We start from the raw sequence: 72089 nt of genomic DNA, 5'->3' as shown, positions 1-72089 counted from the left end.
TTACCTCTTTAGAAATGTTCTATAAAATGCTCAGTCCCCAGGCCTGAGGCCCAGGACCTCTGTTTGGATCTTACTTCTGGTCGCGACTCCTGCTCCTTGTCCTTTTTGGCTGAAGCGGTAATAGCACACCTAACTCCACCTTCATCCACTCTCCATCTTGCCGCCTTCTTCCTTCGGTAGGTGTCGGTCGATCATCACCGAGGCACGCAGGTGTCTGCCGCCAATAACACAGTCCATTAAAACAAAACAACATCTTACTTGGTGCATGTGTTAACACTTTCTGCTGTTTGATTAAATGTTCAGTCAGGCCAAAGAGTCTGGCCAGGCTCTTCACGTAACAAATCTAGCGGTCGCCAATATGAGCACAGTCTTTTAAGACGGAGTAGGCGCGGAAAGCAGAAGCTGTTCCCCCAGATCTAAAACCACATAAAATTAGCAACTGGATTTCACAAGATCACTAGAAAAGTGCAAGCTTTCTCCTTTTTAAAGCTGTGTGAATTGGCGGCTCATTGCGGGGTTGTGGGTTTTCCAGGGGTCCCGCCACAGGAGGCACCACGGAACCTTCCGGAAGGGCCGGCAGCCATGCAGCCGCCCCCCTCTGCTCTGCCATCACCACACCGCGTAACCAGCGCGTAACCAGCTCTACAGCTCCTAGGCTTTAGTTTAGCAAGTTTGCTGTCCTTCAGCCCTCGTTGATTATTTCAAGAGACTTCGCAGCTGTAAGAGATGAGGGGAGCTGTACCGTCCACGCCAGCTGAATGCCTGGCTGTAGGTCAGGAATACTCTCAGCTCTGCTCTTCCGGGCAGCTGGCTGCCTCTGGCCCGCGCATGCCCCACGCAGATTTTTTCTCAGAGGTAGGTAGGGCTGTGTTGGTAAGGATGGCAATGAAGTGCTGGGCCGGGGCTGGAGCGGGGCTGGGCTGGACCAGGGCCGGGGCCGGGGCTGGTGGGGGGGAAGGGGGGCCTGGCGGGGGGGAAGGGGAGGGCAGGACCCACAGGGCTGGGGGGGCCCCAGGGCCCCGGCACGTAGGAGCACACATATAATCAAAAGCATTTTGTCACTGTCATAGGTGACATTCTGCCTCGTGGAATTGTATATAAATCAAATGAAAGTTAGAATTTGGTAGATAATTGTTTGTTTTTTAATTTTGAAGATCTTTAGAATATTTTTGTTGCTTTAACATAACTGACATAACAAAATAACAATTTCTCTTTAAGATGCAGCCAAGGGAGAGGAAAACATAAACACGGTCGATTCTTTACTTCTATGCACTTACAGTGAGAGCTATTTGGGAACCTGTGAAATATATCTCATTTCCCAGTCCTGCTTGGTCACTGCAACTGAAAATATTTCTCTATTCTCAACATCCTCATCATTCACGCTGCCAAATTATTAAGTAACCATCTGAGAGAGAGGTCTAGAGCTGACAACACATTGACATGTTAAGAGGAGTTTTGGAAAGAAGTTTACAGTATGTTTTATATACAAAATGGCTACTTTAAGATGTTAGCCTTTCACTTTTATTAAGGCTAAAGTCATTTGCTTTACACTTACATTTTTCCACTTATATGGAAGGTATATGTTTCTGTAGGTAGTTCTTGGTGAAACATGTGCCTTTCTCATATCACACATGCAGCACTACTAGCTCAAAATAGCAGAAGTCTACTGATTTTTTAAAATATATATATATACTATATACACACACACACACACACACATATATATATACATATATATATATAGTAGACCTAAGACCATAACAGACCTAAAATACCATAATAGATTTAAGACCACTCATACATTATTAACTCTACTAACTAGCCTCAGCATAGCGGATAAAAATGACTTTCTAAAGATTTCTGGCATGGAAGAACAAATTATAAACCTCATCGATTTAATTTAAGCAGGAAGAAAAAAGGCTTGAAAAGAAGAAACACCATGCCAGGGGTTTGTAATCATTTGAATCGAAGGATTGAAGGTGTCAAAATATCATAAGTAAGTAAGTATTTCTTAGATAATTTATTTTATTTCTTGCTTTAAAGGAACCAGATGGTATCTTGGTAATTCCAAGTACTATTCCTCAGAAACACCCATTTATGGCACAATTCTTCTAGATGCAGAAGGCAGAAATTTATTCTTGTTTTTTGCAAGCAGCAAAATATTGCATTCTATATCAGCCAGGGAGCTGAGAGGTGGCTCTGCCCCTGGGACTTCCCAATCATCCCTTTAAACCTCACCTTTTGGAGACACTCCTATAAGCAGCATGCTATAGATTAGATTACTAATACATGCAACATGAATTCTGATATGAGTAGATCAACAAAGTAACAATCAGAGAAAGAAAACAGAGACTTCTAATTTATATAAGTATCATATTAGCTAAACTCATATGTGAGAAATACGACTATTGACAAAGTATCCCCAATCAGTTTAGTTTCATAGTCCAACCTATGGGAATCCCATAATGACTTGTTAATAGCAAACTGCTTTAGGTCTCATTGCTCTGCAAAAGGCATTTTAAGTAAGTAGCATACACTGAAGTTAAAGGATATGTTTCTTAGAGGTTGGCTTAATGTTTATTTAAATGACAGGATGTGGTAGCTCATCAGCATTATAATACTCTCCTGCTGTAAATGGTGCTCAGTTACTGCATTCTGAAATTCTGAAGGATTTCATATGCTTGGTGTGTACAGTAAGAAGGAAATAATAATTTGAAAGGATTTGAGGCCATTTGGAGTTTATATTTTTATAGTAGAAATATGTTTTGCTCAGGAATACTTTGTCTTAATTATTTATCTACATGGATAAAACCATACTTTGCAGAAAAAAAAAAAGAAAAAGAAAAACTCACTTAGTAGATTTATACTGATGTTCTTTCCGTTCTGCTTGTAGACGTCATATAGAATTTTGGCTCTAAACAGCAGACTGACCATGATTTCTTTGATTACCTGTGAAATTTTCTAGAATAAACAGTAATTACAAATATGTTCTTTTTTCAGCAAAAAAACCTGAGCTTATATGAATCCCAGTTAAAGCAACAGCAAATTGATTGACTTTCTCATGTTAACAGATAATGAAATTTGTGTCTGTCTTAAATGGAAATTTTGCTACAAAGCATATGCCTTTTTATGAGACTTGGTTTCTCATGATTGTTTGGAGCAGACAAGAAAATGTTTGTGATTTTGGATGAGGAAACCACTTTATACAATGTGTTTATAGGCAAGATCATATGTAAACAGTTAGAAAAGTAACAATTAAAGGAAAAAAGGGGTGGGGCTATCTGTTGACTGCTAATTCTATCTTTTAATGTTCTTATCGGACTTCTCTGGTTAAAATCAGTCAGAAGTCCCTGATCCATAAATGGCTTGCATTGATACATGGAACAGAGACAATTTGTCTCCACAAAGAAAAAGGAACATGAGAGCACCAAGACACTAACATTTTTACTCTCCATTACACTCTATAATAACAAGTCACTGGGGGAACAGAATTTGTAAATGCTGTGTTTAACTAAAATAGAATCAATACGCACATCATTGTATATGAACAGATTGGCTAACCTTTGCATCCATGTTACGTAAATGACATTCTAACATTAAAAATGGTTTGTAGTTGTTTTATACCTTCCTCCTCTACATCAGCTTTTTTGTGGGGGAAAGATTTCTAGTTGTAGCTTGCATTAATTTTCAAGGTAATCAGCTTGCCAATTTACCATCAAATCAAAGCACCTGCTCTTCATCCATTTAAAATCCCTTAAGAAGGATATTTCAATTGCATAAGACAGAGACTCCAGCCCCATGCTACCTTATATTCAGTTTCTCTGTTTAAAAACCGCAAAAGCTCATTCCAGAAATATGGTTACCACAGAACTTAAGACAAGAGATTAATATAAAGTTTCCATAAATAATTTTAGCATTACCTAAAATAATGCATATTCAGAAGATTTCAGAAGTCAGGCTTTGCTTTGAAATGGATGTGTTTTATTCTTAAAGGCAGGAGCATCGAGTTAACTTCGGAAATGAGGAAAATAACACTTTCAAAGCAGAAACAGTCATACTTTCTACTACAAATGGCATTTTTTTTATTATAGTAGCTTGCATGCATAAAAGCACATCCACTCACATATGTCTCTCTCCTACACACATAAGGGGTATACTGAAATATGTATTTGGAGAATTTCGAGATTAGAATGAAAATTTGTTTTTGATTGAGTGCAACACTTCTTTTTGCCACATTTCTTTTTCACTGCCATGGAGTAGAGAAATTGAAAGCTTTCCCCATACCACCTTGGAATCTGATAGAGATTGATAGTTTTTGCAGTGAGATGTAAGAAAAGGAAAGCAGACTTTGAAAATCAAGTCAACACATAAGCAGAGCTACCTCACAGCAATAAAAACAACTCTGCATTTCATTTTCCAACTAAGAAATTCTGGGACAAGGAGATAAGTTTTAATAAAAACAGTGGAAATGTTATAATGAAACACTACATAATATAACCACTTCACCAGAGTATTCATGTCCTTGCATATTCTAAGGTATAAAAGGAAAGGAGTGGGCTATAATAAATAAATGTAGACAGATACATAGAAACCATGTTGCTTATCAAGCCCTCACTCATTAGATGCTTGGTCTAAAACTAACTGCATCTGCTAGAACATTTCCACTGATTTCAAAAGCTTTTGGATCAAGCCCTAAATTGCCTGCAAAATCCTCTCTCTAGAGTTCATGCAAGCCTAGGAAATAAGGAGTTACAGACATTGCCCAGTCCTATTTTGTGTGTGCTTCTTTGGAAAGAGACTGAATCTCTAAATAAGTCTGAAAACCTTGCTCTTTGGAACTGGTGAGGGGAAGAAGGGAAGATGCTAACTCCATTGCTCTCTTATTAAACATGTGACTGAGGGATTTTTGTATGTGCTGTGCAGAGTTTTAATTGCAGGAAAATACTTCATTTGGAAGTGTTTTATTCTTTAATTGGACTGCATTAATACATTTGTCCTTTTCTAATTTTCAGATCATTATGGCTAGACAATATGCTGTTTTTTGAATAATACTTTTTTAAAATTTATTTAGTTCCGGAAATCTCCAGATGCTCCGGAATGTACCTGCTTCAGAAGGTAGACTGTATTTACAGTGAAAACCTCACATTACTCGGGATTACAGCTATATCCTAGCTATTAAGATAGTCACCATTTTTAGAGCTGCTTTTTGACAAAATATGGTCAAATTCTAAAACAGAAAAGTTTCACAGAAAGTATCTGAAGTTTTTTGGAATTTGGAAGGAGTATGGGGAAGGAATATGCCATAAATAGTCACATTTTTAACCTACCAAAATGAAAAAATGTCTATTAGAATACTAAATTGCAGCTTCCATGTTCTTGTATATACACTGCTCATATATTCTTGCCTCATACTACCTGACTGATCTTTCTTGCTGCTGAGCCGATATTCACTTTTCTTCCTTGAAATTCATCTTTCCAATATGTTTGGCCTCCATTCGCTCTCATTTGCTTTTGACTTGACATCTGAAGGGCTTCATACTCTCAGGAGACCAATGCTATTGATGGCTGAGCCTCTGTATCTTCATGGATCTTCTTTTTCACTCCTGCCAGAATGTTCCTTTCTGTCCCTGGAAGTGACCTTACCTGGGTCTAACACATCAGCTTTGATAGTTTTAAAATTCTTCATAAAACCAAACTTGCATTTTAGCCTCTCTCAAATTTATTTCCAGAAATAGATGCAGATTTTTACATCCAAATAAATCACGCAAGCATATTTTTCCTTAAAAGTTGTCATGCCGTATCTGAAAGAGCTTTTTTTCAATATTGGCTATGAGGTGGGCAATTAGCTAACATGTATGTATATACACACAGATCACAGCCCTAAGCTGGATGATAATCTTTCTGCAGTTAATATTCTTGTGTGTATCCAGGAAATTTCCAAAAGTAAAGAAAGTCTTTAGAAATAGATCATCTATTTTCAGGCTACAGCTTCCTATGTCAGATCGCTGATATTAGCAGAGTGAAACTCAGGAAAAGCTTTTAACCAGAACTACATTCCAAGTGAGTACTGAGTCTGAAGCTCATTTCCAGAGAACTGCCTTAACACTCCTCAACCCCTGCTCCTGTGAGGTGGATCAACCAAGTGGTTTCCCATGGGGAAAAAAAAAGTAGGTCCCTTATTAGGAAGTCTCTGGGGAGGATCTGGAAAGTGAACTGATTGCCCTAACAGCTTTGTAGTCCCTATTTATTCTGTAACCATAGTTTCCTGAAACTGTTGATGCTGAGGTGGAAAGAAATGACTGTAGCAGGTATTAATTCAGTAATACTAAGATCAACATGGAAATGTGGAGGCCTGTCATGCAGACTGCAAAAATAACCTATTTTTATTTATCCATTTTGGAATTAAAATGCAAGCTTTAAGCTTTCCTGTAAGCCTCAGAGTCTCTATGACAGGATTGTCAGTAGAGGGCAATGGAAAAGAGTCTGTTTTAGTGAATAGGTAAGTGAGCAGTGTTAACTTACATATTTTAGGCCCCTGTCATATAGTGGAATTCAGCTGTGGCCCAGCAACTCAGGGCTGCATGGGCAAGGGTGCTAGCATCGCCTGGTAGGCGAGCGATGAATGGAGCGGTAATGGTATACCAAATCCAGTTCAATCAATATATCATCAGTTACTCTTAACAGAGCTGTATCAGTCTTATCTGCTCCTCTTCCTGAAAGCACAGTAGAAGTCTATTCTGAAATTCAGACTATTTTCTGGATTATGTCAGTAAATCTTATTCAGTGGCAGGTTTACATTCTTCAGTTCTTTCCAGTAACATGGAGAATGTAGCTGGCAGAATTTCAAGCTTACTATAAGGAACTCCCTAGTTCAAAACCTGCTCACAAATATACCCTAGTGAAAAGCTCTCCATTTCAAACCCGAAATTTTTTCAACACTCTTAGTGGCACTTTCTTCATGACACTAATTTTTCTGGTGCCACAGAAAGTCATCAGAATTGCAGGCTGGATATGTGATTCAAAAACCCTCAGCTCAAGACAAATGGTGTTGACAGTTACAGGGTAGTGCTGAGTAGAGACTGGAACTAATACAGGGAGAAATAAAAGTTTGGTAGGTCTAGCATAAATTCTGTGAGCTTGCCATATAAGCAAAAATATTATATAAGCTTTCTAAGGTGTACATTGTTCTCACCTATATGCTCAGGTAGAGCAGGACTAAGAAGAATAGGAAAAGAGTCTAAGCAGCAAAAGTGGAAATAAAAGGGGAGAGGAAGAGTGTGCGTGTAACCACAATGAAGACATCATGTCTGCAAAAAGTCCAGCAGTAGTCTGAAGAAACAGAAAGAAATGGAAAATGTACCTCTAACTTCTCTTAGAATATCCTAATCAACAGTGGTCACTTAGGTAAGAATTTTGATGCATGTGGTATTTTGCAATGGATCTTTTCTTGATCATCTTGTGGGGTTTGCACAGTTGGAAGCAGATAAAGCATGTAAGTTGACTTCAACTCAGGGCACAACTGAGTCTAAACCTCCCATTTGCATTAACCTCCAGATATCTCTGCCTGCAAGTTGCTGGTAGCTTGCCATAATGTCCTGTAGAGCTAGGTCCAAGAATTTTTACATGTCATACTTCTACAAAACTTTCCTTTTTCACTGAGCATTGTCAGTACTGCAAAAGTGAATCTTAGCTGAAGTCCACAAATCCTGACTGCAGCCTTGGTTTGCCAATATACACCAAACCAGACTATGTTTCAGTGGATCAAAGATTTTTTCCATTATAGCACTCAGTACAAGCATCTGACTTAAAATCTCAAACCAATTGCCAGTTTGGAGATATACATCTATATAAATACATAGAGAGCTACCCCTACATTTTGCAGTTGTTTAATTCATCCTTGGAATATAACATTCACATAATACATTTCTGTGTTTTAATTTTGGACTGGTGTTTATTTTGGATAAGACTCTTTTGTTAAACATAAACACAAGCTAAATTGTAATTTTAAACTGAACTGAGAAAAGTCTGTTGTATCCAAATACATTACAGTGGTGCCTGTCATTACACAGTTACAGTTAACCTTGGGTCAGGATTTCTGTTGGAGAGCAGTTGGAAAATAAGTATAAATTTTCACAGTTCACTTAAAACTTTATAAGGTATTCTACACCGTACAGCACAGTATATTAAACATTTTAAACCAGTCGACTGTTCTGTTCTATTATTTGGCCATATGTTTTGGGTCAACTCTGCAGCATCACGCAGTTTATTTTATTTTTTTTAATAAAGTCAAGAATGCAAATTTTTACAGTTCACTTGTAAAGGTGCTGTGTGAACAACATGCTATATGCACAACGGACCTGCAGCTATTCTTCTGGAGCTGAACATAGCATGTACTAACCTCCGCAACATCATTTTGCACTTCTTAATATCAGTCCAGAGGAAAGTAATTTAAAATGCTGTCTCCTACTGTACTAAAGTTCCTCACAAAACAAATAATCTTGGGTTCCTATCATTGCTATAAAGTTGAATATTTCAGACTTTACTAATTTACCTGTGTGTGTCATGGAAATGTAAAGGCGTACTTTGGGTGTTTATGTAGTGTTGATGCACTAGAGATTGCTTATTTTACTGCTTAAGGCACTTTAAAACATACAGGTCTCTGTAATAGGAGATTGGATCCCAGTTCGACACACAAGGGATGTTCCAACATGAACTGAGGTAAGACAATTCTATTTGTTCAACTTCACTTTACATTTGTTCTGGAAATATGTCCTTAAAAGCAGAGCTTGCCTATAGGCTCCAATCCTGTCACCCCTAAGTCCATGCCAAGACATTCCTTTATATGCTGGATTCTGTACCAGACATTTAAGTTTCAGCTTGAAGTAAATTGGCAGAATCTGAGTTTTACAATGGGCAAAATCTCAGAGTGATTCACTTCAATCTGGGCTAGATTAAAAGCTTTGGTAGTTTCCCAACCACAATTAACCATGTTCAGTTCACTTAGAGCAATTCTTGTTATACTCTATCCAGTTCTCACAGGCTTCACAGACTTCTGTTCCCTAGTGCAATGGCAAATTTGTACCAGCTAGCTCTGCACAAAAGGATGTGACAATTTTTTTTCAGATTTTATGTACTACTAAGGAATATAAAATTAGACCTCAAAAATATAAGATAAATGAAATAAGAAATACATCTGTTAATTATGCACTTAAGCCATGTTATAAAAATAGGAAAAACAACCTATGTGCTGCTGATAATCAATACACACATCTGAAAATAAGAAAGTGACTTGGTTCTTCCATTACAGGAATATAGGGTACTATATTTCAGTTCAACAGAGAACTGCCATAGCCATTAAAAGTAGTTCATTAAATTGGCTTCTTCTGAAAAAATGTAAAGTTTGAAAGAAGTTGTGCATTTGCTTCTTATCTCTTCCTCCCTTTTAGCTGGTACTACCCACTCTAGATGACAAGATAATAGACTAGATTAGGCTGATCTGATACAGTACAGCAATCCATAAATTCCTATGTGCTATACCTTCCCTGTGGACCGAAATTTCAAAGCAACACACACTCAAATAATGCCATCTATGAAAATATGGATCACTTTGCATTTTTCTTTTAATCATATCTATAAGCTATGGAGGTATTAATTTCATCTCAGCATTTCATATTCCAAAAAATTACCATGGTACAAACTGGGATGAAAATTTGGGAAAACAAGTACGTCCCACTTCACGTTTCACGTAACCTGTAACATTTTAAGCTGATCCAGTAAGTATCTGAATAAATATAAGGGCGGAAATTCAGCTGAGATTTTAAAACAGATTTTTAACTTTTGTAAATCTATCTCAAAACATAACACTGAGTTTCTTTTTTGTCTGGTAGAAGAATAAATATTAGCAGATAACCCTGGAAGTAAATCTATTTGGACTGTCCCTGGAGGCTTTTCTGCTGATTGTAAATTGCCTAAACTGCAATCTTGCACTTTAGAACATAAAGCAGAGGCTCTTAAGAGAAGCAGACTCTTGTGTTCATTCCAAATTTCTAATGTACATTACTAAAGTTGATTCCCATAATCTGATTTTGGCTTATGACTACCAAATAATATAGAAGAAAGCTTAACTGTGGTGTATATTCTTCTGAAGAATACATTTCAACATTTCGCTTTGTGCTGAACCTATTTCCCTAATTCCATTGCTGTATTTGTTGTTTTTTTTTCCCCCCTTCAAGTTACCTCATGATTGGCTTGCTCACTATATTCGTGCTGTTAGCTGAAATGTTTTGACATCATTGCATAATGAAATTCAATTCAGGGATTTGAGTAGGCAACATTATAATGATTCAAAGCTGCTTGAGATAAAAAAATAAAAAAATGTCTCTAACAACTTCAGGCTCTATATCATCACCTCACTTAAGATTTTACATTGTCCAAAGCTTCCTTCTTATAATTAGCATACTATACTAGACTATGCATCAGATTAAATTCTGGCTGCCACTGCACCTGATATGAAACAACTGCAGATTATTACTGATTTAAATACTGATTATCTCATGAAACCTTATTATTTTTTTACACTACCAGAAGTTGAGATGCCTCTTTTTGGCAAGAAGAAGAATGAATATAATTTAAATACAAGTATGTTGTTAGTATTTTAATACACATATAGGGCAAGTCTAAAGAAAAAAATAGAGTATGGAAAAAATGTGTTTGTTGGTACCAGTTCAGACCAACTGATAATGGTCAAAAACTAGTCTGCTATGGTCAAAAACTAGCCTATCCCAAATGGGCTGTTGATCCACATTTCTGTATGTAACCATGAGACAACCACAAAAACACACATCAATAAAGTACCAGACTCTCACTTTAATAATGTTCTGGGTTCCTCAATGTGGAAATACCATACGTCTTACATCCTGTGAACCATCATCGTATTTACTGTGTGTTGCACATCTTCTTGAAACCAAGGGCCTCCCATAGCCATAAATCATTTAAATATATGAGGCGAATTAATAGCAACACAAATTTCCATATAGGAGAAAACAGAATTTTGAAGATTAAAACATATATATAGATAGATATAGATAGATATATTTATATGTATGTCTGCATCCAAAATTAGAGCTGTGAACTCTCTGTTTAAGGCTAGAAATTAAATTGTTTAAATAACGTGACCAAAAAATGTATTCCTATGGTGTTCTTTTTGTACACATTCATAACCAGGAAGCATCAGCAGTTACACTGGAAAGCTTGTTTTTGTGAGCTATCCTCCCTAATTAGTTCAGAAAAGTACAACCTTGAGAGATGATCCAAACAAGAAAGATTTTTTTTCAGATTTACTCATTACTACTTACAATGTTCTAATGCTACGTTATGACTTCACATTACAAAAAGGCTTTTCCTCTCAGGTAATGCATAGCTTGTAACATGAACTTTATGAAAGCAGATTGTATAGCCTTTTCTTAAAATAATCCACTAATTCTTTAAAAGGATCATGTTGCTTAAATAAAAATTTTTACAAGCAAAACATAAGAAGAATAATAAGCAGCAGAAGTTTGCCTTTAGCATTTCTATTTATTTATTTATATTGAGTCAAGGAGGTCCAGCTGAGATGTACCATCTGTTTTATAGTGGGAACCTGTTAAGGCTCTGTGTTATGGAAGTGTGTAAAGCCTGTGGAAATGTTGGTATCTCTCATGTGTTTTAAAACGTACCTATAATTCCTGCTCCTCAACTTCTTTCCCTTTTCCTACTTTTCACTAAGCAAATTCTCTCAAGTTTTGTTTTAGGACTTCCTCACCTACTATTTTCTCTTTTTTTTCATTGCCCACTTAATTCCAGTTTTATACTCTTTTAATGAGTATGTTCCAATCCTAAATATTATGTCAGAGGTAACAAAACAATGTCATCAAGAAGTGGCAGGAGTATCTTTATTCCTCGCTCTACACTCAGATATGAACTTCTCCAAAGGCAGTGGGTGATGAGATCGGATGTTTTCAGAATTTATTTCGTCACAGGTTGGTCCAATTGCTTTAGCATGTGAACAGAAAGAAAGAGGAAGATTCAAATAAAAGAGAACTATATTCCAAACAGCATTTCTGAATAAGCTGATTATAAGCTCAAATAAGTCTTCTCTCAGAGAAAAAAGGCTTGCAGTCACTGTCATACTGGTTTATTACTGCAAAGCTTGAGGTGTCAGTAAGACTCCACTGCCTGTATTTTCACAAATGAACTTTCTTTTGCAGGTTTTTTTTTTTTTGATAGATTATACAGCTAGTAACTATACATCCCTTTTCATTTTTTAAATCATACTTTATTTCTCCTTTAACATTCAGCTTTTCTTTGCCTTTCCTCCTGTCCCAGCACATTTTCCTTTACAAACAAGCAGCACTTCACCTGTATTTTTCCAAACAACACAAGATGCCATGGAAGAATCCGTAGGCTCATATCTAAATTCCAATTTGGGATCCAAGGAACAAAAGATGTATGTTGCTGCAACTCTCTTTCCTAACTTGTTGAAGTTATTTTTAAGTTGTCCCCACAAGTCTAGCTATTGGCCAATATGCATAAAAGGAATATTTTTTATGACTCTATATTTGCATTATTTCATATACTACTTATCAAAAAAAGTGAATAGTAATACCAGGAGGCCAGAGTCAAAACCTGCAATACCATAGTGCTACATGCTGCAGTATCTGTATAGATATAGATCTGCATAGAAGAAATTTCTCCCCTCTCAACTGTTTTCTGCCTAAGGCAGAGTACAGTGGGAAATAATCTTTACAGTGTACAACTGAATCCTGCTAACTCATGTCCACACTTGTTTTTTTCCTGTATGCATTCCTTGCCTTTTGTTACATACTTTTTGCAATAAGGATTTCATATATCAGTTGTCAGGGCTAGATGGCTAGCTTCACATTTGCCTTCCGCTGCGGCTTTCCAGAAGAAAAACGGACACCTGACTCCAAAGTTGTTGCTCCCTGCCTTTATTTAAATACTCATTCTCAGAAACCTTTTCCACCTATCTAACCCTGGAGCTACCTATCCCTTCTAATAATGTCACATTAAAAAAAGATATTGGCAAAGTAAGTACCAAAACACCAGACAATACATAACATATAATGTATTTCAATAGTAAGTTGGGATGAGATCCTGACACTATGTTCCTCCACATCCAGCACACCAAAGCAAATAGCAGAACTCCTATTAACTGCAAAGTGGGTAGGATTTCCGCATCATTAAAAGCATCTGGCAACTCATCTAACAATCACTATTTTGATATACTCACTGCAAATGTCTCACAAAAAAAATCAAATTTTTAAACCCTTCTCTTTATCCTTTGATAATCTTCCTGTTTACCACATCTTAGTTCTTCTGTTCTGCCTCCTTTATTTGTATTTTTTCCTTGCATTTAGTGAGCAAAGGATGACCTTTAAAGAACCAATTCAGCACGTTGTTATATGTTAGAGATGAGCAACAAAACAGTGAATGAATTTAATATCAAAGCAACTACAAAAGAGGTTCTTTACATTGAATATATACCTTTCTACTCTAATAGCTGCCCTAAGAATCTGGAATTGATAGTGTTGCCATGGGCACCTCTATTACTGAGTTACAATTTCCTCCTTCATTAGTGATTCCTTCTTCATTTTATCTCAAAAAAGATCAATTCTATTCTATGCCCTTACCATTTTCCTTTTATATTCAAATTTATGAGAATATTGGACTGTAATTTTTTATTAGCTGAGTTCTTCTTTTTTCTTCAAACATGGGCTTTAATTAATTAATTTATTTTTTTAACTGTTCACTCATTTCAGATCTGTTCCAGTGCATGATTTTTTAGGGGGTGAGCGGGTGCTGAGAAGGCAAGCAAGCATTGAAGATACAGCCTGCTTGTTTCTTATTGATTATATTTCTTTTCTGACAATGATAAAAATTACAAAATCAAGAATGAGCTGAAGAGACAGCTGGAACTGGGTGGGTTTTTAGCTTCCACTGCATTTCTGTAAGGCAAAAATTGAAGATAATGGACAGCTAAATCAGGTACATAGGAGCAGAATTAAATTGTCTGTAATATAGTTCTCATGATACCATGTCACTGTAATAAGATTAGCCTTGACTGTGGAACTTATCTAACGTGGTTTAAAACCCTTTGGTGTACAATTAATTTGTGCTAGCTAGTCTTTTAAAAATCGTGGGCCAAATCCCTCTCTGCTGTTACTCCACTGCCTTCAGCAGAATCACACTAGGGATTAATCTGGTACTAGCAATTTACTTTATAAAGCTTCTATTACCTTCGCTTGTGATATTTACAGGCTTTGAAGCATTTTAAGTGTTCCTGATACTTAGTATACGAAAGTATTGAGAGTATGTGGCTAAACACAGTTTTGCTGTAAGTTTGGAGCAAGGCCCAAGAGCTGATGTACAGGCAAAGAATTAGACTTTTACTCGGGTTCACAATCTAATTATTTCCTTGCTGTGAGAAGGGGACAATTAACTACCAGTGCTTCAGAGCTGAACTTTTTCATACAACACCAGAATAAACTGAGGTACTCACTCCATAGATCCCAAGAGCATAAAACAGCTTCAGAAAAATATAAGTGAAATACATGAGGGATAGGTCCATCAGTAGCTTTTCCAAAACAATTGTCTGAGTGTAACATCCAGCTCACAAAGTCCTTAAACCTCGGACTGCTCCAAAATATAATGGGGGAAGGACTTTTCCATATGTCCTCTCTTCCTTACATTCCTTCTTTTAGTGTTCACCATTAGACATTATAGCAAGGTAGACAGGGTCTCTCCCCTTCCGCCAGATATCATAGGTATCTGTGTATTACATACATAAGCAAGGTACTGTATGGATGCATGTAAGTTCAAAAGCAATAATTATGCTCATTCATGTCATTTAAAGAGAGCCATTAAAGCACTCAGTCCCTTGTTTGACTATATGTAAACAGTTTGCAGGCCAAGGTGAATGATGGCAACTCTCCAGATCTCTTATTTTTGAGTTACCTTCTAGACCCCATTAAGTAGGAGAGCACAGTGGTTTCTGCACAGAACAACTATATGTTGCCAGATAATCAAAACACAAGCAAATGCGATGCTACAATGCTACATCCTACTGTAGATGCCAAAGGCATCTGGGTTGTTGTTGCAGCAGAAGACAAATTGTCAGTCCCACGTGCATTGCTCTTTAAATAGTTCGGTTACGGTGAATTTTATCATATGCAGCAATTTTTGTTTCTGCATGGTTAAGATGCTTAGATACAGAAAGATCCATTGTTTAGTGTTATAAAAACCAGTGGAGTTCATTTCTTCTGCCCTGCATTTATCAGACAGCTGTAGCTGGCTGAGATTTTACAAAAAGAAAATAAAGCCATGACCTATCCACAGAGTAAATTTCTCACAAGTAAGCAAGGTAAAGAGACTCTCAAGTAGAAATAGCTAATCTATTCTTACTTAATATGTAACCAAAACTACAAGAGAATCCCTGATTATTAGGAAACAGTCATGTTAAGATTTCTTTAAGATGTCAGGCTAGGAAAAAGGATCCATAAGATACTGAAGGTTTCACCATAAATTGACCACTTTTCACATGCTTGATATAGCAAGACAAGTGTGCAAATATTTCAATGCAGTTTCTGTTATAATTTATAGAATTATGCAAACTACCTTTTAGGGGTGTTAATTACCACTTAATACTATAGGCAGCTAACAACTTGTGAAAAACTTGGTCTACATGAAAGTCAAGAAAGTGGACAAGCAGTGCATACCCACTGCACAATAGCAACGCCCAATAAGATAGGTGAAGAGTTCCCTGGGAATGGCAAATGGCAGTAGTAGGCTCCTTCTTCCTGATAAATGGCAGGAGGGCACAAGTGCAATAGGAAGAGACAAAAAGAATGATGACAAACTAATTTGCAAACTCACACAACTACATAGCACTTAAACTTGCCTAATGGAAGAATTAACATCGCCTCTTCCTAGTCATAATAGTTAGGCAAATAATGGGTGCTTTTCTTTACTTCTAATTTGGTACAAAATGTGTATTACATGTATTACCTACAATTTTTGCTGAAATTTTACTCTCAGTTCAATTGATATTTCCCATATCATAATTACAACTTAACAGAAGCCTTTTAAGTGAGAACCTTTAAAATGGTCATTCTGTGCCTTAAATCCAGCATAGTCAAATCAGTGCAACAGTTTCAGGGAGAATCATCCAAAAATAGGGATGTTGCATTGTTGAGCTTCCCAGTGACTAGCAGACAGTGTAAGTGGAATGGATAGGAAAAATACAGGGTCAGCCCACATGCCTGCTTGGAAAAACAAAGCACTGATCCCTTTCTAGATTTTCTGGCCACTTTAACTTACATAAATGCAAGTCAGCTCCCCTACAGCAGCCTGAAGATAACACAAGCAGCCCAGGCTGAGCAGGGTTAAAATGAACCTCCATGTGATCCAGCACCACTCTTACTTGCTTTGTCATTTGTTTCAACCAGGGACACTTTTCCATTATATCCACACAAAGGTTTTTGTTGTAGCTGTAGCCACAACCATCACTGATAATCCATGAACATCATAAATGCTGCGTATACATGATTAGCATAAAAATAAAATTAAAAAAAAAATCCTTAAAGACTTGTTAAAGCAGAAGTTGCATGCATTTTTATTGCCTAGATCAGGGATAGCCTGAGCTCCACTACCTACATCAGTTTTACATGCCAACTAAAACTGATAGCTACTCAACAATTCAACCACACAGGGATTTCCCTATATCTATTGTCAGCAGGGATTAATAAAATCAAGGTGGGGGGCAGGCTTTTCTACATCACAACAGTGGTCCAGAAAAACAGTCAACAAATGATTGACTATTTCAAGCTGCACCCTGACTACCTGGGTGGAAAACATTTGGTCCTAAACATATAGGAATTGACCTTCCTTCAACCCAATAGTCTGCTGCTCATAACTAGAAATGCAGTGCTTAGCAAACTGTCAGAACAACAATTATCATGCAATATGTCAAGTTTTACCCATAACATGATTTATAACGAAAAACAATCTAACTAAGCAGGAATCCTGAAAGCCAAAGAACTGTAAATTTCCTTCCTACCCCTCTGCAAAGAGGTGACATTTATAGTATGATTATTTTGTGATGCTGCTATGCAAGAAATGCTACTCAGCTTCAATCAAGGAGAAGAGCTATTTTTAATATTCCAGGATTCCTGCTGAAGTTTTTGTTGCAACTGTGGTTCTGTAAATAAAATAACTTACACAATCATTATGTGCAGAAGTGCTCATGCTGCTACAGACCCTACCAGAGATGGAAACTGAGCTGCTTGAACGTGTGTGTCCCTGCTGTTTGAAATCGGAAGCATAGGTCATTAATGTTTTATTGATGCATTTTATACAGTATCCTTTGTACAAAAGATTTTCAAAGGAGCTTATTATAAAAGCCTGCTGGTCTCATGATTTAACTGTACTAAGTAGGTGTTTCCCCCATAAAAATGTATAACTACTACACAGACGATAGGATGTTAAATTCCAGACAGTGCGAGATAGTTGAAGAAACAAAGTACCAGAGCTGTTATAGATGAAAATGACATTATTCCTAAAAGGTACCCTCAAAACAGGACTTTGGCCTATTGAATTTAATTACTGTTTCACTCTTTTAAAAAAAAATCCAATTCTCAGATTTTTCTATACATAAATGTCTAAATTTTTGTAGGAGTGAATGAAGACAGAGATATTCTTGACTTCCTTCTTCAGGCTTATCTGAACACATTTTTGCTGCTGAGGTTGTGATGTAAAGTCCTGTGTAAAGAACAGAACTTGAACAAGCATCTAATGAGATGATTTCAAAGCACTTTGGTCTGTATTATGACTTTAAACTATGCCCTTTGGTGTTGAGCAGGAACAGTAGGACGGCACTATGCATAGCTCCATTTGAGAAGGTGCAATTTCTTTCTCTGCTGGTTGGCAGAGCTATGAAGCAGGATCTCGTCCACTTGTCATTACTTACTTGCAGTCACAAGGCTTGTAAAAAGGCATGTGGGTAGTCCAAGACTCCTCATATTTCATAAACTGCCTTATAACCTTCATCTTCTGTACAATTAAGTCTCTTCTATTCTCTAACTGTAAAGCTGTAAATACCAATTTTAACAAGATGCAGTGTATTACATACATTGATGACACAGTCAATGCTTCCAAACTTCTCTAAACACCATCCTGTATGACACAAAACAAAGGGAATATGCAAGAGAGCTTTGTTACCTAGGGCAATTAGAAAATTTCCATGGGGTAACCATTAAGATCTGTGACAATCTTTAAAGTCTATTCCAAAGAGGCCAGAGTATGTTTATTCAATTTATGTACATACAAAAGAGACTGTGTTAGTGTTTTGATGTAAGAAGAAAACGGATGGAATGAGAGAGAGCAAATATGGCTAACCTGATAGGAGATAATTTGCTCTTACATTCATTATTTATCTAACAATTTTAAATTTTTCAAGTGCTTCAGATAAGCAAAGATTCTGAGGAGCAGAGGTGCCAAATAGTTGTGAAAAATTGTTACTCCACCTCTGTAGTTCTGGTATTTACTGTAATTCTCAGTAACATTTTCTAGGCAGTTCTAAAACTCTAGGGATTACAATCAAAGTCTTATTAACGGAGATTACTCATTAGCTGATTTTTGGTTATATTCATCTGTTTTTCCAAAGATAAACAAACATTGTAAAAAAACCTCTGCCCCACAGTTGCTTTTGATTTGAAACAGCTTTCGAACACATTCCTTCGAAAACTTGGCACTGAACCACAAATGGAGTTAGGTACTTGACTGCCAGAGCAGAATCCATGACCTCAAGTTAAATGCTACTTAACATAGACAGCACCCAAGGGGATCTGAGCGTAACAAAATGGTATTCACAAAGGAAGTATGCTTGGCCCAGACCAATTTAAATGCATCTCACTGAATTCAGAGCTTCCTGTGTTAGGCTGTAAGAAATATATAGGACAGCTATGCAAGTCAAACCTCACTCTTTTCTGAAACTCAGGTACCTCATTCACTGTTACTAAAAAGCACGACTCTCACTCAGGATTCACAGCTCTGTTTCCTTGCCAAGAGAGTAGCAACAGTCCTTCTATGAAAGCAGAGTCACCATCCTCCTAACCTCCATCCTACAGCTCAGTACTTTAGTGCTCAGTACTTGCTTACTTTGAGTCATGCAGACACAAAATGAAAAACTATGCTCATTTCCTTTCTCAACCTAAAATATTTCAGTCCTTTCTCTCTCTCAAACTTTCAGCCCTAATATACAGGCTAATCAACTGATAAAAGGTATCCATTCTTTCTGCTGAAGGTATAACTTCCATTTAGCATAGACTGGTTAGACATTCATTGTCTGAACGAGAGACGGGATACAAGAGGCATTTGGTTCCCGCAGCATTTGGTTAGCTGTGGGATGACATACCTTCCAAAACATGCTCAGAAGACTATTCCAGGATTTTTATCCAGTCATTGCTTAATATAAAATATAGTCAGCCACAGGAACTGGATAGAGTGCTGCAGCTATGGAGCTATTATAAAAAGTGAAGCACTATTTACTCCTCTGGTTGTGTTTTTCAAATACGGGTCACTGAATTCACATCCTCTTTGCTGGTTTTGAGGTTTCTATAATTGATTTCAGAAGAACAGGGCAGAGTCTTGCAATTCTATTGTCTAGACCATGGACACTTAATATGAAAAGATTAATCTCAAAATTAATTACAGTTATTTTTATAAATAACACTAAAACAAACTGATATGTTAGGATAATCAGACAAGATTACTATATGCCTTTTGCTAGAATATTCCCCAGAATATTTTACTATCTTCTAAAAAATCTAAAATTCTAAATATTTATCCCCATCCTATTTAAAAATTAAGCAATGGGCTTGAATTCCATCTGAGGGGTTCCAGTGGGGAGATCTTATGGAGTGAGCAGAGTAAGCCTGGCTTTTTCTTTTTCCTTTTCTCATTTGGCTTATAGAATATTACCATTTCTGGCATGCACACCAGATGGGCAGTAGGAAATAAATGGATAAATAAAATCTCAAATGTCTAAAGCCTTTAAATTGATTACTATGTTAGTTAAACTTAAATATCAAATGACTAATTTGCATGTGCATATTTCAACTGAGCAGAATTTATTTTATTTAAAGGTCTCACATATAATCAAATTTTGTTTGTCATACCCTTTCACGTCCAGTTCTTTACACACGATCTAGCTTGAAATAACACATGCAGCTGGTAAAAGTGAGTCTGTGGTAATAACACAGTTACCTTGTATTCCTTCTCAGTTCAGAAATAGCTCACACTGCCTGCATGATATATTTCAGTATACTGAAATATCACAAGGAAGACTATCTACTCTGATAATGTTCAGAGTAGAATTAATACCTGAACATTTCATGTTCTGTACTATAGCACAACTTAGGCAGATTTAACTTGTGAATGTGTACAAAAGAATGTGCTGGAGCCCTGGCACCCTACGAACCAGGTCCTTTATCTGTCAGTCTCATTTTATTCTTGAAAAACTACTGAGTTTAGAACTATATCTTCTCTATTCACATGGGTATAAACCCCCTTGATTTCTAGTACTCCATATCCCAGAGTGACTGCGTCTTTGTGTAGACTGTTAAAGGCAGCATAATCTTTTTTTTGCATGAATCATTGGTAGTCGTACTTTGGGTGGATTTCACAGGCCCATATTACAGGTTTTCCAGCAGAAGCAATGAGAGTGAGCAAAAGACCTGCCACCACAAAGAAGAATAGAGAAAAGCAGGTTATTCTGCATCCACTGACACAACTGACTAACTGCAATGATGCAACAAGTATCTTGTTTCACAGTTTCTTTCCTCCTTAGAAGAGCAGGGATACTGTGACTCGATGATATGCTGTCCTTAAATTTAGCTCAGCATAATCTATGGCCAGGGCAAACACTAATGCTTCTGTACCAGTGCTAAAGAAGGCATCACCAAGACATTTTTTCACATTCTGACAGTAAGATCCCAGGTGGCCTGTCTCCTTGCAGCACCAGTGCTGACTGCAGAGTCAAATACCTGACAGAAGATGCAGTGCAAGCCTGTTTCTCCGTTCCCCAGGATACCTTCGGCACAGTGCTGCACTCTTCTTTAATGCAGGGGCTGTGGAATCTCAGACCTCGTGGGTCTGGCAGCCCACCAACATCATTTTTTTAATTTTCTGGAGATAAGGTGACCACAGGTGGTAATATCCTAAGAGCAATCAGAAGACAGAGTCTGGTGGGAGACAGGGTACAAGCCTGTTTGAAGACTTGGACCCCACCACCAAAACAATTTTGTGATCAGCTCTGATGTTCCTACACATTGCATATAAAGGGATTTTTGAACTGACTATACTAAATGCTTGCTTATACTTATGCTATGCTCATACTAAATGCTTGCTTACTAAGTTCTTGCACTTGCATTAGGACTCCTTTTTCAGGAACAGCATCAATTGACTTTAGTGTATATGAGAGTCAAATATCTTCTCTTTTGTATGGTTGATTTCTTCCATAGCGTCCTCATAATGAAAGCAAGAGTGATAATTTTCCTTTTCAGTCAAAAGAGAAAATAGTTTTGCTTTATTTCCAGTTCTTAGGTTGTCATATATTTTTCTTCCCTTTTCTTTCAAATAAGTTGTTCTCATTTATTCAGGCAGTAACAACAGCCACCTTTCACCTCCTATTCACTTGTACTTGTATCAGAGAGAAAATTCATAGTTTAATACCATAAGGCCATTTAGATACCCATGTAATTTTGCTACCATGCAGCCATTTGCTGCTCATTTAAAATAAAAAGCAGAACCAAAACCATTAGCCTGAGAGGCTAAAAAGATACATTTGCTTTGCTGGTTATTTACAGTTTTTTCAAAATGACAAATATTCAGCTATAAATACTTGAGTTTGGTTGCACATTAATCTCAGTAGGAATATATCTTCCCATTTGACAATCCAGGAGGGGAAAGAAGTGAGATTACTGAAGCTCTAAAATTCAAGGTTTATTTTAGCTGGAGTAAGTGCACCGTGATTCATTTGTCTTGACAAAGTACTAGGAGAGAAGAAGCAGCAGCTCATAGCAGGAAGTTTAAAAGTTTTATAGCAGGCTAGCATCACTCTGGTTCAGAAGCTCTTCTGCCTAACACAAATTTGTATTATAGACAGTCTTGCCTCTTTTCTGCAAGACCACCCTCATCTTCCTTTGCCTCTCTTTTTGTCCCCAGAATTGTTAGGTATCCATTTGTATTTGTTGAATTTTCTTGGCTACTCTATTTTTTTTTCCACTGACTGCTTTCTAATCATCATTACTTATAACACTTACTTAAAACACGCTTTCTTTGTAGTTTCTGCATACTTGCATGTTTTTAATCAGGATTCTGGCTTCTCAAGGCTTTGGCAGCCCAACTTTATAAAATTACAGAAAGTTTGGAAGCCCTGCAGATGGCAAAAGCAGTTGTGTGTGCTTTGGTTCGTTATGGGTTTCCGCCCTTTTATAACAGGCAGGGAAGGTGCCAGAGCCAATTCTCCCTGCCCATTCCTAACATATTTAAACAGAACTGCAGGAAGGATTCAAAGGCTGGCTGTTACTGAGCTATAGATATGCTCTGCTGCCTATGACTTTGGAAAATGATTTGCTTAATTTCAGTTAATATAATGCTTAAGCCTCAGCAGAGCCAAGTGCTCAGGAAAACTCAGTGATGGGAGGAAAAGATGACAGAATTGCTCTAAGCCATTTTTCTTCTCTCTTTCACTGGACCAGCTGGAATGGCCTCTAACATGGCTCTGAGCATCATTAGTCAGGAGTGGGTCCAACCTCTGCCAGCTGCAGGGAGTCCTCACCAGCAGGTGAAGCAGAGCATCAGGATTCCCAGCCTGTCCTCCTACAGCTTGTTGTTGATGCTTCCCATTACCTTTCTACTGCAAATGTGGCAAATTTAACACTGGCCAGAGAACAAAGATTCCTTCTGAAAAGAGCACCTTTTGCTGCTTCAGCAGACCAACCAGATAGGACAGGCAAGGACATGATGATGCTAAGGAACAGGCCTGAAATACTTTCCTTTACTGTGATTTTCATCCTTGTTGCTATTATTCCCTCCATTTAACTATGAGATTAACTAAATGACATACCTAACTAAATAAATTTGCTGTTTTCTTTTTTCTTATTGGAAAGTTTTTGGGGTTTTTTGTTTGTTTGTTTGTTTTTTGGTATTGCTTCAGGCCAGTATATTTTACAGGAATAAGAACATATGGGGTGCTATCACTAAACACGCAGATCCACCCTGCCTTGCAGCCTTACCATTATACTGACTTCTTCATGATCAGAAAAGAGTAATATACACTTGGTCTATCAATAATAATTTTTTTATGGAAACTGTAAGGTTCTGAAGTATATGAATACTTGGAGAGTATGGATCCACTTCAAGTGGCTATCTACTTGGAGACTGGGGATGGAAAAGTAAGAAATCAAGGGTAAGCTCTGAGCAGAGAATTGCAACAGAAAGAATTGCTAAAGTATGCCAGTACTTCCCGAAAAGTGGTTAATCTGGTTAATATTGCAATTGTTGGATTATTAATTTGAGACTATGAGGGCATCCCCCAAAATTCAACTTCACTTATTTTACTGTAATTCCATGCAGGCCAACAAGCTGCAAAGAAAAGAAGAGCTGAGAATTTCTAGTTTACAGAAGGTGAGGAAGAAATACTGAACTATCCCCCAATGGCAGGAGTCCACACTACCTTTTTAAATTCAAGTGAAAAAACATCCTCCTATTTGCAATGACAAAGGAAGTGTCCTACTCTTTTTACTAACCATTAAGAATTACGAGTAGCTCTTTCAGCTGAGCTTATCAAAATTAGTGCAGAGACAAGGGGCACTGACTTGCACAGTTTTCATATGGACTCTGGACCAACACAGTTTCTAAATTAGTAAGTTCTCAGGAATTTGTCCTGATTACACAAGCTTCAAAAGCATTTTCAGTCTGTAATCTTTTTGGTCAAAAATGTCCTTTTAATAGTAATTTAAAAAAAAACTATTAATACTAAGTATTAGTTGCCATTTAAATAGATTGCATTTTGTATAAGATGTTCAGGACATTTTAGCAAAAAGAAAAGAATATACAAAATGTGCTTTTTTTCCTGCCTAACACACAATTGCACCATCTGGGTTGGAACTCCTATTGAATTACATTCTACAATATAAACAAAATAGTGAGATTATGTATACATTTTTATTAACTTCATTACATTCTCAAACAAGCAATATACCTGCCCAAAACAGGCAAACATATCTTTATATTGAAATGATCCCCATTCAGGTCAGTGTGATCTGATAAATGAGTGCCAGATGAGAGCCAGGAAACTAGAAAGAATATATGTAACACAAATAAGATCAAACAGCTTTTCAGAAGGAGTTTTTAGAGCTTACTTCCACTAGCAAAGCAATTGAACTTAAGTGTCAAGTGACAGAATTTAAGCTATTACAATTAGACAAACAACCTCTGCCCAATATGCTTTTTTATGGGATTCTCTAAAAGAATACAGAATTTTAGAGATGATCCATTTTTAATATTTAGAATAAAAAAATACTCATATTGTGTTAACAAGTTGATAATAAAAACATTTTAAGAGCTTTAAACCTCACAGCATAGCGAGATTAACTACTGTAAGCCCTTACTCTCTTCTTATACATAGCCAGCTATTTAACAGAAGCAAAATAAATAATAAGCTCAAGAAATGCAGCAAAAAGTGGTATTATAGTTACTCCCCCTTCAAACTATCAAATCAAAAGAGGAGGAAACAAAATTAGTAGCCATCACACTGAAGGACAGAGTTCATGGATGTCCAGATAAATATGGCTTACGACCGAAGAGTCAACATTACTTTTCTAAAGGAAGATACAGCCTTACAGATGTCTTAAAGTTTTTTGAAGAAGTCAACAGCCATATTCAAAAAGTGGTCCAGTTGTTATATTCTACTTGGATGTTCTGAAGGCTTTCGACAGAGTCCTTCCTAAAACTTCTTGACAGAGAATTGTAGATGCAAGAAGTTTGCATGGGTTCAGGGGGAGGGGCTGGTTAATTATTCAGAAGATAGATCAGCTGAGGTTTATTAAGTAGGCAAACCACAGCAGGATGAGGAAATGCCTTCAGCTGAAGGGAGCTGGAGACTACAAAATTATTACAGTGAGGTATCAGATGTGATTGTCCTGTTTTTACCCTGGTTTTTTTGCCTCCCTGGGCATCCTCTTGCAACCATCTTCAGAGACAGAATACTGGGCTTTATGGGCCTTTAGTCTGAAACAATATGGACATTCCCATACTTTTATGTTCTTAAGTAGGGATTCTTAGTATTTTAGCAGCACCTCTGACTGCGCTGTGTTTTAGTGCCCTCAACAAGTGACGGCAGTGCGACGTTAACAACGGAGTGACACCAGTACACTTTTCCAGTAATGGTAGATTAATTGGGGTGATACACTTGAAGATCATTTTTACAACAGGGAACAAACAGCAAGTATTTGGGTTTGCATCTATGTGCAATACATACTCAGATTCAGGTTTGGGGTTCAAGGAGTTAAAGATCAACTCAAGATTCTTAAAAAAAAAAAAAAAAAAAAAAAAGCCACTGGATTTCTGTTACTTAAAGATAGTTATCTTTCAAAGAGTAGGAAAATGGGGAGGCAGGCAGGGAGCCTGAGACCTCATGTAGCACCCAGATCCTAAGTTTTTTCACCTTGGATCTCACCCAGAGTCATGACTCAGAAGAGATGCTGAGCAAGTGCTGCCAATCAATGCATCCAAATATGGGAGAGTTTACATTTCCTGAACAAAGTATATTTGTTAAGATACTGGTTTTTGCTTTATATTGCTTCATATTATAATATCATCCATGTATCCATGCATGGATACATAAATTACTCAGCAGGCAGTTGCTTTACTCTTTTGTTACTTTCTGCGTTGTACGTTTAACCTTTATGTGCTATATGCTATCGCTGGGGCTTGTAATTGCATACAAGACTGATGGTATATTGTTGTACCTAATGAAATGTAAAATTGGCTTTTGAAATAAATAAAAGAAAAATGTTAAATCGTAAAAAAGAAGGATGTTGACTATAGCCTTTGCTTTTCAGGCTATGAGAAAATACACTCTTCATGATGATTTTTTTCTCATTAAATAGTTGCGTAGTGGCAACTTCAGTAGTAAAAATCCCCTGAGACTTTTCAGATACCACTACCACAGGGAGGGGGGCATTTCTGAAACTGAAGCTTTGTCTAAATAGTCTCTCTTATTCATGATTTTTTGGGGGAGTGAGAACAATTCCTTCAGCCACGAGTTTCAAGACTTTTTCCACTCAACAACTTCAGCTGAATAAAGCCTTCCAAAATTTAGCACATAGTGCCTAGAGTGAAATCATTAAAATCACATAAATAGGTATGTTTAGGAGCCAGATACTCAACTGGTTTAAATCAGCAGACACTAATGACAAGCTTTCATTAACTTAAGATCAGGCTGCACATTATACATATTACACAGTAGTGCTGTATGTTATACACTAGTCCTATTTCCACCTTTAATTTTCATTTTCTCTGTAAGTTTGAGGCCTCAGTACAACTTAGTACACCTTGCAAGCATACTCCAGCCCCAAGACAGAAATATTATATATCCTATTTTATAAAAGGAGAACTTCAGCAAAGCAATTTTAAGACATTACCAATGAGTTTCTGCAAGACAGCAGAACTGATTGTTGAATTGCACTGGCACTATTTTCCTGCCTTTGAAACAAATTCATTTTATAAACACTTTTGAAAAATATTTTAGTTCTTAAAGATGCAGATAAGGACAGGTAAGGACTACCAAATTTGCGGGAGTGTTCAGACACCTAACCTCTTTCATTCTGATGCCTCAGAGCCAAAGAAAATCCCAGCATCTCTCTGTATCATTAGGCGTGTAGACAATATTGAAAAGCAGACCCCAAGACACAAGTAGACATTCTTTCAGAGCTGCTTTATGCACAGAAATACAATGAAATTAATTTGGGAGATTCAACTCATGCGCAGCTTAAGCTAACCCATTTTGTTTTGTCATGGGGCGAGCTGCTATACTTCACCAGGCAGAGAATAGCTTCTGACGCTCTGCTCCAGCTCTGCCTTGCAAGCACGTGAAGAAATCCAGACAAGGCAGATAAATGAGCTGGAGCAAGAAAGCAGTTAGAATTCCAGGATAAATTAATCAGGTTGCTCATCCTGCAATTCCACAATTTATCACAAAATACTACCTGTAATCTATACACCCTCAGGAATAGATACCTCTCTGTTTTCCATATCTTTCTATTTTGGCACAGTGCCAACCAATTGACATAGGATTCAGCTGTGTTGTAAGGCAGGTGTTAATCAGAACTGCTTGCATACATGTTTTTCAGCATTTTCACCTATGCCAATCTCTTTTTCTTCCACGTTTTTACTGACCATCTGCGTTCCATAAAGGGGTTGTTCATGCACTTTGGTAACACGTGTCTTTGAGCAGCATAATCTTACCTGTAAATGCCAAATGACTTGGCAGGACTCTGCTGAACTGAATTTCTTCAATTTTAGAGAAATGAAGTTCCTCTTCCACTATTATACTACTAGTGAAGGCTGGCTTCACAGTGGGGGGATCATTCCTAATCAGTTCTTTAAGCCTATTTTCAAGTTCTTTTTGTATAGAGCAGAAAGCAGGATTTTCTTAGAAACTAGCTGCAGGAAAATAGAAAACCCTTATTCTTTCAGCCATTCTCAGTTTGACTCGTGAAACTCAAAGAAAGGGGCTCTGGGATGACTGGAAAACGCGTTCCATTTGACCATAAATGAGAATAGAAATATAATATTGATTTGTCTCAACTTATTGTACTCAAAGCTAGGCATTAAATGCTTAGATAATTCCTTCAGATAGCTGCATTCCCCCTCAGGGAAGGGGTAGAAAAATATGTAGTGAGGACAGCGTACATCTCATCTGATTGCCAATCGGTTTTGCACGTATGCCATACAAATTCAGTAAGTGACACAAAAAGACATCCAGCCCTTGGCTCTTCTTACACAATATTATGCTGCAACTTTACGTTTAGATGATTTCTGATTAAGACATTAAACATTTAGGTCTCATTCACACATTTTCCTTGTAAAATCCTCTTGTAGAAGTCTGATACTTTCCTTACAATGGTTCATTACTCTCGTTTCTTGGAATCCAACTGAAACTTCAGTGGAACGTTTATTGGCATGAGTGGTTATTTCCAACAATTTTAATAAAAGTCTCCAACCAAAAGTTTCTACTTACCCAGTGATCCATTTTTGGAATTAACTGAAGTTGAAATCAAAGGAGCTTTTTGTTGTGTTTCTTCAAACTAGCATGCTTTCTGATGATATTGAGAGAAGAAATAAAATTATGAGTTTTACCTTGTCAGAATATCTTTATACTTAGCTAATAAACTAATAGCAATATATAAAACATTTGTATATCAATGTCCACAATTCAAACTACACAGTTCAGACTAGTGTTGAAGACTCTATAAAACCGCAAGAGGAGCTGATTTTTAGAACATTTTTAGGAAAAAAAAGCCATTTGGGTCAGTACGTTCCAAACCAAAGGCAAAAACAAAACGAAACAAAACAAAACAAAAAACCTCTTTAGAAGTACTTTTAAGCTCAGAGATAAGTATTTTCTGTTTGAAGTAACACAACAGTGTCTAAAAAGGGCTGAATTCTGTCAGAGACTCAGAAATCATTTGAATCTCCTTTGCATTTGGTGGCAGAATTTTAGTAAGAAAGGGGCTTTTAGCAACTCACGTAATTCCATCCATGCCCCTTCAGGGCTTTACTTCAGGGCATAGTATCAATGTTCAATAGTTTTTGAACACAGATAGTGGCACCCTAGGTATGCAAGAACTTTACGGTGGAAAAGTAGAAGTATCTGAATACTTTTTAAAAGACTTGTAACACACATTAGCAATATTGTTGAAGAATTTTACTGTGATCCATTGAATGCATTATTTAACATTAAACAGCAAGATGCAATGAACAATACATAAGTAGGAAGAATGAAGCATGGCATGGGGCATCCTCCAGTGTCTGAAGCAATGTGAATATCTAGATTTATTTTTTAAGTGCCCAGAACCACTTCGTATGGCAGGCCAAGTAGCATTAATTTTAGCCTCAGACTGCTTCCTCGGATGGTGGTCTACAGAGATTTCACTAGGCTCCCTTCATTTTTTATTATGGTGGCATTATGGGGTTGATCTTTATACCAAAGGGGTACTTTTCATTTTAAAATAAACCTCCTAATGCCAATTTAATGAGCCACTGCATATCTGTTTCTTTTCCAGCAATAGAATCAGAAATGTCTTTTCTGCCCAGCTGCCATCTAAATGCACCAAGCCCTCAAGAATGACAATGGAAAATAAAGCCATAGTAGATTCCATGTGTCAGCCTTAGAAGGCCAAATATACTTTATATGGATAGAGACTTCAATCTTTTTTTTTCTAGGGAGCTTTAATGGGCATGTTGAGGACTGATTGTTTCTAACTACAACTCAGCAATGGCTTCCAGATGGAAAATGAACTTGAACCTTTCCTCCAGCCTATATGGGTTAACAAGAACGGCTAGGTTTTAGTCTAGGACAGCCAAGTAAAATCTGCTCTTAAATAACTTGATGGCTGTGTTCTTTGGAGCATAAGTGTGGATGCCAATAATTTAGAATTATGTTTCACTACCATTAGATGAAAAATGGAAACAGTACTGGTGGGTGTGGGGAGAAAAACAGAAGAAGAGTTGAGAAAAATACAAAAGATACTGTGTGGGACAGTGTAGATACCATTGTTCAGTTCCAATGAACACTATAAATGTGAATAGATCTGAAGTCTTTCAAAGCAAATAAATATCCTCTTATTGTAACAATTTGTAAGTTCAAACTTTTTGTTTTTAAGACGTGCATTCCAGGGGTAAATAAATAAATAAAAAAAACCTTTAAGTACTTCAGCAATCTGCATTTAAAGGGGATAGAATATCTGTTTAAAAGACTGTTGATGAAATATGTTACCATTCAAATCCATTTACAAGTATACAGAAGAATTGTAAACCATATTCAAAAAAAAAAAAAAGACACGAATAAAAGCCTAATCATGTCTGTATATAGTTACAAAGGAGACTTTATTCCAGAATTTAGAACTGAACTCATTTGGAATTTAAAGGATCTGAAACATACATCAAAACATGGATCATGATCTGGCACAATTCAAAGGATCAGTGTTATGTAAGGCAAACAGAGTTTTGAATCTAATTCCAAGTGAAAAAGCGTTGAAAGCCTGCATATCGTTTTCCATTAAATAAAAAGAGCAGCACATTTTTCAGAGTAACCAAATTGTGTATTTATTCCAGTAAACTGATAACCACCGTATGTGCACGCACACACTCCTAGGCAAACTGTTCAGCATATGGGCACCCAAACACCCACACTTAGTAAATTGCACACACTCCCTCACACACAGTTAACTCACCGTCTCGCGTTAGCCAGCGAACTTATGCAACGCTTGTAAATCCTCCCCTCTGCAACAACGGGATTGCATCATTTGTAGGAGGATACCACTTACCATAGATACACAAATCTTAACCAAAATTTATAGCAATTCAGCTTTACTTTGTATGACTTGACTGGCACAAACAATCCAATATATATTCAGAAATGTAAGCAACCCTTATGAAAAAAAGAATTCCTGAAAATAAACCACAATGCAGATTCATAAATTAATCCCATGAATCAGTTCACTGTCTCTATAATACCTCCCAGTCCAATTTTTATGTCAACATTTTAACATGCATAAACTATTAATTTTATTAGAACCAGATGATAAAATAGTCCATTCTTGCTCGTGAAATGACCAACTCTCCTTTTGGCTCCCAAAAAAATTGCTAAATGTGTGAAAATTTCACAATACAGCAGATTGTCATGGTATTAATAATTTTCTGGGACAAATGGAGGAAAATATGAGAGACCTTTTAATGTAGAACACTTTTAAGCAGTGGGATTATATTAAGATAGGAACATGAATTAATATTAGACTACGGTGGGTGGTCTGTCATACTGAATTTCAGGCTGAAATAAAGACGGGGAAGAAGGTCTGAAAATTCTTTTTCTGGAAGTGATGGATGAGAAACCATCTACCATCCAAACCTTTTGAACAATAAGAGGAAATCAAACAGAAGGACAGGCTTCATTTTCCCCTTTTCTGAATCCCTAGCATACACACACACATGCTCTCATACAGGCAGTTTGCCTTACAATGGGTCTGCTGCAGTTTCTAGAGTGTTTTTGTTTTGTTTTACACTATATTGTGTTTAACGAGAGATGTGTGGATATGCTGCAGACACAGTTGATAAATGTACTTTTCAGTCCCATTGCATTCATATCACAGGCTGCATTTAAACTATTTTGTATTTCCTTAGGTATACAGTGTAGCACCTTACATTTCAGTGCATAGTGGCTTGGATTTTATTTCCGTGTTTATGTTCTTTCTTTCCACACAGATATTCCATGAAGACTATATGGTACCCTAGATGAACCATTTCTACATCAGTAAAATAGGGCAACACATTGGTTTTACCAAGAATACACACATCTATAAATATTTATAACTTAGCAATTACAAACATCTACAATACACTGCACAGAACTACAATAATGTTGAAAACATAATTAACAAATCAGTTTAAAGTAAGGCAACAGCATTATATATAATGTCAAAAGCACAGCACTGAGGTGCCAATGCTGCTGTGGAGAGTTATATATCATCGTAACCCTTACATATCGCTACTGCAAAGAGGTCTATGATGGCCTTGGTTCAGCATCTCTCCCAGTCTGGGAATTCCCTGTTCTTCCTTACCAAACCTCTATACCTGTAATTTAAAGTGTCTTGAGAATACTAGTTAGCCCTATTCCCCAGGGGTCCCTGGGGACACTCTCAAACAACATTCAGGCAAACAATTTCCATCCAACAGGGGACCAAAGAATACAAAAACAGTACGAAATCTGATACACAGCAGCTTTTTTCAAGGGTGTTCCAAGAAACAAACCACAGAACTGAGGGAATTAATACGACAGCTAAATTCAGAGTCTTTCTGAATCAAGCCATCAGACAATTACAGGGAATTTAGAAAGAGCAGTTGCACTCGGTAAAGAAACCCAGGAGAAACGGCAGAGGATTTCATTCTATAAGGATGTCACAGAAAATGAAGTGTATTGCTAGATGAGTTATTGAAAGAAAGAATAACTTTGAACTGGTCATCTTATTGTGCCTGTTTCCTTCTCTTGCCTTTTTTAAACAATAACTGAGGCTTAGCTACAGGTCACCTTGGATGGCTACCAAGAAGAAATATCTCATCCCTTAAAACCACATAATACTCTAACCAGTCAGTGCCAAGGTGATTGACAGCAGTGTTTCATCTGTTGGAGAAACAACAGGTGTCTGTATACAAAAAATAATAATAAAACAGATAACAAATCAGTGTTTGATCCTTGAAATATCTACAAGATCCAGAGAGGCAACAGATATAAAAAGTTCTATCTCTTTCTTCAACAACTGCAATATCATTTCCATTATTTCTCCAGGCTGCCATTCTGAATTCAAAGCAATTTATCTGAAGTTCAGACACTGTCAGTGTGATTTAGTTTCAGTTTTATGGCAACTGCAGGTCTCTAATAAGTATGCTCCTTTCATTGATTTTGTTCCCCTTCAGCTGCTGCTGTAAATGTAATTGAAATTTTTGTTTTTTTCCCCGACCTAACTTTTTTTTTAACTGACTAAAGAGCAATCAGTGTAGTGTCCTAGGAGTTTTATATAACCTATTAATAAGAAATACAGTTTCTCCTAGAAATGGACTTCCATATGATCACATTTTCACTAGTAGAAATAACCATTATGACATTCATATTAAAATATTATCCAATTATGCATACAAATTTTACATGTTTTCAGTTTTTCATAAGTGTAGAAGTAGCCCAAAGTCCAAATAAAATCTGAATATTACACATTTGATATATGCACGTGCTACTATGTTACCATCTACTCATATAATCTGTCACCATTACTTTATCTTATAATTTCCCAAGTATGTCAAACTGGTATTTGACCAGTATAACACTCCATTTTCAGCCATCTTAGTATATAGGTTGATTGATATATAGGTATGTTTATGTTTTGTCTGTAAATATATGGGAGTGTACATGGTATATGACCCATTTGTGTTTCCCCATATATAGGTGGGAAGGGAATGAAAAACCTTGCCTAAGGAAAGCTAAAATGAAAGAAGTAAATTATGCATTTAGTTGTAAAAATGGTCAGGTCACTCTTACTTTTCAGAGAAGTAAAACCAAACCACCAAACGCAGGAGTAAGACCTTTCAGGACCAGATCCTGTGAAAGGTTTTGTCTTCAGCATTCGCAAGCCTCCCAGGCTGCTCAGTGACACTGCTGATCTCGGAGCATGTTGCCGCTGGGAGGCCAATGCCCGGGAGAGACAAGCAATCTATTATTGAGCTAGGACCGATCCTACGGACAACTTTCAAAACTACTATAAAATCTATCTCAAATACAAGGTAAATAGAAATCTGACGCACAGAGCAGAGTCACAGGTTCCTAGTAGCAACTTATGTGGCTAAGCAAACAGACAACTGCTTTCAGGACACAACTACAGCTTTTTTTCAGGTGTGAGTCTTCAATCCCAGACATACAAAAAGCAACAAGTAAGAAACGCCTCATATCCTTAAGTTATCTTGAGAAGACCTGTACTCATATGCAGGCAATCTTCAGTTACATAGCAATCATAGCACTGATGAATTCAAATGAACTAGAAGCCCTAAGTCAGGCACTGGGAGAATGGCAAGAGAGTAAAGAAATTCAAAGTATTTCTTATGCCTGCCTGGATTGCCTCTGTCCATCTGTTAAATACATCCTTTTTATCTAGAGTTGATTGTAGCCGGGCAGCAAGAAAGATAGTGTCATTCAAGCCTAGCACAGAAGGTACCCAAGAGCCTACACTTGTATTCACTGGAAGTATCTTAACTGCATTCTCAAATAATCAAATAATTAATATAACAGCAGAGAGGACAGAGCCTTTTCCATGGCTACCTTCTCCAATCATTCTGCATTTAGATGTACCAAACACTTTCACTTCCCTTGAAGGAAGAACCCATATTTTTTACAATTAACAGTACCTGAGAGCTGCAGTTCAGCAACTGTTACGCAGGTCTGAAGATAAGAACGACATATAACCAGAAGTTCAGGTGTTGTGTTCTCAGCCACAGACCGAGGTTCAAGATAGAATGATCCAGAGCACTAGCAGCTTTCATACTTGTGACTTTTTTCACTCCATATCAGCATTTGAGTAGATATTTGGGGCCCTTTAACCAAAAAGTCAGACTTGCAGGTGGTAGCTTAAATTCCTGACAGTCTCTTGCATTGCCAGGCCCACATATACCTGCCCTCATGGCAAACAGGAGCCTGGGATTGCTAAAGAGCTTCTCCATGATATAAGGGCATTGGGGAGGTGGAGGCTTGTTACTGAATGAGGCACACCTGGGCATTAGTGCAAGGCAGTGGGCAGGAATGAACTCACATTAGCACAGCAGAGCCCTGGGCCCTGGTGTGAGACCTTGGACAGTCTACTGAACACTAATGAAAAGCTGACAAAAATCTAATATGGCATCATAATATTGTATTGGATTCTTTACCATATGTTATGCACATCAGGCATTGTTATCTATAGCACAGCACAATTCCTTAAGTAATTCAATATAACTGTGTGGTAGGAGAGGCCCAACAGCTGAGTTCTATAAAACTGCAGAGAAACAAATCTTATTCCATTCAAAACCCTGCAAAAATATTGAACAGCCTCTGAAAGATGATAAAATATAGTTTTCCAATACTCCTACATTGTTTCTGTTTCTAAATTGCTAATGGATTTGAGGATTTTTCCCATTGATAGGAGCTTAATATATTGATTTCAGGCTGGTCTGCTTTGGGTGCTGCAGTTAATTAGAGATCTCATAGTGTGAGGACGTAACTCTGGCTCTTCAGTCTCTGCTTCCCAGGGAGATGTAGTTATCCTTGACACAGGGTAGCTGACAAGCCTGTCTGTTATTAGCCAAACTTCAGACATCCGTGGTTTCAAAAATCATAATCCTTGGATGCATTGAATCAAAGTGATAGCACATGGAGTCGCAGTGCCAGCAACATTTCATTTCCACAATAGCTGTCAAGCCCCCTGAAAAAATGAAAGTATTACGAAGGAGTAAATAATCACCTCAAGAATGTCTTTGGGAAACAAAATTTATCCAACAAATATTTTAACGTAGATTAGCTAATGGCCCCTTTGGTGTGGTTTCTTAGCTATAATGGATATTAATGCTTTTTGATGTCTCCTTTCCCAACCTGATGAGAAAAAGCAAGTGAATCAGCGGATTAGACCCTGAAAGAACCAGTGACTGGAGATAATCACTTTCAGAACACACACAATAGGGGCCGTGGTTTCCTCCAGCAGTGGAAAGTGAGTATGATCCTCTTCCTCTCCAGTTTGCCTTTTGTTAGCATCCCTTTTTCTCATTTTCCTCCCTTAATCTCAGAATAATATCCTGTCTTGTCTGCTGCCCTGAAGGTTTCCTTAATATAGTCATAAAAAGCTGCCAGCTTATTTTAAAAGGGGCAGAATAATAAATGTTTAAAGCCATGCTGGGGGAAGGCTGTAAACTGACGGCACTGATATTTATTTAAACCTTTGTGTTTAGTTTAAAGGTGAAGTTAAATAAGATCCTAAAAAACCCTCTAACCAACTATACATGTTTAGATCCTGATCCTGCAAAGTGACCGTGTTGTCCGATAGTAGCCCCGTTTCCTAGGCGCTGAAATACAGCGTGTTTTGCATTCAGAATGACCGGGGTCTTTGATGCCGACTCACTAAGGGGAAAATCTGTGTGAGGAATAAATTGGTGCAGGATGGTTCCCTGCAGTAGCACGTAACAGGAATTTGGCCTCCCACGCTGCAGGGAGGAAGCATGGGAAGTACATGGTGTCATCCGCAGAGCTCACATCTCCAGAGATGTGGCTTTCCACAGAAAGGAAAGAATGCAGATAAATCTATTTAATTTGAACCTGTTGGCCCTTCGCATAAAAATCTCCCTTCGGTCGGAAAGAGGCATCTGTGAATTTCTGCCTCATGACAGGTCCCTTCCCCTGACATCTTCATTCTCTAAGTAACGGATCCTGCAAACCTCCAAATATGTGTTTTACATGCATCACTAGCATAACACAGCCTCCAGGAAAGAAAAGAAGGCAAAGGCACACACAAACTCAGATTACTGTGAAAACACAAATGTAGGCAAGATGAGAGGCAATTTGCACGTGTCTTTGGGCTTGTCCTCTTTCGATATTTTCATTACCTGACCAGCTCAAATGTGCTGTGGACAATAAGTCTGAAATACAAACTACTCATTGTAAGACAATGTAAAAATAAAGGAGGACCTTCTTCCAGGGATACTCTGAAAACCACCTGACACTTAAGGACAAAGGACACAAGGGAGTAAAAAACAGCATTATCTATACCCACAGGAGAATTGCCCACAGCAGTCAGATCAATACAGCCTCGAGTAGACATATCACCTGACAGATCCCTGCACAATGTTCTACGCAATGAAATTATATCTTTCAGTATTTCCAAGAAGTTTGGAAGAAACCAGAGGCAAAAGTTTCTTTTTCAAAATAAAAACAAGGTATGAAATATATTTTATTTTACAGTTCAATATGAATACAATGAACAAATTGCACTGCCTTCATTTCAGCTTTCATTCTATTAAGTTTGTATTGCATCAATATATCTTTATAATCTTAGTGCGATGCTAGCCGTTATGATATCCGTAATATTAATTAAATGCCAGGGACTGTACCAGGTTCAGTATATCACAAAGTGATGCACTTCCATATGAAATTAGTGTCTTAATATTTGATTCCCTCTGCACTTAGTGTATATGCTTAGCAATTCTTTGCTGGAAACAAAGTGGTTCATCAATTAATTATCCTCACTAATTCAGTGAAAAGATTTAGTAGAAATCTCACTTATTGAATAATAATAACTTGAAAGTTATAGATTCAGCCAATCTGCAAACTCATCAGAGGTATATATAGGAAAGGATAAAAACAGCATAGAGCTCAGAAAGCAATTTGTTTATACAGTAAAAAACCCGCTTGCCCTTTAGAGAAATACATCCTAATTATACTCTGGTGTAAACTAAAGGCAAGTTTATGGATGTGAATAGAAGCACAACAGCAGTGCAAAGTATGTCCAAATCACTCCTGTAATAACTACTACTAATTCTGCTAGCTAAATATCAGGTATTTGTTGTATAGTTAAAAAGATAACATGCTGATTCAACTGAACACATAGAAATGTCCTTTACTTCCTTCCCTTGCTTACTTACATTAGCTTATTTATTCCCTCCATCCATCACAAGTTCCCTTAATTTTGGATGCTTAGTTCTTTTAGATATATATTATATTTTAGCATAACAACTTTGTTTGATAAAGAGCAGAACTTGCAAACTACCAAATGTACAAATACATTAAAATATATTATTAATGTTTAATGTGTCACATCAGAAGAGATCTGGTACCAGACAGAAGAAACGAGGACATGGCTGAAGAAAGACAGAGCCACGCTACAAAATTGTCAGTCTGAGTCAGACCACTGGTTCATCTTGACCCATATCCTGGCTCGGACTATGATGGTTACCATATGTTTCAGAGGAAAGTCTAAGAAATCTAGTGGGGGTAATTACTGGAAGAGTTTCTTCCTAACCTCTTAAATCAGCTCACAAAAGTTGTGTCTGGCACAGGAAGTCTCTGAGCTGCTAATCCCTGGGGCTGAAAAAGTAATAATACTAGATACCTGTGCTGTTATTGCAGGCTGTTGCAGGTGCCGCCTGCGGGCCCGTGTTTGGGATGGGACACCAGGCAGGGTGGAGGCCAGGCTGGCCCAGGCCAAGGTCTCCGAGGCTCCCGCCAGAGACCAGAGGCTTCTCACTCTTCTCGGGTTGCAGCAAGGCAGACTAGAAAGGAGAGATATACACAACCCCTGAAACATTATATGTATTAGTCATCGATAAAGTATACTAACTGATTTGAATTTTACCACGAGTCACAGAAGTTTTACGCCACAGAGACATAAGGAAATGTTTTAATTGGTACTTCTCATGGATACATGGCCCCAACATTTATTTTAAAGGTCAGGCCAGGTCATATTCAGAGACTTACAGGGAACTGAAATCATAGCCACTAGGTTTTGTGTCAAAAATATGCAATTCTATGAATTGCCCATTATTTCAAAACTTACTCATATCTTACTGCCTGTTTACTCATAGCCAGGAGCTAAATCATTCAAAAATGAATGAATTTCCAAGGATCCTACTGTGTGTTTGAATTTGAAACAACACGTGATTTCAGGAGAGTTGCACGCAAGTCCAGGGGAACCCAGTCTGATGGGAAACATTCGTCATCCCTGCATCATATTGTTCACATTCCTATTTCCCACAATACGAGAATCCCTGTGGACACTCTTTTAAATACGGTAAAGGAAAATACTGCATAGCCAAAGCTCAATAAAAAGCAACCTGATGCCATTTTCCAAGACCAATCCAATTTACTGCACTGAGTTCTACAGTATGAGCATTGCCTAGTCACCTCTTAATCAAAACATGAACAAAACACGTACAGTGCAATTACATAAGTGGTGTGCTGAGCTATAGTACAAGTACTTAAAAACCATTATCATCATTCTTCAATTTTTATTAAAAGTCACTGAGAACTATATTCATTTCTTTGCAATTTCCAACAAAAAGACAGTAACAGATAATTTAATAGCTTGTTGAAAACAATGTAGTGTAATAGAAACTGCCCCAAATGGGTAATGCTTTGACAGCTTTAGCTAAGTTAGTATGTATCTGACACCACCTCCTGTTTCACAGGCAGAGATCTAGGAGGTAGAGAATAAAAACCTATTTAAAATAATTACAAGGAGACGATAATGGCTGAAATAATGTAAGAAAGCACCAGCCAAGAAAGTCCAATTTGAGACAGTTATCACAAAAGTGCAGAACAGCTGTCACTGTCTTTCAAAAAACTGAACGAAAAACAGCAAATACACCACAGGGATGAAGCGGTCACCAGGTGCTACCCGGTAGCTTCCTACCCAAAAACAAATCGAAGCCCCAGCTCAGTAGCAGGCTTCACGTGGACTCACAGCCATACTCTTGCAAAGCCCTCCTGGCCTCACCAAGGGGATATGAAGGAGCCGGTGTCCATCTGCTCAGGCACAACTGCAAGGTTGGACGTTAATTTGGGTCCTCTCGTGAGAGGGTGGCATGTGCTACCCACCCTGCCAGTGCCTTACGGGGAGAGCAAAGTCAGCGAGCATCACCACACGGTTCGTACTCCGTTCCGTGGGGTGTCATATCAGTGCAATTCCGTTCAAGCCGCCTGTTTGTGTTTTAATTTCTCACAATCTTAATTTTATGACATTGGAGACTCTTCTCTATACACAACATGCCATCAGCCAGAGCAGTAAGTAATTGCTGTTGGCTCAGAAGAGCAAAGGAGTGGTATTTTGAAGAGAGAAAAACACTAGCTAATCCAGTGCAGAGTGTGTGTGTGTTTCTAAATGACAGGGGAAATAAATGCATCGTTTTTCTGCAGGATCACAGTTCATTTAAATCTTAATTGCCCAGAAAGTCAATCACATAATAAATGTTTTCCTTGAAATTATTTAATACTGTCTGAATAGTCAGGTGTGATGATCAGTTCTAACTACTGAGGCAATAATAATATTCTGCATAAACGGCAATGGTAAATGCATGTGTATATATATCTTTCTTTCTTTTTCCTCTAAAATTTATATAGTTTTTCAAACAATGAGTCAAAACTGTAGCAGCTACAAACCAAAATGATTATAATTATTTTTAGCACAAGAGAACTTCAGACTCATTTTAAGAAAAAGACATTCTCAAGAAAAGGTTAAAATATATATATCTATACATATGTAGATAATATTCCCAGTCAGCAAAAAAGGCTGATGCTTTGAAAGTTTCCCTTTTCTGCGACCTGATAAGAGATTTTACCAAAGCCATCTCACATCAAAAGTGGACTGTTAAAGTGAAGTACTGTCTTTTGGGGGGCATTTTCTCTGGGGGTCAAAATCTCTTCTGGGGAGCAATTCAATGCTATTAATAATAAAATCCTTCTTAGACAGGAAACACTAGTTTTTATCAGCAGGTTGTGTCACTTCCCAGATGTGCAAGGCCCAGGTCAAACTCTTGCTGTTTCTGCTTGGACAAGGGATTCAGCCTGTTTTGTCCGTCTTTCATAAGAGTCCTAATGGAATTAATCTTACCAAACAACTTCAGTTTCATTTTCTTTAAATATATAAAGGAATTTCTATGAGGTGTATCTCCACCTAGATCTTAGGAAATTTTGCCCAAAGTAGATCAGCCAAAGTTGTTCTTTTCCTCATGAAAAGTTTGACTTGTAAGCTGGCATTTTCCAATAAAACAAAATAAAATCAATAAATTCTGCTAAAACTGAGCCACTAAAATTCCCTTCTGTCCTAGTCAGGAATTGCACATTCTGGATGAAGTTCAATCTTGTGCTGTAGATCCTTATTACATACATAAACCATTAAAATTGTATTTTGAAGGTATACATCAGACAGTCTAAGGCTTCCGTGCAAAGAAAAAGTTTAGGGGAAGTTAACACACAAGGGCTACTTCACATTGCTCTGGCAATGTACTTCAGTACTAATCTTAGTGGGAAAATTCTTCCTCCTCCTTGCAATAAAAATTCTCAAATTTATGGTTACAGCATAATGAGCCCAAAGGGATTCTACGATTGAGATTATAACAAATTTGTTTTTGTGGGTGACTTCAGTAGGTTTTGAGCCTAAGCCTCAATTACTCAATGCATCTAAGCCCTCCATTGTGTAATACAATTTGAATCATCCTTCCTTGTCTACTTTTCCACACTTAACGTGCATTTTTCTAGAGTTTCAGGCTTTGAGGCACCGATGTGGAACCTCCCCTTCTCTGGCAGCTGAACACGTCTTTCAGTCACATTTGGCAAGACACACATTAAAACCCACCTTGTTGTTATCCAGTACTTACGCAGGAAGACTTCATGGCTAAGGGCTGCGTTAAATGAAGTCGGGGATGTGATCCAGCTCCCCAGGCCATATATTTCTCACTCCATCTGTAAAACAAACAAAGACTGCAGGGTATTTATTTTCCAAGCTGAATAAGTCATCCAATAATACCAAACTCATAAAATCATCCCAACACCTGAAAGAGCTGCAAACCACGTAACCTTACAACTTAACCCAAAATGTTTTCACTCTGGCTTGGGGCTTAGTGAAGAAAACATGGCCCAGCAGTTTAATGCCTAAACTTCTGAAATCAGTCTGGAAGAGGGCACCAACATGTCAACCTTTCAGTTACTCCCCCTGCAAGTCTTCCCACATTCTTCAATTCGTATTACATGTCCCAGTACCATTTACCTACTGACCAAAACAGCGTAAGCTCACAGACCTAATCAACAGCTTTCTCAGCTTTTCAGGCTGGCTTCCAGTGTATTACCTGCAATATATTTATGAAATTATGAATGTATTTCCTACTCCATATCTAAGTTAGTATAAGAGCCTTAGAAGTGAAATAACATATGAAAACATTTTAAAAAATAGATATTTATGTACTCTTTTTTTTGTTAACTTTTGTCTTCTCTAATTTTGTCCTAATATATTTTCAGGGTATTTGATGTTCATCTCCGTGGATAGGCCGATATAGCACATGACACTGCAGCTTATGGTAGTAACTGGATTTCCTCAGGCCTTTAATATGGTAGAATATAATTAATATAATATAATACAATATAGTACAATATAATTAGAGCAGAGCGCCCTGGAAAAGCAGAGAAATGACAGACTCTTTCAAGTTCAGGCCATCAGCAGAATCTCTCTCATCCTTTGGATCTGATCAGGAAAGTCACAGCTGTTAAAAGAAGAGTTTCCCATCACAGCTCTAGCCAGTTTCATCTTCTCAAGTGTCTTTTGTGTTCCACAAGTCTTTTTACAAGGGCTAAATTTTAAAAAAGAAATAGATATCTGGTCTCCTGTTAGATCTTGGAGAGGTAAAGGGAAATTAGTATATAACATTAATTTAGTAAACTTATTTACTTATGGAAAAATATTTGTACTTTTCTGTCATCAAAAAATTTATCAAAGTTTTGTTTTTTCTGTCTAAGACAAGAAAGGTTTCATTAAAATATGTCTGCTTCTTTGAAGTTTCAACAGAAAGGTCTCAGAAAGAAACCCTTGAATAGTAATTAGGGATTTCAAATCCAGCAGGAGAGAGACTTGAAAATGGAAGATCGAAGCTTTTTGGATAACCCTGGATATTCTGAATTGTATCTGTCTTGACTGAACTCCTCTTTAAAATTCAGTGTGGAAACTTTCATTTTAATTCCATGCAGGAACACAAATTTTGAAACCCCTGAATTTTTCACAAATCTTTTTCTTTTCATTCCCCATTTTCTGCATATTAGTGACACAGGAACAGATATTGGAGACTAAATTTCAACATTGTTGGCTCAGAGCTAGTCTAATATTATTAAAATTAGCTAAATTTGTTGAGCTTATGGTCTTAAATGAAGACCCCCTGAGTTCACCCAGGATAACTCAAGTGCTGTCAGACAGTCTGAAGGCACTGACTCCATAACGGCATACAAGTTAATGTGATTAATCTGCACAGCACTTATTTATCCATCAAGCAAAGCTGCATCATGTTTGTTTCCATCATTCCTGACTACACTGGAAGGAGATAAATGTGGGAGACACCTGGAATCAAGCCACTCTCCATCTATCAATTCCCTCACCAACTAGCCCAAGGCTGCTCCTAAAATATATTATTCATGCTTTTGGTCAGTCTAATTTCAAATAAACAAAAAACTCTCAAGTCAAAACACTTAATGTATTCCATTGGTTTCCATAGCAGATTACAGAGGGAGTGGAACAGGGATATTGTCTCATCATCCATCTGCTGTTAGGTAGACAAACTAGGTAATAAAATGTGTATTTTTATAGCTACGACATGGTGCCTTCCATTTAGCGCACAAATTTCTTTCTCCTATCAGAACAGACTGGAATAGTTTGGTTACGAAAATACCCACACAGAAGTTTTAGAAAAAGCTAAAAACACTGTTCATGAATAATTCAAATTTGATTTGCATTTATTTGTACTACAGCGTAAGACAGAGTGTTGGGAAACATTCTTGTGTTTAAGTAACGTTTCATTTTGCCTGATGGAAAATAGCTGGTAATTCCAGGACACATTATGCCTTTAAGCCAGAGGTTACTGCTGAGCTGCATCTGACAGATTAGCTGAGACTGCAAAGGTCATAGAAGAAAATTCTAGGAGAGTAACTGGGCATGTTTCGGAGGCAAAAGTGCAGCTGCGAAGATTGTTGAGTAGCCCAGAACAAGGTGTTTTTTACACAGAAATCCGGTCTAAGATCAGCCTGCCAAGAGCCAGGGCCAGGAATTGCAAAAACTCATTAAATTTCTTTCCACCAAGAGATGCTCGCAAAGGAGAATTGCAGAGTGAAGCAGCACAAGGAAAAAGGAAGAGGGGATTGCCGATAAATCGCGTTTACCCTTGAGTGAAATATATGCCACTGCCTCTATTTAACAACATATAAAATGGTCATTTTTGAGAGCAGGTTTTTAGCTAATGAACAACTGAAGACTGGAAATATCCTTTAAGCCCAGATGGACCCAAATGACAATTCACAAAACTAGCCCAAAACCCAGCTGAACTTTAGCTGTGTATCTGTTAGTGGATTTCAGAAATATTACTGCTTATTGATATTGGGAAAAGATACCATTCTCAAGCACACAGTTCAAATTCCCTGAGGAAAGGGAAGGTTGGATCCTTTATTTGCCTCCACGGTCTCCTATAGAGCGGGACTCTCCATCAGTTGACATAGTTCCAAAATCCTGCTCCAAGAGGTCTTCATTCATTTTGTGTACCGACAGGGGCTTCTCCACCCCGCAGAGTGAAAGTCAAGACCTGCCTCACTGAACATATTCGAACTGTCATAAGTAGATTTACAGAGCTGTAACATCGTCTTACAAATCCTCTTCCATAGTGAACTAACTATCTGTCACAAGGTAAATTAATGCTTATCTGCCTCCCTAGGATGTTGTGAGATTTAAATAATTAAATGTTTGTAAGGTACTTTGAGAACCTCAGATGAAAGGTGCTGTATCAGTACAAGGTATTATTCACTGTTATGATTCATCACATTTCTCTGGTACAGCATGTGACAGACTCCCTAAAATTAGCATCTGACTGTTTTTCATGAGTTATGAGAGCTTGTTCCCAATGATTCAGACATTTCACCCTTGTGTCTTGCAAGGTCTTAGCTTTTATGTCAACTAAACAGCAGACAAAGTTGCAATCCTGTCATAAATGGTCCCCTCTCATCTTTTAATACCTCGAAAACAAATATTCCTTCACACACAAGCACAAAGAGCTCTAAATCCTTGAACATCAAGAGCAAGTACATAAATGCACAAGGTTGAGGGGGTACACAGACCTAAGTACATAACAAGCTACTTGAAAGTCACCCGAAAAAGTGACAGGAAATTGTCAGAATCACAGCTTCACAACTGGTCTAGCTGGAGAATGGCACACGCATGGGCAATAATGTCCCTTGAGGACCATGTGGCTAGCTCTGCCCTAGCCGAGACACCCTTGCTGCATGTATCTCACACAAGAGAGCTGCCTAGAGCTGTAGTATCACCAAAGACACAAAAGGGGCTGGACTGGGATGTTGTATAAATTATGACGACTGTCAAATGTCAACTATTTTCATCCCAGGAATCTACAGGCTATATATATGTATATGTATATATATAAAATTTCTTTTAGCAAATTTCATGTAAAGTAGCTCTTTCATTTCAAAAGTTAAGGAAGCATTGTGCAACTTGCTGTCATTTCTTCTTGATTTATTCCTCATTGTCGGGGCGGGGGGGAACAAACTGAAAAATCCCAATATCTGCTCCGCTGTTGGAGGGCAAATTCAAAATGCTGTAATTCAGGAAAATATCTTCACAGAGGGGTTTACGCTATTTTTCTTGCCTCATATCAAAGGATTTGAATCATGGCAAGATCAGCATTTTTCTTGAAAGACAAGAGTACACTATATGTTCCTGCAGATGGGAACATTGTTTTCAGCAAGACATTACTCTAATTAGTATATGTTTACCTAAAAAATAAGAAATGCACTTTGCAGAACTAGGACTTACTATTATTTATGAGCTTGACAGAGAAAATACTACAAAAAGTAGTATGTTTTTGTTTAAATGCTTACAGAGCAGATAGACTTTTGTCAAAAGTTGGTAGGTAGTAAAAGTGCCCGTAAAAAAGCAATAGGAAAGAGACTTGTACCTTTATGACAGTATTGTAAAAGTCTTGCAATAATAAAATTTAAACATCATCAGAATTTGACATACATTGCAGTACATTTACGGAGTCGTTTATCAGGAAAATGAAGGGGGAAATAGACAAGTAATTGAATATGACTCCAGCTCCCCTTCAGTTATGAAACAGCATCCTTCAATACCATGTATATGTAGATTTCCAGTCCTTGCAAGAAACAGCAAAGAAAAGGAACAACTTATTCTCAGCAGGTCTGTTTTGCCTTTTAGTAGGCATAAGAGCAGAAATTCTACAGCGAGTAATCAACCTCTTACCAATAGTTCTGCCAGAGGTCATTGACAAGAATTGCTGCAAAAGCCATTTAATGTGCACAAAAGTCATAAAACTCCCATCATGCTTGATGCTGACTGTGTTTTATTTGAATAACCTTAGATGACATATTGAATTCTAGAGCCTGCAGATTTGATTGGAAATAATGAGTCCAGCAGTTCCTGAATTAGGCAGTTTGCTAGAAATTTGATTTTCTTATTATTGCTCGCAGCAATAATCACATGAAGAACAACAAATAGAAAAGAAAACCTCAGGTCTGAATAAAAGTAGGAACCTGCATATAATACCCTATTCCCAAAATAATCTCATGTCCAGAGTGAGTGATTTCCTATGATAATGGCTAGTTATATATTTAAGCAATCATCTCTGTATATACCAATGGGATTTGCAATAGCCGTGAGAAATGCACAGTTTTGCAACTGTGAATACGTATTTAGCTCTACGCTGGTGGGCAGTTTTTTCTCCACGAACCTCAAGTCTACCTCTTAAAAAACAGTGGTGCAAAATGTTGAGTTAAAAATATGAACCATCCACACTTAATATTTAGAAATTGCTACTGTTTTGTGTCATATTAAATAAAAATATTGCATTTTAGATGATCTTGGACTCTAATATATTAACTTTTATTAAAGGGACATCGTTCAAGCTACTACAAATAATAGTGTCTGTTCTACAATTTCTTACGGAATTTTTCATAAACAAAAAGTGTTTCCTGTCCCACAAAAGCACATGCTGTGCCACAGAGCACTATTGACACTGAAGGACACCACCCTGAAGACTAAAAGACACACATATACAGGTACAAACTTGTGCAATTATCCAAACTGTATTTGCAAATAAGATTACTGCACCAGTATGGCTATCTATTACATGCCAAAGCAGCCACTGGCTTATGTATATACAAAACACTGCTTAGCAATCCTAAGCAGGCACGCTTTTTTTGCATAGACCTGAGGACTGTACATTTTAATAAATCTATCCTTCTTAGAATTGTTAACAAATACAAAGAGTCCTTTAATAATTACACTTAAGGAAAAGTTAGAAGCAGCATTCAGATTTAATATAAAACAGGTAGCTCCTATATTAAATCTAATATGACACTATAATAATCTATTACTTCATAATAATTGACCACACAGCTACCATTTAATCACAAGTGTTAAGAAACTGGGTTAGACTTCAGTAAAATTGTCTGTTTTATCCCTTAATATGAACGTCAAACCCTTCAATAGCTAGAGCTCTAGAAGTAAATAAACATCATGAAAGGGGAAGTTCTGAATCATGTTTTTCCTTGTGTTCATATCATCTCAAGGCATTTTAATTTCACACTATTTCCAGATTGTGTACAGTGAAACCCTGGAAAACAGTTGCAAATCACAGACACTATATTGAACTACATAGACACTTTTCTAGACTGCCAATGAATTTGGCACTTGAGAGCTTATCTGCATAACATACGATACATGGCCAGCAGCAGTACTATTTGCATTAGAAACCTCCTCTTCATCCTTCCCATCCCCAAATACCTGAAAAATCTGTTTACCGGAAATAATGCTCAAGTGACAAAAAGATATTTCTGTCTCCAAGATTATCCAGCTTCTAACCTTTCTTATGAAAGAAGTAATAAAGGGCAAAAACATACCCCATTTTAATGGTTGTTTTCATGTCCAATAGCTGTAGTTCATGTCCAGTAGGGACCATGCCTTCACTTCACATATACTTCCAGTCATTGGGAACAGCAGCTTTCAGTCACCGCAGCCAGGGAAGGGTTCAAACTTGCTCTTACTCCTCAGGAAAGTGCTCTTTGAGTCATTGTGAGGAATATTCCAAAAATGTCCACTCTCTGGTCAAAACGTAGATAGAATATTAGTAACTATCAAGAAAGCAATAAAGAAAACAAAATTATGCATCCACATCTTGAATTCTGTGCACACTACCAGTCCCTCCAACTCGGATAGCAAATAATAGTAATAGAAAAGCTATACATAAGGTGACAAGGATGATTACCAATAGGAAACGGCCTACAGAAAATGAAAGATTAAACAAACAAGGACTTTTCAGCTCAGAAAACAGAGAAGTGGTATGGCAGAAGTATATAAAATCACGATCAATAGAGAGAAATTGAAAAAGGAACACTATTCACCAGTTGTCATAATACAAGAATTAGGAGGTGATCAGTGAGATTATCAAGCAGAAAGACTAAATTAAATAAAAGTAATATTTTTTCACATCATACATGTTGAATTACTTGTAGCCTTTTGATATTGTGAAAGCCAAGAAGTGGTTCTAAAATGGTAGAATAGGTCCACAAATACAAATCAACATTGTAGTCTAGGAGCTGCATGATTTCACCTCAGGAATTCCCTAGCCTTGATGGTTGCTAAGCTTCGGGATACTTGCTTTATGTTCTTGTATGCTTTTCCTTTCTGCTACTGGGCAGTGTCAGAGACTGACCTTCGGTGCTACCGAGCGACCTGTACCTGGTCCTCATGTCTCTCTAATAAGAAGAATCTCTGCAACACCATGTGCTTCCTTTCATGGTTATTCAGCACAGCAGGCTCAGGAATAATATCCATCTACATCTAGCACAATAATGCCATTCTACCACCATTACAATGGTCTAGATTTCTCTTGCAAGGCATACCCAGCTAAGCAGGCTCATTCTCCAATTGACTGTTCTGGTCCCTAGATATATTAACTTACCTTTTTTTTCCCTCTGATTCTTCTGAGCACATATTTTATTCTTGTAAATCTCCTTTATATTATCGCTCTGCCTTTGCAGGAATTTTCAGCTCCTCCCTATTTATTACCACCTACAATTGACAGAACTCTTGTCCAGATTACGATTGAGGATTTTAAAATTAGACTTCAACTAATTCAGATCCTGTCATTCTCCATCAGACCCACAATACTTTGCCAGTTCTCATTAACTTTCATTTATGGTCTTTTAGTCAGCCTGCAAAGCACATTATGATGTTCAGAGTCAACCGTTCCAAATCAGTTGTGAGAGTAAGGTTTCGTCACCCTTGATCAATGCATTACTGAAATTTGTCTGTATCCACTGCTTTCCTTTCATCCTCTAATTTAGTAATTACATAAAAATAGGGGTTGTCTGCTAAGATCTATTCTTTATAATCAAGGTTAGTGACATATAGCCTTGTTATTGTTCCTCAGTCTGTTTGCAATAAATTACTTTCATTGAAATGAACATTCTTTGTACATTTCAGGAAAATCTCCAACCATCCCATTTTAATCTAAGCTATCATTTATTTCTAATATTAGCTCTTTTATAATTTAATAATGCTCTAAAACATCCAAATTCTTCCAAACATGTTCCATCAGCCTATAAAATGAAGGAATAAGGTGAAGGGCTTTTAGCAGAGGGTAAAAACTTCATGTTCTTGGAGTCGCTTGTTAAATGCTTGTGGATGCTTTTTCTGCTGTTTCTTCTTCATTAAATATGAATTATAGCTCTTTAAATGATGGTGATTTGGAAATCAGAAGGGTTTAGTTTTATTCTGTTGCTGCACATCTGCAGGCTATGTAAATCTATTGTAAAGCCGATTTAAGAAGGTAACTTGGAAAAGCAAATCTGTGGTGATTTGATCCTTTAAACCCTTGTATGCTGTGTAATTAGAAGCAGGTTGCACTGAATCCAGGAAATGTTCTTTTCAGCGTACCTGGAAAATATATTTAGTTACTTATCAAGAGTTGTTCAAGTTTGGCTCTTTATACAGAAAATAGCCTGAAGTTGAGGCAGCTGGGTGCAAAAGGCAGGGGTCAGAAACAGCTGGATACCAGTTCCCACCTGTCCCCTGTTGTCTAATTCCACTTGATCTGTTGATACTATTCATGCTCCCCCAAAAGAAAAACATCTGAAAGGGAACACCCAGAAGAGCAGAACCTTACCATTTTTCGGGCAGGTAGTGTTACTATGGGAACATGCTAGAAACAGCACGGCTGCCAGCCACCAGCAGTAATACTCTGATGTAAAGAGAGCACCCAAACATCACAAGGCATTCAGCGCCCTGCACAGGATCTGCTTCCTAAGCCCTGTAACAACATTGGGGTCTTACCACCATTATTTACAACTATCAGGAGAAGGCATTATGCTATCAACTGTTGGTAAATATTTATTTTTCAGTGGTAACTGCCATGTCAAATACGTCTGATGTATTAAAGTATGGTTTCATAGACATTAGGCACCTACATTACTGTCAGGTTTCATAGCAAATATGCGTGCCTCATTAATGTTACATTTAAGCATAATTCATAGTACACTACTGTCACGGCTTTTCTGAGTTGCACTGAATATAGAGAAGCATCACTAATGAATATTTTTAGATTGTTTTACACTTTCTGCTACTCTGAAGATAAATCTGTTAAACAAGCCTATCATTTTCCAATTTTTCCTGGGTCAAAGTAAAAATGATTCATATGTCAATCATCTGGGGGGGAACTACAACACAATAACATAATATCCAACATGATATCAGAATTGATGGAAGGGAAAGTATCGTGCTGTATTGACAGTATTATTTTAAACATTCCTTGCTCTCAGCAAAGTGGCCTGAAGTGATTTACCTTCCATTTGCCTGTAAAAGGCAAATTGACTTTTGAGGCACAGCGTACTAACAAGCAATAACTCTTTCTAGCTATATGTCAACTTAAATGGCACAAAAATAGTGTTCCTTCTTGGTTTATTTATGCAAAAATTACCCTGAATGTTAGCCAAGAATAGCATATTCTAGTAAGTATTTCACTTTGGTTTAATAACAAAAAAGAAGGGTTTTTTAGACCTAAAAATTTTTCATTTTATTTTGAACAGACAGTCTAAGGCCAATTTCTGGCAGCATTTGCAGTAGCTTCCCATTAAGAAATGACAATGTATCCTGCAGTATTGTGTTCAGCTCTGTATAACACAGTAACAGAAAGAGGTTTACTGATTGGTGGGAATTTGGGAAAAAAAAGTCTACAATAATTCAGACACTACTGCAGCTGATTTATCAGGAGCTATTAAAACATCTCTATATGTATGGCTTAGAGAAATACCAAACAAAGGAAGGAATGAAACCTCCTAATGAGGGTTTTAAGACTTCTCCAGGGTGAAGTATTCAAATATGATGAATATGAAGAAGGTGATAAAGGGAAAATTATACAGTACATTTCAGAGAAAATCTCATCAGAGTGATATTTACATGGAATTGTCTGTGGCAAGTGGGGCAAATTCGAGTGATTTAGTATTGGACCAAATATTTAGGGCAGCAGACTTAGAGCTATTTAGGACCAAATTAAATGTTTAAAACTGGGCTGTACACAGCAGAAGATCAGAACTTTCTCTGTAGTGGCTGCATAGCCCTGAAATTCCTCCCCTTTCAGCCTGCATTTCTGATGATTTCCATCTCATGCTGCTAAATTCTTCTTTTCTCTTCAGGCTTTAGAAAATGAGAAGAATTTGAAGAATGTGGAGATTGTCAGAGGGAGAGAGAAATAAGTGTTTTTAAGTTGTCTGATATATTGGTGCCGCACTGAATTTTACTGTCACATTGTAGTTCGCTTTGAGTTACTCATTTTGTTCTATTTTTAAATTATGAGAAGGGCACTGAGGATACAAATTCTCAAGGTGAAATTGTGCCCAATTAAAGTCAGAGAGACTTTGCTTTTGTACTTTAATAAAACCACAATTTTGCCCTGAAACTTCTGTTAATATTTGTGTGAAAATGGAAATGTTAAACAGTAAGGCATAATCCTATACTACCAGTGAAACCGACTGGATTTCTTCAGGCTATCAACAATTTACATAAAACAGCTTGACAAACACTTGATTAGAAAACCTCTGAGGTTTTTCTTCCTTTCATATACACATTTAACTCACCCTCGTTAAGATTATGTATCGCCAAAGTCTCAGAAAGTTAAGATGCTTGTTTGAAATGACTCTCAGTTGAGTTATTCAATAAACAGTTGAGTGCCACACTGCACAGGGGCACATTCAATTTTATTTTATGAACAGGTTAGGATTTGCATCATGATGTCAAACTGTCTACCCAACCAGGTATAATATCCTGTCTCCCACAGTAGCCGATAGCTGCCATTTAGGATAAAGGGACTATTTCATGCCAAACAACCTACCATAACTCTTTTTCATACTAGAGGAGAAAATTTCCCTAACAGCTCTTAAGAAAATTAACTTATATTTCTGAATCACGATATGTGAGTATTCCTATCTTAGGCCCTGATCCAGAAAAGCTCTTAAGCATCAGCTTAACTTTAACCGTGCTCTTCAGTGATTTGTTGGATTGGGGCCCTAAAACACATAACTACAAATCTTAGTCATCTGATGAAAGCAGTACTTCTAATTGCTGTCACTCTGCATTAGCCAATGTTTTCTATTTTTGTGAAGGGCACAACAAAAAATAGAAGTCAATCACAGTAATACAGTAGCTGTGTAGAAGCAAGTCAAGCATTGGCTCTGAATTACTTTGTTTTTATTTAAGTTATAATAGTATTAATAGAAAAACAGTCTTCAGGTTTAATAATGATCTTTAGGATTACTACTCATTAATTGGTGTTAATGTAATATACAACATATACCTACTAATCTGGGCTTCTAACAAGCTGGTAAAACTTAATTTGTGAATTACTGGCTTTATCATTGTACTGTGTTAATCAGTTTGTGTCCTGGAAGAAATACTCTGAAGGACTTAAACCTGAACAGAAGAGGAGCTGAGTATCGCATAAGCGAGCAGAATCAGGAGTGCACAGAATCATGGCAGGAGCTCACCTTTGCAGGCAAAGAGTTGCTCAATGCCAGAAGGAGGAAAAGGAAATTGTCATATTTTGTACCCCTCATGTATAATGAAGCCGCATTTAGATTCCTTCCTCAACTATGCCGCATTTGAAAAGAAAACTTCACTTATAAATATTGCATGCATCTATACAGTACTATATACTGCACATTCACAGTTATCTTTTACTATATATTGTATCTCACTGTCCTCTTGAAACTAAGTAAATCAACAGCATATCATCTATTTGAAGTATACGTCCATGCTTCTGCAATGTAAAACATTATGCTTAGCTCTCTGTGAAAGTGCCTGACTCCTGTGAGCGGGCAGAGGGAAACACGCTTCCCACAGTTTGATGGAAGTTAGTGAACAGGTACAGGAGGCTCTATTTTAACCTAACCATGTCAAACTTCCTATTGGAAAACTAGAAGCACAATAAATCTGCTCTTAATGGTTATGTAAATGTTGGAGTGGCATTTGCAAGGCCAGGTGCATTCTTCTGTGATTTAAGGGGTTTAGTACCTATTTTGCCTTTCTCCCTCCCTCTTCATCTCATTATACCCCAGGTCTTGCTTCATTTTCCTTCTCAGCTGAACTGCTTAGGAACAATATCTAATGAGTTACATAGTGCTTTTTCTTGTTTCTTCAATGGGCTGAGCTAATGCCATATAGCAGAAACCATTTTGATTCATTTTAAGGCAAAAAAAAGAGCCTATCTGCAATTCTATATGCTTCTAAAAGCAGTTCTATATGTGCTGAGCAGCTGGCATCTACGAGTTCATGAGGAAAATAATGTATCTATGGTTTTCCCTGCAGTCAACATAACAGTATACGTGTTGGGAATTGTTTAGCATTTATTACTGTATCCTGGAACTGATTTGATATTAAGAAGTCCATTGATTTGGGTTATTTACAGTTTAACAAGAGAAACGTACAAGCAGCCCAGGGTCTGAGAAAGATCAAAGACACACATACTCCTACAGGCTATTTTGCCTTGTCTAATCTCTTCATTTAAACAGCCAGGGAGCTGTTGCATTTTCCTTTGCTTGACATTATTTTATATTTCTTCTTCATCACATTATAGTATAGCATGTCCTAAGGGCAACCAGTCTCAGAGATCTGAGGACTTGCTCTGCCTGCTCCTCCCTCCCCACAACCTCCAGTGAATACACAGCATGATTGGAGCCTGACTAACGAGTAAGGACACCAAATGTAGGCCACAACGCTGTTAAATCCCTTTTAATTGCACAGCTCAGAAAATGACTAGATTGTAATCTATTTGACATTGTATTAAAGTCTCACATGAAGTTTATACTTTGAGGCTTGGAGCAGAACACCCTCAGAATGAAAACTTACCCAATTAATTTAGGGAGCTGAAGAGGGAGGGGGTTGACTGCGGCAACATGGCGATCCTCTGTGTATACATATATGTGTATATTAATGTAGGACAGGAGCAGCAGCCTTGTCTAGAAAGAAGAAAATTTGTCATGGTGAGAGGTAAACAGGTATAGATGTGGGAGGTTACTTTTAGCAGCCACAAGCACTTCTTCAATCACCTCTTTCTTTTTGTGGTCCTCAGAGTCCACATGTCCACTATAACAGAGCAGCAAAACCCAAGAAAAATCAAGGCACAGGCTTCCCTGAAAGACGCAGTGGTATTCCTGAATCAGGATATACCGAAGCCTTATGTGGGGAGAATAGCGACCTGCAGAAAAGCCTAGAAGATACTGAGGGAAAGCTGAAGAGCGGTACGAGAATATTGCTCACCTGCTGCACTCTTGCTGCACTCTTGCAGCCGCAGAGGAAGAAATAGCTAATGCCAAATCTCATCATCCCTATCTAAATACAAAGCTTGCAGTTGGTACAAACGTTGAGATGACCCTATGCAGAGGGGTCTAAGATGATGGTAATTCTGACTCTACCTGCTCGTGTCTTCTATGGTCAACAACTACAAACAGCAATGAGCATAGAACATACTCTGCTTCTAAGGCAGCCAAAGAGGCAGCCACAGGTAAAGAGTTTCCACATGATGCTGTTGCCATGTCATGAGCCACATTCATTATATATCACACAAAATTGTTCCTCTTGCCTTCCCCTCCTTCAAAATAAAAATGAATCCTAGCAGGATATTTCCTTCTCAGTTTTCCTTCTCAAATCTGTAGTGTTCTCAAATAAGTCAACACAACAACCGCTTTACTGCAGAAATGGAAGATCTGTGGGTTCCTCTTTATTATTCCTCTTTTGGTGACCATCAGCTATCTACTTTGTAGGTCTTCCTTTCTCAGCCGGTAACTACTTTCTTTTTGAGCACGTACGTCAAGAGACCTGAACTGCAAAACTGGGCCACAGACCATAATCACGCTGTAGGTACATTGTCTCACTAAATTGTTTGAAATTTTAAGTGACCTAGATTTTCTATCAATGTGATGATTTAAATATCAGCAATGTATTAGATTTTTAGGCTATTTGTAATCCTTTGATGAAGTTTTCCAGTAGGATTGATTAACTTAGAATATTAAAATCTACTTTATGTACATGCTCCTAGTATGTCATTTACACAATTTTTTTTGCCAGTAATCTTGTATAGAAAACATTACAATAGTTAGGAAAATGACACATTCAAAAAACCACATTTTTTAAATACTTGATAAAAGTCACAAAGATTTTTGTTGTATTTTTCCAGACTGTCTTACACAAATATGGCTTTGTGTTCACAAAACTCTTCACAAAATCTGAAGTCTGGCATGGTTTCAGGAACAGCAAATATTTTCTAGTTACAAACCCGTTCATTCATATCTATGTAGTCTTTCTTGCCAGAAAACCAGGGGGAGAAAACTATGTTTTAATTTAAAGTTTGTAAGTGACAACACTACATTATTTAGAAATTATTCAATAAAATTTGTGGTTAAAAGCCACTGAATATGAATTAAATTGTAAATTAAAAAGGTTTTCATTTAATACATTCCAAATTGCAAAAGACACCATATATTAGGTAAAATACATCCATTAAAGGATAATAGGTCTACCCAGGAAGATCTTTCTGTGGAACTGTAATGACCAAACAAGTATTTTAACAGCAGGTGTAAAAACCTGTTTTTCATCTTATTATTGGATACAAGTACTTTCACTGGGGTAAATATTCCAAACAGGACTGAACTCGCAAAGTGCTGAAGGCCTTTCCAAGTGGCAATGATGTGTGCTGACAGCGCTCAGCCCCTTGTTGGGCTGCGCCAAAAACCTGATTAAATCTTGCGGCTGAGCACCTTGTGTCCGGTGCATTTTGTATAAACAACTGCTAAATTAACCTTCTCTCCTTCATTTTCTGTTAGTTACAGAGAAAGCCTTTCTTTCAGAATCTGTTCCCCACACACCACTATCAGCCTGGTTATTCAAGAGAAGATTTCTCTCAGGCTTTCTTTGGTTACTCCTCCTCACTTGGAGTGGCCTCACAGGACGACCCTCTTGGCACAACAGATCAAGTGGTGCACCCCGATCTTGAGGTCCAGTCCACCACATGCACAGGCACCTGGCCCTCAGGGACACGGGGCTGCATAGCCTCACCTTCAGGATGGCCATTAACCAAGCCTTGCTCTTAAAATATGCCATTCTTACTATGTTTATTAACGGGGACAGTAAGGGGGCTTTATATAATCCAAAATCCTTCAAAACCTGTAGATCAGCTAGAACATTCAAGACAAAGCTCCTACCCTTCGGGAGCACTTCAGAGAAGTAACATTTCAAAAACATGTATGAGCAAGAAGTATTCCCTTTAAGCCTTTGTTTCAAATGCAGGTATAAATACGATGTTAGTCATTATTCTGAATTGTTTTCCATTCATCAGAATTTTGGTCAAATTGGAGAGATATCTATTTATTATTGCCAGTGCCAAAGAGTAAATAGAGAACGTTAAGATAACACAGACCTTTGCTGCACACTAGAGAGAACTGGGTGTCATGAGACAAAGAGTAAGTTTCTTCTGAGATTATTTATCATATTAATATTGTAAGTCAGGGCACACAATTAGAGTTCTCTCTCTAGTAAGCGTTCAACAAAGAAAGAATGAAATGCTACATTACCTGCTAGAAGTAAGTTTCTGGAAATTGCCCAATACACACTAGGACTGTGGCTAGCGAGTATCAAAAGGATACCATGAAGGGAAATTAAAAATAAATTAAAAAGAATAGATCACAGGCCATTAAACTTGTGAGTTTGCCTACAAAAAACCCTGCCTTCTCAGTTGTTTCTCCTGAAAAACAAGTTTATAATTTTACATTGTGCTCCTCCTCATGGCCTAGAGTTGGGAACTGATTGCAAGTCAGGACACCTTTCCACTAACAACAGGGAGGGCAGAGGGAAACCTAAACTGGTCAACAAGGGCAAGATGCTCACTGAACAAAAGGGAGCCTTGCCATGGACCTCTGCAAAACAGGGTCCTCAGCTCCTTAATGGGTGTTACGCTATTACTGGGAGCAGCATGGTGATCCCGACCATGGGGTGGTGTGTCAAATGGAAACACAACTTTACTGAGGATGACCGGAGGGGGACAGAGGCAGAAAACTGGGCACGTGCTGGGGACAGAGCTTTACCATGAACCCACGCAACAATGTACTTACGTGGTTTTGCAGCCTAGAACCAAATTTATGAGACATGAAGTTAAATTTATTGCACAAAAGAATGCAAGGTATTTGGATAAATAAATAAAAAATGAAAATTACAGACTGGAAAAAGCCTCATGTCACAGTGAGTGGCCATACTTTTCACTCAAGCACAGTGCAGTGAATGCTAAACACAGTATTACATTAAGAAATGGTCTCTACCCCTTTTGGAAGTCTGTACCTAATCGTAACAGCAGAGCACTTGGAAATGTGGTTTTGAATGCTATTGGAAAAGTAGCACCCACACATTTTTCCCTTAAGTCACCAATAATGGGTTGTGTCTTTAATGTCTCCCAGTACTTGCATTTTCAGTACATAAAATATATTGTCAGTGGAGTTGGGCAAATATCAATTAGGGAAAAGGCAAGCATATAAATGTCACTGCAAATAAATTACTACAAGTAAAAATATTCACTGCCTCTGTCAACAGTGTACATAGTTCTGTGCTCTTCCTATAGATTCATATTACTAAAATCATATTTATGCATATTTATTATTCAGAGGAATAGGTAAGCAGAAAATTTTTATAAAAGTGTAATCTTGAAGTTGAAATATTATACACTGAGGAGCTTTTAAATATGTAACTATAAAAATCTTAGAGGGCTTTTTTTTTAATATAATTAAACATTTTTGTTTTCACTATTTAGGAAACTGCACTGCCAGTGACTGGGTCTGATTACAGCTGATACATGGTGCATCAGTCATTAACCTAGAGCAGACATTTGTCTGGCAGCAGTATCTGACTTTTAGGCAGATGACTCAGGGGGTTTTCATAACACCTTTAGTATGAATTACCATCATGTGATATGACGATTTAAAACCTGAACCTTTCAGGATACAATCTTTTCGTAGTCTGAAAAATGTGTACATATTCTATGTGCAAAATGTACCCTTTAACTAATCTGATATTTTTATGTATGCCATTATGCCATCCTTTCTCTCTCCATCTAGAAAATCCCTAATGCGTACATCGTGTTTACTGCACAGTTCTATTTGTGTCTAATGTCTCCCTCTGCTCTCCTATAAAACTGCATATGTTTGAGTGAACTGCTGGCAGAAAGCAAGTATCTTTGTGAACTGGACTGTAACTGAAATGAACTTTTATTCCAGAACAATGATAGGAAAAAACTAATGCTGTAATAAAGAGTAAAAGTTCTTTATTACAGGTTCTTGATGGTTGAGTTAATAAAAGTGGGAAAGGTCTTTAAATTTAAAAAAATGCTATTAGTGGGTAAATTAAAAAAAAAGCCATTATATTTTATCAAAGCTGTTTTCTAATATTCATCCTTCACCTTAACACAGTCCATTTAACATATATTACCACAAAAAGGTGAGCCATAAAACATATTAAAAAGTAAATTAAAGTAATAAAAATAAAACTCAACTTTCTCTTTGATAAAGAAAGTTTTGTTTTTAATAATGAGTCTGAGGAAATGATATTAAAATTCTTCAAGGAAAACAAATACTCTGTTAAATATTCAAAACATTGCCATTTCCTTGTTGATCAAGTTATAAACTAATTTGAAGTGTAAAATGTAGTTTGGGGATTTTATGCCTTATATAAAATGTAATCGAGTTTCATTATTTTTCTGAGTCATAGCATTTTAATCTTTTCTAATTAGATGTAATTACCAGCCTTTTACACCGCAAGATGCCACAGAAGCAGTAAAAATGTAGTTACAGAAAAATAGAGGGAAAAAAAATCATTAGTAGATTGCTTTTTTTTTTTTTTTTTTTTTTTTTTAGGTGATACTATAAGAAAATTCCTGCTGAAGAAAATGTACCCTTGGAGAGAAAGCACACTGCATAAATGCTGCTCTAATTGGGATATTGTGTAAAATGACATGTAATATAGTTATGCTGCCCTTTCCGCATGTTGTCCCATATATTTTCAGAGGCATAAGACAGAGTTTTTTTCTTGTCAACAACAATTATATATAATTTTGCACAAGATGTTATTTTTCACACTCCAGAATAGCTTTTGTTATTTTCTCCCAGTCAGATGCAAGAGAGCTCATCACAAAATTGCTTAGCATGAAAAAATATTTACACTTGGGTAAAACAAAACAATTTAAACACTGTTTATGTATTCTTAAACAACATATTTACACAGAAGATACATTACCTTTGAAATAAGATGTCTGGGAAATATAAAGACAAAGACAGGCAATGAGAATCCAGTTTTGAGGTCTTGGCTAACATTTACTTATCTATTACACAGCTATATTCTTTCTGTAATTCGTTGTTTACACAAAAATGCATGAATCTCATGTGACCGTGTCTATTTTCTAATCAAAACTAGTTTGAAATGTTTCATTTCTCTTGGTATAGCCAAACACTTCTGCTTAAGCAACGCCAAGGCCTATTACTGAAGAGAGTAGCAGCTCTTCCTTCAAGTGCTTTTTTCATGTCCTTATCTGCCCAAACCGATGCAGTTTTTCAAACTTCTCCTACGCACTCTGCAAACCCTCTCTGCCATAGATGGGCAGTAACCAGCCCTACTTCCAGACTGGGACTGGAACATCCTGCCCATTTTCTCCTACTAATCCTAAATCAGAGGGTATAGTAGAGAATTGCCTTGGTGAAGAGCAACTTCACTTTTAAAATCTAGAAGAAGAGTTCTAATCCGATACATCTCAGTAAACATTTTACATGTTATTTATTAAGAAAGTGTAAGTTAGGGACTCATAAGTACTTTAAGAGTAAGCAGAGTATTAACTACATTTTTCAAAAATTATTAGAAGTCATTTTGTTTATTAAACTCTCTTCCAAGTTCACCATTACTCCTTCAGAAATACATGCTATCATACTTTTTCACCTTTAAAAGCCACCTTTAAAGTACTGTTTGTGAGCAAGCATTTCAGATATTATCTTTAAAATAACAGTATACAATAGAAGCTATTCATATTAACTAGAGAGTTCTTTGAAAAAAAAATCTGTGCTGTAAGGCACAGCCACAAAGGAAATTTCAAAAGATTTCCATAAAGCCATAATCAGACATATTTAAAGATGCCCAAAAGTATGATTCAATTTTTTTCTTTACCTTGGTAAAAAATGATACATTATCTCCATTGACTAAAGTGAGTACTCAGCACCAATGGCACAAGCACTTGTTTACTCCAAGGTAAATTTCCAAGGTAAGGAAATTCCAACGTACAGTTATAGGGAAGTCTTCTAATGGTAAACCAAGGTATTTTCCTCAGACAGATGGAAGTTTTCATCATAATTTGGTTTTTATAATGCTTACACTTTTAATATTTGCTTTCCATTTTAAGAGCTAAGATTCTTTCATATTATAACACTGATAGTCTAAAGATACAAGGTACAGTACTGTATATCAAAGCTTGACTGCAGATTTATTCCTCTCATCAGAGAGGAGAACAGTGAAAGAAGTCCTGATAAACACACTACAACTTTACCCATAATAAGTAAGTTTGAAAAAACAGAATTGCTTTAGTCAACACATTTGCAGCTTAGATTAGATGATACTATGGTTAATAAACTCCTTATAACCCTTACCTGCTCCTAGCTCTTGCCTTAATCCATGGGCTACTGATATCACCATAAGCATTCTAGTAATACTTTATAGAGGTTGCTGGCCTTATTAAAGTTGTTTCTCCATTAATATGCTCTGAAGTTTTCTACTGTGCTTCTCTTTTCACAGATTTTCAGGGACATACACTTCCAGTGAAAAGAACAACTAAATGCAATTTTGAAAATGAGAAATTCTGTGAAGTGAAAACACATTCATGGCCCAAACATATACATAATACAATATAATATCTTTACTAGTGTGTTTTTTAAAATGGCAGTTATGACTAAAATTCAGCTGCAATTCAGTTACACAAAAATGTAGCTGTTGAACTACTGAAAATGCCCAGTTCCTGGACTGTTTTATACACAAAGAGAGTTAATGAGACATTTCTAACTCTCTCAGATGCTAGGGGAAACATTTTTTCCTATATCACTGATATTTGGCTCCAAGTACCACCTTCTCCACCACAGACTGAAATGGGTACCAGCCTAATCTGGCATTTTACCCACTGGGATTCTGTGACAGGCAGAGCAGGAGAATGAGGAAAGAGCTGGGTGTCAAATTAGGAGACCCTGCCCACAGAAAGGCCCGTTAGGGTTTTGGGGTGCGGTTTTTTTGTTTGGTTGGTTGGTTTTTTTCTTAAGTAAAAGAGTGTAACCTCGAAATCTTGGTATCCAAAAATAATACAATCAGATTACCAGGAAAATCAGCCTCTGGTAAAACTTATCACTGTGTTTGCTTACACATTCACGACAGGTTGTTTCATTTACATATCATGAGTCTTTATGTATTTTAATTTGCAAAGATCAAAATCTTCACTATTCAGCAGAGATGTTAGTAGAGCCATAATGGATTAAGACTGCATTCATATTTTTCACTATTTGCTTAAATGAAAACCCTTTCTCCTATTTTAACAAATCAACTCAAAACTCAAATTGCAACTTCACCAAAAGAACCTATTGTCACATTATTTTGGATGTGAAACTATCAGTACAATCATATACATATGGAGAAGGAAAACAATTTGTTATAGTCTCAATGATGTTTTCTCTAACTTTGAGAAATTGAGAGCTGTTTTACTCCCAACCAGACCAGTTTCAACTTCTCTTTATTTATCAATAGTCCCACATTACTATGGGTGCAGCTGGATATACACCACATAAAATAGGAAAGAATTGCAAAATTCCTCAGCAGTTTGTGATGTGTAATTTGGGTATAAAAGAACAAATCAGCTATAATCAAGCTGCAGTATTTCCTTCCTCTTTTAGGGAACCATCATCACTATAAACCACTATATTTTTAAAGGAAAATACCATAAAATCTACTTCTATAGCCACAACTAAAGGTAGTCCTAGTTTTTCACCTTAAGAGAAATGTATCAAGTGGCCCAAAGCAAATAACAGTTGGAAGGCTGAGAGAAGACTTGTGGCAGTCCCATTAGCAGCTTTCCAGAGAGTACTGTTCCTTGGCTTCTTGGAGAAGACATCCTGGAAAATGCATGACAATGTTAAGACCGTAAGAAATACATACCTTACATCCACTTCTGTACATGAAGACTGGGAAAGTTCCACAGGAACGTGCATCTTCCTGTTGGAGCATATCTTAAAGAGTTAGCACTATGCACGTTCCAGTGCGGACTGGAACTATGAGGTGTGATAGAAGCAGAAAAAAATGCAGCTTGGCCCATGAAAAAGAGGATGAAAACACTAACTGACAATAGTTTGAATCCCTTCCAAATTTTCGTGCTGCTACAGATGCTGCAAAGTACATCATCTACATGCATCTAAGTGCATACAGAGGACTCAGTTGACTCAGTTCCTCTGCTCACCCCACGAGCTGTCCAAGAGAAGCTGGGGGCTGCAGCACTGGGTGGTAATACTTCACTTTGTCTCTTGCCCTGCATGTTCTTATTTCCACCCAGCCTTAACACTGCGCTTATGCAGGATGTCTAGAGCAAGTCTGCCATTCTTTTCTGCATACTTCTTAATCCTGCAGATCCACGAAAAGCCTCAGAGAAGACAGGTTCAAGGACTAGAGGGCACAGATGTCTCCAGTCAGGCACAATATCTGCAAGACCGACTGCCTGCCTGGCCAGCACGCTGCCGCCAGGCCCCACAGCACTACATCCCACGTGCTGGTGGTGGCCGCTGGCTGCTAGAGAGGAAAATGTGGTGTTAGCACACCCCCGAGCAATCGCAGCCGAAGCCCAGAAAAGCGTATGAACGGGTGGATTGGCAGGAAGTAGCTGCAAGATGGTGATGGGCTTTTTAGATGAGATAGATTGGGAACAATAAGGGTTTTATTGATTTCTACAGTATGGAAAAAGAGTGAAATAGTTTGGGTAGCAGAAATGTTTTACTTCTGTCTGCAAAAAGCACATAGCATTTTCTCCTATTTTTATTAAAGTTATTAAATCTAACTTATCATTGATTTTTAGGCAGACAGCCTACCCTTATCATACTCCAGAATATCTCTCAGTTCTCCAGAGACTATTTTCTGGGAGAATCCAGAAGCTATAAATAGCTTTCTCTTTTTAATGCATTTTAATATCAATAATTTCAAAGACTATTCTAGAAGAACTATAGAAAAGTGCTCCACTTTTTTAATGCTATAGTACAATGCTCCATCCAGCATTAAAGTATTTGTGCATATGTTATACCAGATATCTTTACTGAGCTATTTACTTAATATTTTTTTTCTTTGTAAACCCTTTTTTCTTCATCTTTCAGTAGTCAAAACTAGTTTCATCAACTGGGAAAGACATTTGCCTGTTAGGAAATCCCCCACAGTAATTCTAAGTTCTGCACTCCATTCTGGAGCTTCATATAAAAGAGTTTAATTTCCTCTCAGTTTATTTTATGCTTTACTTCGGTCAACAATTGCACTGCCTAAGGGACAGCTCCAAAATTGCCATTAAATAGTGAGCAGATACAGGGCTAAGGTAAGTTGCAGCACCCCACTAAGATTTTAAACGAGGTCTGTAACTGGATAGCCACAAAATAACTTAATGGATTTGAGTTTCGATCTGTCACCAAATGTTCAAAGACAACTACCTCAGATTTAAACCTGATAGTTACGAATATTTGAAGCTTTATATACCTTAAACTATACTTTTTATTCATTAATCATACAAATAATTAAGTGTTGCTTTTTAAATTTCTGTAATGTTAAATGCCAAAAAAAAAAAAAATCATATAGGCAACTACATTGGTCTGGACCAGACATTTTTATATATACAGCTGATCATATAACAAGGAATATTAATATAGTACTAAAATTTCATGAACCCAGATCTGAAAAACAAATGGAAAGAGCTCTACTGACTTTACTTAAACACCAGTAACAGTATATTTCCTGTGATATACAAGATGAGATTCCTTAGAACTAGTTGCTTTAAGACCTCTTCATTACAGAGCATACGTATCTCATATATATCATTATCATTATAGTTCAAAAGAAACTTTAAACCTAGTTAGATATAATTCTTAACAGAGCTCACTTGACATACTTAAGCATTGAGAGCTACAGATAAAAGTCTAGGTAAAGGAGAAACTTAATTTTGAAAATACAAACAGCCAGTAAGTGACTTTCCATTTAAAAATTCCCATTTCTAATTTTCCTTCTCAAAAAAAACTATTCACCTTTGTTGAATGCTCTTCCCTCAAAAGAGGATTGTTTAAATCAAACTGAAATAGCCTATTCTAATTATTCCTAGAGAGGATGATGACTAGCCACAGTGATCTTTCATTAAAGTACTGCATTTGCTTTCAGGGTTTTCTTTTTTGCTCTTAGCTTGTATTACCATTCCCTTGGCCTTTATCAGTCCCCTTGTTCACAGGAAGTCTCCATAGCAAAAGTCCTTCTTCTCTGTAAGGGACCCTTGGAAGTTGAGCAACTCTTTTTCCTTGGAACAAATACCCAGAGAATTTATAATAAGCTGTGTGATATATTTCAGGTTTATTTCCTGATTGTTCCATTTTATTGGGATCAGCAGGATTTAATGAATTGGATTTATGGGAAGGAAAAAATCCACTGCACAGAACAGCATATGTACACATTTTTTCTATGCATTTGGCATAAAAATCTCATTTTCTGTTTTCTCTGGCAAATTACACATAAAAGTGACTCAGGAAATATGGGTCATTACCCTTTCATTCAGCCTTTGGCATGTACAGGTCATTCCTTTTCTCATTCCTTTGGGTTTATTTACTTCTGAACACATTCTCCTAGATGCATATGCCACATCACTATTCTTCCCACGATACCTACTTGAAGGCGGGTGAAGGATGGAAATTCTGTATTTCTCAGCTTCAAAGACAGTGTTGAACAAAGTGTTTTCAGAACTGCATAATGACCAGAAGTCCTACGAATACCAGGGCTTTGCTTTCATTGTGAAGAATGAAAGATCATTCATCCTGCAATTAGAAAGATAGGCTACGTGTTTTACATTACTTACAAACTGAAGAGAAAAACTTGTCCTCTGTGTAAGGCAGCAGGCTTTTTAACACTCACTTCATTCATTTCAAACAAGACTACTGCTAGATACCATTTTTTTCCCTGGTGACTTCTCATTCTCAATCTATTTCTGACCTTAATATATGATCAATTTACAAAACAAAACATTTCTTCTTATTCCATATTGAGAGACCCTGTATAACAAATTCATAGGGCCAGCCCTGCACAGGAGCAGCTCACTACCCTTCTTAGCCATCAGCATCTCCATTTTGCTTTTCTTATAGACAAGAGAGAAATGATTCATTTCTGCCCGATTAATGCATATTGATGAGACTGGTCTATTGCAGAAGTCTTCAGCTACTTTTCTATTCTCAGCACTCCATAAATCAATATGAAAAGAAAATCCAGATGTATTTTCCTTAAAATCCAAGCCAAGAGTTGAAGTTAGGATGGGAATCAATCCACTTCGTCTTTGAAAACCTGCCTTCTATTCTAAGGTATTTGTCTAACATCCCTAATTGATGTATTTCTAGAGGGAAATTTCACCCATCCTAAGATAAATGACTAAGACAGATGGACTAACCAGCCCTCTTCAAATATTGATTTCTATTCATTGACTGCAGAGTAAGTCTAGCTATCCTAGACAAAGCATCTAAATTTTAGGTAAGAAAGACAAGACTCTCACCCCAAATTTCAGGGAGAGATTGATGTAAAATAACAGGTTTATTTCTCTTCAGAATAGAATAGTAAACATTTAAAATTTTAGGAAAGTTTAAGAAACATTTATTTGTAGTGTTGGTGTGTTCTCCCCACTCTAGTATATCATTTTGTTTTGTGATGTTTGCTGTGTTTAAACCTATAATCAAACTCATAAATAAACAAGAAATAAAATTTGTTTGCTATTCTAATTCTAGATGATGTTATACTGTAGTTCTCTTGCACAAAATTCTGCAGAGTTAGACCAGATGGTTCACAGATGGTTTACAAAAAATGGTCATGGACTAAATAAAGTCCTGCTTTCAGTTTCTTCATTACAGCAAGGTTATTTTGAGGACTGTGAACATTGATTATTTTCCTTTATTCCTATGCTACTTATTCTACGATCTCCAAGCATTAGTGAATATACACAGAGTGTACACCAAACAGACTAATCAAGCTGCAGCAAGGGGTGACTCTGGTCCCACAGGTTTCACTCTTCCTTCATCCTATGAGATTTCATTTCATACATGAAAGCAAACCTCAAAAACTAGGAATTCTAGGAAGTTCTTTCTAAAGGTCACAAAGCGTCTTTAATCTAATTAAAATACTTGAGATTTCTACATCGTTTTCCCACACCAGAAAACAGTGATGTCTCACATCTTTTTTTAAAGCCTGAGTTTCATTCTGATAATAAAAGAGGTAACTAGGAACAAACAAGGAAAAAAGCAATAAAAAAGCTGGAAAAAACTGAATTTCTGTGCAGTGTGTTTAATCTGCCTGGACTATATTCATTGATGTTTCTTTCAACTACATTCCCTGATCTTTCCAATATAATATTACATCGCTTATCTGCAAACAATGCTGCATCTGTTGCTTATTAAAGAGGACTCTTCAATGAGCTTCTAATTGACAGATATTATTTAAGAAATCTTTTAAAATAATTTTTGATAGTCACAGTTTCTGTCATTAGTAGGGCAAACTGACAAATTATCAATGACATATTTATGCTACGACTGGCATTCCCTGGCAGCCCAAGCAACATACTTGGAAGACAATATATATAGGATATACTTGTCTGCCATCTGGTTATTTACAATGAGTTTTGCATTAATTATGTGGTGGTTTGGGGTTCTTTTTTTTTTTTTTTTTTTTTTTTTTTTTTGTAAACTGGCCTGTTCTTTCTGTTGTAAGCAGGAAATGCCACAGATCGGTGCTATTCTGTACACTGCTTCTCATTATAACAACAATTTCATTTTGTGTGTTTTTGAATCTCAAACATGGCTACACTCCATCACTTCTGAATTGTAAATATATCTGTACTAACTGCATTTCACCTCCTCTTTTTTTTTTGGGGGGGGGGGGCACCACATTTTAGAGGAAATTTCTGCTCATCTTTTCCCCATATTAAGTCACCAAAAAGGAGGAAAGGAACCATGAGGGGCAGCGGTGGCTCCCAGCAGGGCAGGGCTGGGCCTGGCCACCAGGGCCTGTCCCACCACCCCAAGGGAACAGGGCACCGGGGGGCAGCTGGGGCAACCCCAGCCCCCGGGGTACCAGGCACTGCCACAGGGACGGGCCGAGGCCTCACATAGGAAGAGGTCTGTGTCATGAAAGACTCCAGGTGACCATCTGGATGGCAGATACTTACTGTGCCTTCCATAATGTGGCAGCTGATACAGATGTCTGACTCCTTGGGAAACAGCATACAGTGGCTCCATCACGGGTAAATTTAAGTGCACCAACTGTCCCAGCTGCTTGTACAGCAGCATCAACGTTGGTTACAGAGTGGACCCTGCATTTGAGTATGCTTGTAGCATTTATTCTAAAACAGAACATTCACTTTATTTAATTAGCTATAGAGAAAATGACTCTCAGACAGCATAAACGCTGCACTTCCTTTCGAGGAAATGGAGCTACATCCCATTTTTCTTCAACAGAGACTGGGGCCCAGCGCTCTCTGCTTGGTAAATACTTCACTGGCCTCACAACTCACAGTAGATTCCTTAAAGTTATATTAGAAAATATAACCAATGCCTGGACTGTATCAAACTGCTACAAACTGTAACATGGAGGGCCAGCCCCACAGGTGGTGGAAACATGTCTAGTTCTACTGAAGCTAAAGCAGCCACTAGGCTTTCTACTAGGAGATCCAGAGTATTAAATGCTTTCTAAATAAAATGCAAATAAAGAATGCAAATGACTGGTCTGATGATGAAGTCTTAACACCTAACTATAAGTACTGCACCACTGCATAAGTGATAGCATTATAGCTGGAAGCAAAAGGAAGTACAACAGGGTGGGTATATATGTAATATTTGTAATCTATTATGTTCTGTAATTACTGTAATTACACACTCTTCTCAATATGTACTGTGTGATGGGCCAAGCATCATTTAACAGAATATTTATGTAGCTTCCTTCTCTACTGCAAAAACAATTCCATAATATTTTGAATAAACCTGGAAGTTAAAATCATGTTCTTATCAAGAGCAGTACAACTCTGAAATCCCAGCAAACTACGTTGTCGGCTGCATTCAAAAAGCAATGACCTCAAGCTCCTCATTACATTAGCTATGAGACTTTAGTTCTGCTAGTACTCCTAATGTTCTCAGTTAGCTCTAATAGGTACCATGTTAACTTAGTTGCATTTCTCCAAGTCCTGAGTTTTTGATTTTGTTTGTTTTTGCTCTTGAGACCAACTCAGAAGGGTCAACTCATCAACTAAGTGGGGAAAACTAGCAAAAGCAAACATTAGACCCATTGCTGATTTGAAGGAATCAACAGAGAATAGAATTCTAGGATCTGAATTTACCAGAAACTGTTTTTTTCCTCTCATATAAGTTTTTGCTTAGTTGTCAAGCACAGAATTGTGCTTCTGACCTGATCCAAAATCAATGGAAAGAGTTCAGCAGGCTTGCTATAAGGTCTTAAGTTAATATTCCCTTTTCAATGCCTGAAAGTGTATTATTTGGAAGAAGGGTCTATGGTCTGACCCCTTCTTTCCTAACACTCAGCAGAGCTGACCCAATATCCTGAGTAGAATACGTACCTTGCAAAATCAGAAAACCTATACTGAAATTTAGACTTCTTTCCCTATACCTCTTATGCCTCTGTCACAGGGCTATATGCTTTAGTGTTATTACACACCCTCATTCTCCAACTTTGTATTTATGTAATAAGAATTCAAACTCCAATATGCTTACTGATGAGTTGGTGCAAGTTAGATTCATTCTCCCATTGAAAATCTGTCCCAAACTCCTTTTTGTCATCAGCTCGTAATCATGAAAACCAAGAAACTTCACTATTAATGTACCACTTTCACCATATTTATTCTCAAAAATATACACCCGAATAAACAGAGAAGCAGCTTATCTGCCTCCTGACTACATGTCTCAGAAGTCTTTTTTCATTCCAGAAATTTTATATTCAGATCTGGTAACTATATCCAGAGATATGGAATAGACAAATGAAAACAGCCTTGCAACTTAAAGAGCTTAATCTACGTAATTTATCTATGTAATTTAACCAGACTAGTGAGATCTCTATGAAGAAAAGGCATAAAGGATTACAAGTATTTAGATTTAGCAGATTAGAGCATAAATACATCTAACATTCAGAAGCTGCAACCAGCCAAAGTCAGCCTCGGAAAGACAGGTAAGTACTCAGAGGAGTGATGGGTACGTTAAAGCGTTACAACTCCCCCATTTGTTCTGAAAGGGTGTTTTGGCTCAACCGTCAAATTCTGGGCTAGCTGCAGGAATTAGGGTCACAGATGGCTTTGCTATAAGGAGAGCAGATTAAAATATCACAGCAGCTTTATACAATCTTAAAGTCTATTATCTATTCATACAATACATATTGGCAGACTGTACGCAATGTAAATACCATCACCAATGAATCACAAACACTCTTATTTTTACTGCCAATACTATAAAAAAGACTTTGCAGTTTGTAACAATATTCCTTTAAATACCTCAGTAATATGATAACAAAGAAAAATTGGCAACAAAGGAGGACAAAATGGACCCTCGATTTTAGCAAGGAAAATGTTACATAACTACTGACAGTATTTGCTGTTCCCTTGAAAACTGCCAGTTTCCAAAACATTTGAAAACACACCATGGCTTCTTTCTACTTGAAAGTGTCTTGTAAATGATAATTAGCCACAGCATAAAGTCACTATATATGTGAATGTAAAATCTCCCATAAGGCACCACAGAGCAAGTTTAGAGAGTATGGTGAGCTTATCTGCTAAATGTCACACAAATCAACACTGAAATCAGTGCTGATCATATCATTAACCTCAATCCACTTATCAAATTTATCCCTGCAGACTTGTCATTGGAACCGATCACATTCATTGTTATGTTAGTGCTTTGAAACTGTTTGAGAAGAGAGACTTTGTTACCAAAAAAAGTATTAACCTAAGCATTTGTTGTAAACTAGTCACTAATATGCATTTGCATGCTTGATATTCATTATTCCCATTTTCCGCTGGATTGGTCATTTAAATCATACAGAAGCATTTCTTTTCCCTGCCTGGATGACCTAACTGTGAACTATTTTGGAAGAAGTAAAGAAATGGATAATTTATCTAAGTTTTTCTCTTCCAGAGACAAGATGAAGACAACTCGCAAGGCAGAGATGATGGAGTGATACAGTGAGAAGAGAAAAACAGACCCAGAGCAATTTATAGCATTTAAGTTCATTCTTTCTCTTTGGCAAGAAAAGCTGACAACTATTTAAAAATACATAGGATCTTTCTTGACAGAAAGAGAAAAAGACACATGGATTACCTTTCTGGACAACCAATTTTGCCTTGTCATATCTTTACAAAGTAATTGCACTGACGTGTATTTGAAAAGGCATATATGTAATATCATCTTTTATTCCGACTTCGACTTTTTAGATTGTATTTTATGTCCCATTCACCAAAAAGGAAGGAGAGACTGAAGGAGGACACAACAATAGTTTACATAGCTGCAAAAGAAATGGCTGCCGATAGCAGTTTTCCAGTTCCGCTGTGGACAGCACAAGTAACAAGCTTAGGAGATCTCTGGCACAGCCTACGTAGTTAGCATGAGGCATCCCTATCACTAGAGATACTTCAGATTAGGTTAAACAAGCATCTGCTAAGATTGGTTTAGAGCTTACCTTAGTAGAAGGAGTTAAAGTATATAAATCTTTCCAGATACTTCTCTCTCTATATATAGGAAAGACTTTGAAACAAAAATTGTGAACTTGCTGGTCCATCAAGTTGAAACAGAACATTTCAATCTTTTTGATACTCAAATCTTTTTATTTCCCCAATGAAATTTCAAGTCAAAATTTAAAAACAAACTTGAAACAAATTCCTGCAATGTAAAATTTTCTATCAAATATCTGCATTTTGACTAAATTACAAACAGCTGAAAATGGGGTGTGAAGAGTAAGATTTGCATAATCCCAGCCTTTGCCCCTTTACCAGCTCACCTCGCATAACCAAACCCCAAGGTAAAAATTAATTCTTCTGCCATTCACATTGTTGTTATCATAAGCAGGGCAGTAGCTGCATATGAACTGCTTACTCTTAATTGCAGATAAAAACACCTAAATGGATAAAAACTACCCCCTAAATACTGGTGCAATCAAGAGACAGACCATAAATGTTCAGAGAAAATTTTCACATAGAATAATGCCTGGAAAACAGCTGTTATTGAAGCTTTCCATATGGCAGTCTCATATAGTGATACAAAATTAAATGAGTATTTATTATGACACAACCCATGGACATTTCATTTGTCAGCACTATTTGTTACATTAGAGGGAGAGATTCAGTTTCAGAGTTTTTGATCACTGTCCAGTTTTCTCTGTAGATACTCTGGTCTGGGTGTCTTCTTTCTGACACTGTTCTAGATCCCTGATAATTCTTAAAACATAAAAGCTCCTCTGAGCCTGTGGTTTGTTTATTCCACACATTTCTTTTAAAAAGTCAAATTTTTCTATAATCCACATCCAAATTTCAAAACACAACTGCTCTTCATTCTCATT

At 37.2% G+C, this 72089-nt stretch overlaps 1 long non-coding RNA gene across 1 annotated transcript; it reads right to left on the bottom strand.

Moving 5' to 3' along the window:
- Nucleotides 1-28382: 28382 nt before the first annotated feature.
- Nucleotides 28383-49521, bottom strand: LOC112992358 (uncharacterized). The gene is made up of 5 exons (XR_003261509.2): nt 47573-49521; nt 41250-41356; nt 38010-38169; nt 30576-35336; nt 28383-28439 (listed from the first exon to the last, which is right to left on the bottom strand). It is a non-coding gene; the product is annotated as an uncharacterized LOC112992358 (long non-coding RNA).
- Between the last annotated feature and the right edge of the window lie 22568 nt (nt 49522-72089).

Source organism: Dromaius novaehollandiae, chromosome Z (assembly GCF_036370855.1).
Source record: "Dromaius novaehollandiae isolate bDroNov1 chromosome Z, bDroNov1.hap1, whole genome shotgun sequence".
NCBI classification, from domain to species: Eukaryota; Metazoa; Chordata; class Aves; order Casuariiformes; family Dromaiidae; genus Dromaius; species Dromaius novaehollandiae.
Note: the sequence above shows the minus strand (reverse complement) of the source record. Positions and strands in the feature narration are given on the sequence as shown.